Source organism: Gossypium hirsutum, chromosome A05, assembly GCF_007990345.1.
Source record: "Gossypium hirsutum isolate 1008001.06 chromosome A05, Gossypium_hirsutum_v2.1, whole genome shotgun sequence".
Classification (NCBI taxonomy): domain Eukaryota; kingdom Viridiplantae; phylum Streptophyta; class Magnoliopsida; order Malvales; family Malvaceae; genus Gossypium; species Gossypium hirsutum.
The window spans coordinates 59,978,843-60,050,931 of record NC_053428.1 but is presented as its reverse complement, the minus strand read 5'-3'; the positions used below and the strand labels follow the sequence as shown (position 1 = coordinate 60,050,931).

The 72,089-nt window shown below is 35.3% G+C and overlaps 2 protein-coding genes and 2 non-coding genes across 4 annotated transcripts in view; 3 read left to right on the top strand and 1 right to left on the bottom strand.

Annotated features, from left to right (window-relative positions):
* The window catches only part of LOC107934821 (chalcone synthase 2-like), a 3,224-nt gene extending 807 nt beyond the window's left edge, over window positions 1-2,417 (top strand). The window contains 1 exon segment of the mRNA NM_001327384.1: window positions 1,228-2,417. Coding sequence (NP_001314313.1) covers window positions 1,228-2,219 — 992 coding nt within the window. The 3' untranslated portion in view covers window positions 2,220-2,417.
* Window positions 2,418-14,374: 11,957 nt separating this feature from the next.
* Window positions 14,375-16,120, bottom strand: LOC107961006 (uncharacterized). Its single transcript, XM_016897250.1, has one exon. It carries the CDS (start codon window positions 16,118-16,120, stop codon window positions 14,375-14,377), a length of 1,746 nt encoding a protein of 581 aa, XP_016752739.1.
* A 22,493-nt stretch (window positions 16,121-38,613) lies between these two features.
* LOC121229756 (small nucleolar RNA R71) lies at window positions 38,614-38,720 on the top strand. The gene has a single exon (XR_005927711.1). It is a non-coding gene; the product is annotated as a small nucleolar RNA R71 (small nucleolar RNA).
* A 28,285-nt stretch (window positions 38,721-67,005) lies between these two features.
* On the top strand, window positions 67,006-67,111 carry LOC121230006 (small nucleolar RNA R71). The gene has a single exon (XR_005927958.1). It is a non-coding gene; the product is annotated as a small nucleolar RNA R71 (small nucleolar RNA).
* The last annotated feature ends 4,978 nt before the right edge of the window (window positions 67,112-72,089 follow it).

Genomic DNA, 72,089 nt, shown 5'->3' with positions numbered 1-72,089 from the left:
CGATATCTGTAATTTTTATTTAACTGAAATCATTATATTTTTATAAAAGCAAAAATTGTAGAAATAGAAACCAAACTAAATAAAAAATAAATTATTATAAAAATGTACACATTCATAACATAAGTGGAGGAAAAAAAATTATGAAAACAAAAACTCTTTAGAAAATGAATGGAGCTAAATATGATAATTATTTTTTTAAAAAAAGGAAGGTAACTTTTAAGAAAATATCCTTTTTTTAATGAAATAAAGCATGTAAAAAAAAATATTTTATTACTTAATATTAATTTTTTAATTTAATTTGTTATAATTACAGAATATCAGTTCAATTAATATTTTTTAATTATTAAAAAAATGTCTTTTTTTTATAAAAAATTCTTTGATGATGATATGTTATTATATGATTTAATTTTGATCAAATATAAATCTATTTTTAAGAGTTTAACTTAGATTAAGATGATATTAAAAGTAACTTTTTAAGCATCTACTAAAAATATGCTACATCATATTTTTTTTAAAGAGCCTGAATATAATACATCAAGGAACATCAAATTAATTCTTATTATAATTTTTAAGTTTAATTTTTTTTATAAAACTCTAAAATCTTGTTTTTTTTAGACTAAATTCTAATCTAATCCTTTCCCTAAAATTATAAATTTTAAAATTTTAAATTTAAATTTAATTGAAAAAAATCATAAAAATTTCATTACTATTACTAATTTTTAATATTATTTAATTTTTATCTTAATTTTATTTAATTAATCAACACTAATTAGAATTAAAATATTATTAAAGAGAATTGATTTTGTGTTAGAAAGAGAATTGATTTTCTGTTAGAAAATGTATAATATTAATTAGCACATATTTATTAATTGGGAAAGGATGGTATGAAACAGAAATATTATCCCTTTCCAATAATTTTATGTTACATCAGTATTTTTATCTTGAATTTTAGTATTTTTATCTTGGAAAAAATTAAATTCAAATTAAAATCCTGAAATTTAGAATAAAATTACTATATGCATAAAATTATTAGAAATGAATAATATTTTTTTATACCATACTTTCTCTTTATTAAATAGCTAAAAAGTTATTTTTAAATCATCTCAGTTTAATTTAAAGTCACTCTAAAAAAATTTAATTTAAACTCATTTTTTATTAAATATTAAGTCTGGAACGTAAAGATATTTTAATTTCGAAAGTAAGCTAACGTTGTTGTTCCTTTTGCAGGCGAAAAATCAATGATTAAGAAGCGGTACATGTTCTTAACGGAAGAGATTCTGAAGGAGAACCCTAATGTATGTGCATACATGGAACCTTCATTAGATGCTAGGCAAGACATGGTGGTGGTTGAGGTGCCAAAGCTCGGCAAAGAAGCCGCCGCTAGAGCCATTAAAGAATGGGGCCAGCCCAAGTCCAAGATCACCCACCTTGTCTTCTGCACCACCAGTGGCGTCGACATGCCTGGCGCCGACTACCAGCTCACCAAGCTCTTGGGCCTCCGCCCCTCCGTTAAGCGCCTCATGATGTACCAACAAGGCTGCTTCGCCGGCGGCACGGTGCTGCGTGTGGCCAAGGACTTGGCCGAGAATAACGAAGGTGCTCGAGTCCTCGTTGTTTGCTCGGAAATCACCGCCGTCACCTTCCGGGGACCTAGTGACACTCACCTAGATAGTCTCGTCGGCCAAGCGTTGTTCGGCGATGGTGCTGCTGCTGTTATAATCGGTTCGGACCCGATTCCTGAAATCGAGAAGCCATTGTTTGAACTTGTTTCAGCAGCTCAAACAATCTTGCCAGACAGTGACGGTGCCATTGATGGTCACCTTCGTGAAGTAGGTCTTACGTTCCATCTCCTCAAGGATGTTCCAGGGCTTATTTCTAAGAACATTGAAAAAAGCTTAGTCGAGGCATTTCAGCCATTGGGAATCACTGACTGGAACTCCCTTTTCTGGATAGCTCACCCAGGTGGTCCAGCCATATTGGACCAGGTGGAAGCCAAGTTAGCCCTTAAGCCTGAAAAGCTACGAGCCACAAGGCACGTTCTTTCAGAGTATGGGAACATGTCGAGTGCCTGTGTGCTGTTCATTTTGGATGAGATGAGGAATAAATCAAGAGAAGATGGGGTTCAGACCACGGGTGAAGGGCTCGAGTGGGGAGTCCTGTTTGGGTTCGGACCAGGGCTCACCGTTGAGACGGTGGTTCTCCATAGCATCCCCGCTTAAACATCGCCCTGCGTCGTAATCGTCGTCATCATCATGTTATCTGATTCCACTTCCCTTGCAATTTTATTTGGGTTTATATATTATTTTCTTTGAATTTGCGTATGGGTCTTGTGAAAGATTTAATGCAGCAGTGTGCTTAAGGCCCATGGAACTCATGTACCAACTTCCTTGTGACAATAATAAGTTCTCATTTCACCTTGCCTCCGTTGCCAACACCCAGCAAAGGGTAGAGATAAAATTAAGAAAAATAAATGAAAGCCAGACCAAACAGAAACACAACGTAAAATGAAGTTGGTAATTTTAGGCAAGACCAAAATAAATTAGAACACAACAATATAAAATAAAACCAAGGATTTTTGGTATTTGGAGTTTAGTGTAATTTCTTGCAATTACATGAAAGTGGCATATTTGGATAGTTATTGTAATTAGAGGGTTTTAGTGATCTGTAATTAGGGGTGAGTATTCGATCGAGCTGATGAATCTTATTTTAGCAACCAAATTCAATTTGAAAATTTTTCGAATCAAATCATATTGAATCGAGTCAAAATTTTGGAGTCAAGTTAACGAATCCTCACATTTATATTCAATGTTACTTTTACATAAACCGATTATTTAACTACATAAACAATATAATTGTTTTACCTTTTAACTTAATGAGTAAACATTTATCAAAATGATGTAGTTTTTTTGCCTTTTAATTTAATGATTTTGATTTTAACTTTAGAAAAGATAAATATTTATCAAAACGACTTAGTTTTGCCTTATTCGGATTTTCAGATAACTCGAACTGTATAATTAATATTCGAGTTAAACCGAAAAATTTGATTTTTTATTCAACTTGATCTAAATAACTCGATTAACTCAATTATTTAATTCAAAATTTGAATTTTTTATTAAGTTTTTCAAATTGAATCGGACTTTGCTTACCCCTAACTGTAATTGATAATTGGAGCATCCCTATTAGGCCAATACTATCCTTATGGAATTGGGACTTGCTTTCAAATCCAGCTACTGATTTTTTTAAGATATAAAATTAATGTTTAGTAGTTGGGGTTTAAATTAGGGTAAATTGCATAGATAGTTATTCAACTATAAATTTTTTTCATTTTAGGCACTCAAAATAAAAAGTTTGTAATTTAAGCACCCACATTACATAGTTCGATCATTTTAGTCATTCCCGTTAAAACAAAAAAGAGAAGCCAACGTGACAGTTAAAAAAATCGATATAATAACAAATTTAGCCCTGAACTTTTACACATTATATTAATTTAGTCATAAATTTAAAAAAATTAACCCTTAAAATTTATAAATGGTCTCAATTTGATTCTAATTCTAACAAATATATAAAAATACATAAATATTTTCAAAAAATATAATAATAAATTTTAAAAAATATAAAAATATAAAATATTGTTGATAAGAAATAATATATAAAATTTTAAAATATATTAAAAAATTCAAAAATATAATAATAAATTTAAATTTTATATCAATATTTATTTATTAATATTAAATAAAATAAAAATCCCTCACCCCTCTCCCCTTCCCCCACCAAACCTCCCCCACCACCATCATTTTCTCTCTCCCTTTCCCCTCCCTCCACCAGACCTCCCTCACCACTGTCATTCTCTCTCTCCTTATTTGCTATTGCAATTCCTATACCAACCAAGGATGGGAACTTTATTTTGCTCATGAAAAAAAGTGAAAAAGTAAATATTTGTCTAAAAAATAAGTGATGAAACTTGGATGGAATCTAATCCAAAAAGCTTTACCTTAAGTTAGAAGCAACAGTAGGGGAGTCTAAAAACAAAAGTAACAACAGAAAAGGAGAGAGAGGGACAGTGGTAGAGAGTGGAAAGGGGACGGGGACGAGGACGGTGGGGGGAAGTCTGATGAAGGACGGGGAGAGGGGTGGGGGTGGAGGATTTTTATTTTATTCAATATAATTATATTTATTTAATATTAATATAAAATTTAAATTCATTATCATATTTTCTGAAAATATTTATGTAACCTCCCTAAGCCGGCCCAAACATTATGACTGAATTCTGAAAGCTACATTGGCCACTGATGTAACACCCCTAACTTGTATCCGTCGTCGGAATAGAGTTAAGAGGTATTACCGATCAATACACAACATATAATATGCATTTACAACATCAAGCATTCATTCTCATACATCATGTAATACAACCACATAGTCCCATATAAAGGCCTACGAGACCTTAAACATACTTTAGAAGTGGTTCGAGACTAAACTGATATCATACAAAAATTTTAGAAACTTAAAAAAATTTTAAACATACAGAGGTCACACGCTCATGTGAACAGGCCGTGTGCCTCACACGGCTTCAGACACGCCCATGTCTCAGGCCGTGTGAAAACAGGGCATACATACTGACTTAGGTCACACGGCCAACCACACGTCCGTGTACTCTTCGAAGTGGCGACACACGCCCGTGTGACAGGCCGTGTGCTAGGCCGTGCCAAAACTGTACACGGCCAAGTCACACGCCCATGTGCTAAGCGGTGTGCCAATTATGGGGTATACTTACTTGTACCACATGGCCAGCCGCACGCCTGTGTGTAAGACCGTGTGGAGCATATTGACTTTATTTTATTAACAACACCAAGGGACACACGGCCGTATAACATGACTGTGTGTCACACACGGCTGAGACACACGCTCGTGTCTCTGCTCATGTGGACAAAAAAGGCCATTTGCAAGGCCAATTTGCCACCCTTATTCATGCACACCTAGACAATCAAAATGGTACCATTTCATCACATACTTATATAGCCAAAACATCAACCAATTGCACAATTCATATAATATCCCTTTCAACCAAATTCAATAATCAATTCAATGCCATTTACCTAGTCCAGTACTTATCAACTCAACTTCCAAAATCATGTTTCATCAAAGCATTTCTCAAGCATTATACACCATAAATCAATTAAACATTTGCAACTATAAAGCCATAACCATATTCATATCAAACATGCCAAAATAAGCCATCACTTAAGTTTATATATACAAAACAAAACATATACATTTACAAGCCATTTCTAATGGCCAAACACACATCAACATTAACATCATTTACAAGCCAACTCTGATGGCTATAATCACAACCAAAATACCACAAGCAGCCTATACATGCCATATACCATATTTATACAACTCAAAAATACCAATTAGATGTCTGATAGTGTGATGATGTTCCCGAAAACTTTTAGATCTGAGCTAGCCTTGATTCACTATAAAATATTAAAAAAATAACACAAAGTAAGCTTCATAGCTTAGTAAGCTCGTATGTAAATAACTTAATTCATCAAATAAATAAAAACCAACCAATTATACACATTAACTACAAACCTTTCTCATGTCTCAAGACATGATCAAATACCATCTCATTGAACTTTCTCTATTTAATACTCGAATAGGTTCTGTACATACCTATATCGCCTCGTACTAGTCTCTTTCTCAACCATCTCATTCATCTACCCGTTGAACCATTTGGAATAGAAATTGGATACTCAATAGTCTCATACAATAAGTACCTATACCATGACTCATAACCAAATCAAGGTAACTCATCCGAAGCCAAATCATCCGATATGCATGGCTCCCAAAGCCAAATTGGTATAACTCGCACCTGAAGTACTAATATCATGGCCTGAAGCTAACTTATTTGATATGCATGGTCTGAAGCCAAATCGATATATCATCTTATAACATGTCACAAGTATCCAAATCTATTCCTAAGGTTCAACCGGGATTTTCTACCTCATCAATTCCATCTTCAAATAATTCCGTAGAGTCGTATCTACAATTCATAGGTTAATGAAAATCTCATAATCACATTTTAGGCAATATAAAAGCATTTTAACATACATTTATAATGAAATCGTCACATATGAACTTACCTCGAGTATGAAAACGGCGAAATGAGTTAATTACTCTATAATCTTCCCTTTCTCTTGATCTAATTTCGAATTCCTCTTTGCTTGATCTAAATATATTCGAAATTAACTTCTTTAGTCAACCATTCATTCAATTTAGTCCAAAACATACATTTAAGCCTATTTTCACTTTAGCCCCTAAACTTTCACATTTAATCAAATTAGTCCTTATTTCACAAATACAAAAAATTCACAAAATTTCATTAGTCCCAAACTTGGCCGATTTACGTATAAGTTCATTTATTTCACATTTTAACCACACAATTTGCACATTTCACAAATTAATTCCTATTATGCATTTTCATCAAAAATCACTTAACAAAACATGTAAAACTATCATCAAACTTTCATATTTTAACATTAAACATCAAAAACTCATAGATTCAACAATGGAAACTCTCAAAATCTTTAACGGTTTCAATATCTAAGGTACGAGCTAGCTAGAAAACGAAGCAACGATCTCAAAAACGTAAAAATCATCAAAAATCGAGTCCAAAACATACCTTAATCAAATATTCAAAGTGACCAAATGGAAAAACTAATTCTTAGCTTTCTTCTTATTCAATATTCGGCCAAAAAAAGAAGGATGGACACAAATTTCTTTTGTTTTTATTATATTATCCTTTATTTGTCTTTTTACTAAATTACCATTAAAAATAATTCATATTTACACAATTGCCAAACCAAATATCATCCACTAACTCAAAATTAGACTATTTACCTCATAAGGACTTAACCTTTAAGGTTCTATAGCTATTAAATGCCTTTAGCTAATAGAACGACACTTTTTCATTTTAAGCGATTTAGTCATTTTTCTCAAATTGAGCAATTAAACAATAAAATTAGCTCACAAAATTTTCACACATATATGCTATCATGTTGTAAACACCAAAAATAATATTAAAATAATTTTTTGACATCAAATTTGTGGTTTTAAAATTACTGTTCTGATTTAGCTAAAACCGGGCTGTTACAACTCTCCTCCTTAGGGATTTTTGTCCCCGAAAATCTTATCAGTGAATAGGTTCAGGTATTATTTTCTCATAGCATCCTCGGGTTCCCATGTAGCTTCTTCAACCCCGTATCATGCCATAACACTTTTTCTAGTGTAATTTTCTTATTTCTCAGCTCTTTGATCTCACGAGCTAAAATTCAAATCAGTTCTTCAGCGTATGACAAATTTGACTGTATCTCAACTTCAGTTGGAGAAATAACGTGCGAAGGGTCTGATCGATATCTTCGTAGCATCTATACGTGAAACACATTATGTATCTTTTCTAACTTAGATGGTAATGCCAACCGATATGCTACTCGCCCAACTCGCTCAATAACCTCATATGGTCCGATGAATCGCAGACTCAATTTTCCTTTCTGACCAAACCGTAATATCTTTTTCCATGGTGACACTTTCAAAAACACTTTATCCCCAATCTGAAACTCAATATCTTTCCATTTAAAGTGCGTACAATTTCTGTCAATCCAATGCTGCTTCCAAGCTATCGCGAATTACTTTTACTTTCTCTTCAGTCTCTCTGATTAGATCAACCCCGTGAATCTTATTCTCACTAAGCTCAGTCCAGTACAATGGTGTTCTACATTTACGACCGTATAGAGCTTCGTACGGTGCCATCGTTATACTCGATTAGAAGCTACTATTGTAAGCAAATTCAATCAGTAGTAGATATTCCTCCCAGTTGCCTTTAAACTCAAGAATGCAACATCACAACATATCTTCAAGTATCTAAATAACTCGCTCGGATTGACCATCCGTTTGTGGGTGAAATGCAGTGCTAATATGCAGCTTTGTACCTAAATCTTCTTACAATTTCTTCCAAAATTGCAAAGTGAATCTTGGATCTCTATCCGAAACAATAGATAAGGGAACACCATGTAATCTCACAATCTTTATACAACTCAGCCAATTTATCAAGCGAGAAATCTATATGTACCGGAATGAAATGACTTGACTTCATCAATCTGTCAACAACAACCCAGATCGCATCTTTCTTTTTTGGAGAAAAAGGGAAACCCGATACAAAGTCTATTGTTACTCTATCCTACTTCCACTCGGGAATCAAAATAGGCTGTAATAAACCTGAAAACACTTGATGCTCAACTTTGACTTGCTGAGAAATCAAACATTTGGAAACAAATTCTGAGATATCTCATTTCATGCCATGCCACCAATAATGTTGTTTCAAATTGTTATATATTTTCGTAGTCCCCGGATGTACTAATAAACAACTACTGTGTGCTTTGTTTAGAATCTTCTAAATGAATTTAAAATTTCTTCGTACACATATTCTATCACGAAAAATCAAACAATCATCAGGCCCAATTTGAAACTCTGAATTAGAAGTCGACTCACACTGAGCTCGTTTTGCTTACAATTCATTATCAAATTTTTGAGCCTCACAAATATGCTATAGGAATAACAGCCTCGCTTTCAACTCGGCTACCATCGAATCATCATCAGACAAAGCTAACTGTGTGTTCAAAGCACGTAAAGTAAATAAGGACTTTTGACTCAAAGCATCAGCAACTACGTTTGTTGCTCCCGGATGATGGTCAATCACTAACTCATAGTATTTTAACAACTCTAACCATCTCTACTGTCGCAAATTCAAATCTTTCTGAGTCATCAGACATTTCAAGCTTTTGTGGTCAGTATAAATATGGCATTTCTCACCAAACAAGTAATGACGCCAAATTTTCAATACGAACACAATCGCGGCTAACTCTAAATTGTGTGTCGGATAATTCTTTTCGTGCGGCTTCAATTGTCTCCAAGCATAAGTTAAACTTTGCCTTCCTGCATCAAAACACAACCTAGGCCATTTAACGATGCATCACTAAAAACTACAAATTCTTTACCCGACTCAGGCTGAATTAACATTGGTGCCTCTGTCAATAATGTTTTCAACTGCTCAAAGCTCTGTTGACACTTTTCTGACCACTCAAATTTAACATCTTTTTGAAGCAATATTGTCATAGGAGTCGCAATCATTGAGAATCGTTTCACAAATCATCTATAATAACCTGCTAGTCCCAGAAAACTACGGACTTTGGATACATTTCTCAGAGGATTCCAATCTATAATCGCAGAAATTTTGCTCGGGTCAACTAGGATACGTGTGACTGAAACTATATATCCCCAAAAACCAACCTCTTGTAGCCAAAACTCACATTTTCTGAATTTTGTAAACAACTATTTATCTTTCAAAGTTTGTAGCACGATTCTCAAATGCTCAGCATGCTCAGATTCGTCATGAGAGTAAATTAAAATGTCATCAATAAATACTACTACAAATTGGTCTAAGTACAGCCTAAAAATCTGGTTCATCAAGTCCATAAAAACCACAAGTGCATTTGTTAGTTTGAAAGGCATAACAAGAAATTAGTAGTGTCCGTACCTTGTTCTAAATGCAGTCTTTGACACATCTGAGTCTTGAACTCGAAACTGGTAATAACCCGATCTCAAGTTAATTTTCGAAAACACTGTTGCCCCTTTTAACTGATCGAACAAATCATCTATTCGTGGCAAAGGGTACTTATTCTTGATCGTCACTTTATTGAGTTATCGATAGTCTATACACATTCTCATTATGCCATTTTTCATTTTCACAAATAACATTGCTGCACCCCAGGGAGAGAGCAATTGAGCTTTCAATTCTTTTAACTCTGCTGGAGCCATTCTGTATGGAGTTATCGATATTGGCGTTGTTCCCAGTACTAATTCAATACCAAACTCAACCTCTCTAATAGGTGGTAAACCCAATAACTCTTCTGGAAAGATATCTGGATACTCGTACACTGGTACTAATTCAATATTTGTTTTTTTCACTTTTGTATCAAGTACATATGCAAGATAAGCTTCACACCCCTTTCTCACAAATTTCCAAGCTAGCATAAACGAGATCACAACTGGAAAACTACTCAGATCATCAGATTCGATTCTAATAGTCTCATTATTTAGACATTTCAGTTCAATCATATTTTGTCTACAATTCACTATAGCATCATGCATCGTTAACCAATCCATACCCAAAATCACATCAAATTCATCGAATGAAAATAACATCAGATTAGCCTGAAAGCAAAATCCCGATGTATTAACGGACAATTCTTGCAGACTTTGTCAACCAAAACATATTTGCCTAAGGGGTTCGATACTCTAATCACAAATTTAGTAGACTCTACAGGTAAAGTCTTACTGGATACTAAATTCATACATATATAAGAATAGTTGATCTTGGATCTATCAATACAATCACATTAGTATCATAGAGAGTGAAAGTACCGGTGATAGCATCTGGAGATGACGCTTCTTCGCGAGTGCGAATAGTGTAGGCTTTGGTAGGTGCTTTGGCCTCCGATCTTACTGTTGAATCCTTTGTTGTCCCTCTACTACCACTTACATTTCCAGTAACTCTAGGTGGTCTACCTCTATTCGACATGTTACTTGGTCTCACATTCTGAACTTTACTTTTCTCATCCAGCTCAAGATAATCTCGTATGAAATGATCTATTGAACCACATTTATAACAAGCTTTATTATTTTTATTCTAGCATTCACCATAATGTCACCTCCCACACTGTTGGCATTCAGTTTGTTATCTTTCCCACTGCCAACACTCACTACTGATGTGGCTAGCTTTAGAACCTGAGTATTGTTTTCTACTGATAAAGATTGATACGACTTACTCATTGATCATTTTCTCAAGTCTCTAGCTTCTGAATCCGCTTTTCTCTTTTCTTTGCTAAAATCCTCAGCTTTACAAGCCCTTTCAACTAGAACGACAAATTCTTTTAATTTTAGAATTCCAACTAGAAGTTTTATATCTTCGTTCAGCCCATCAACAAACCGCTTGCACATTCTTTCTTCAATAGACACATACTCTCGAGCAAACTTACATAATGGTACAAATTCTCTTTCATACTCATAATAGTCATCCTGACTTGTTTTAACTCTAGAAACTCTTTATGCTTTTGATCAAGAAATCACTGACTTATATATTTCTCTCAAAACTTCGTCTGAAAAAATTCCCAGGTAAGCCGTTCTTTTAGAACCGCAGATACCAGCGCGTTCCATCATTGATACACGGTGTCTCTCAGCAAAGATACAACACATTTAATACATTCATCAGAGTACAAGATAATTCATCGAATACTCGAATCGTATTCTTGAGCCAGAACTCAGCTCTCTCAGCATCGTCATCAATAGTAACCCGAAACTCTTCAGCCTTGTGTTTACGAATTTTATCTATGGGTGGCTTATTCCATCGTATCGGATCTACAACTTGAGGAACAATAAGGATTTGCTGAGGAATAGGTAGGGGTGGAGGTTGTTGAGCAGCTGAATTCATTCGAACGAACTCCGTGAACCACTCGCTCATCATTTGAAAAAAAGGCTTGTTTAGCCTCTGTAACATCTCGAAATAGGGCCTAAATGGAATAGTGGTTGCGAAACCACAAATCTGAGATAGAAAAGTTTATTTCGATTAATTTTTATGATTTACCAAGTGATTAGATGCATGTGTTAGAGTATTGATAAGAAATTTTATAGATTGCATGTTTAATTTGCCTATTAGGGTTTATTTGCAGAAGTTGCTGTAACAACCCAATTTAGGGCCTAAACGGAACGATGGTTTTAGAACCATGAATTCAAAGTCAAAAAATTTATTCCGATTAAGTTTTAAGGTTTATTTATTGATTAAAATATTGTGTAAAAATATCGTTAAGTAATTTTACTGATAAAGTGCTTAATTGGACTTTTAGGACTAAATTGGAAAAGTTGCAAAATATGTGTTCTAATTCATAAGTACTTGATTGAAATGGAGGTTTAAAGAGGAGGTCCTTAAATGGTAATTAGACCATTATATTTTGTTTGGACAAAAATGGGCATGAATAGGACAAACTTTTAAAGAAAGGCCTTAAGGGCATTTTAGTCATTTGGTAATTAAAAGAAATAAAAAGGGAAATAAAGCCAAAATTGACTCATCTTTTTCATGGAGTCAAAAATTAGCATGGGGGAAGCCATGGCTAGGGTTTTTAAGCTTTCCAAGCTCAATAGTAAGTCCGTTCTAGCCCCATTTTTCAAGTTCTTTACGATTTTGGAATCCCGGTAACTTGATTAAGCTTATTCTAGCAATAATTTAAGCTAGGGTTCATATTTGGAAAAATAACCATAGGTGAAATGTGTTTATTTTTATGTTTAATGGTAGAATATGAAGGCTGAAATTATGTTAAACAACTTTTGCTAGGCGGTTTTAAACAAAAAATGAGTAAAACGGCTTAATCGGTAAAAGTTGTTATTGTTCATAACTATGTGTTAGAGTGAGAATTTGATGTTTCCATAGAAGGGAAAAATGATAAGCATGTCATAAAACATAAGAATAAGGGATGAAGTTTAATTCCCGAGCCTAGGGGCAAAAGTGTAAATATGCAAAAGTTTAGGGGCAAAATTGTAATTTTTCAAAAGTTTGAGTTAATGACTGTTTTGAATAGTACAATAATTAAATAAGTAAAATATGATGTTTTAGATCCCGGAAAATGAGATTTGAATCTAGAATGGGATAAAAATCGAAAATCGGGAAAGTTGGTAAAATGACCGTTTTAGTATCGAGGTAAGTTCATATGTATAATAAGCATTAATTTATGCATGTTTCAATGTAAAATTGATATATTTACTATGATTGCCGAGGTGTTGAAAGTAAGTATAATTATGATGATTTAAATGTTCAATATTAATTCGACATGGAAATGAGAAAGTATGTAAGTTTGTATGTAAATAATACATTATCTTATTATGTTTTTGTATTTCAGCAATTTTATGTATTGTATCTGATTTTTGAATCATAATTGACTATTGAAAATATGGAATCAAGTATTAGAAAGAGAGAGAAATCCCAGTTGAACCTTCGGAAAGATTGGATGATACAGATGGTATGTAGCTAGGTCACATGTATGGTGCTGAGTGCACATCATGTGTACAAGAGAGCTACGAGATATTATGATGTAGCTAGGTCGCATGGGTGATACTAGTGTACACCGTGTAGACAAGAGAGCTACGGGATATATGTAGCTAGGTCGCATGCGTGGTTCCAGGTGAAGGACACCATGTAGACAAGAGAGCTATGAGATAAACTGGCTAGGTCACATGGGTGGTACTAAGTGTTCACCATGTGTACAGGAGAGCAAAAATTATGTGTACAATCGAGTTAGGTCACATGAGTGGTGCTAAGTGAAGGCCACTATGTATACAAGAGAGCTTCGATTTTAAAGGTGGGCTATGTGCGATACCATTGCGATCTGTTATTATTCCGAAGCGTTCAATTGGGAAATTGATTAAATGAAATTGTGTATGACTTTGTGATGATAAGTGTAAGTATATACGTGTGTAACTTATGAGCAATATGCTCAATATGTGATTGGAAATTGGAAAGATTTTTATAGGAAAGTGATGAATATAATTGAAGTGTGAAAGATCAAAATTGACAATAAAACTGTTCTGGATAGTTGCAGTGACGTGAATCTAAAAATCTACCAAAAATAGTAGAAATTGAATCAGAGACTGAATGAGATATCAAATTAGAGCTTAATGAGTCTATTTTCATATAACAAAAACATAGCAAGCAAAGGAATTGAGATATTTAAGTTTTTGAGAGACTAGTTCAGAATGACTATGTGATCCCCTGTTCTGACTTGGAAAAATCATTAAAAATTTTACAAAAATAATTATGGGATATAATTTATATGTTTGAAATCCTTAATGAGTATAGTTTTAATTGAAATAAACCAAAACATCCTTTGAATTCTTTACGAGGAGAAAATCGATTCGTAGTGAAGAGTAGTCAGGATATCCATTCCTGTATTCTGTTGATACAAAATAGGTACTTTGAACAACGTTCCTTCTAATTCAAGATAAACGTCGCGTGCGACTTTATTTATCTTTATAATGCTTTTGTCTGCGATTTGTACATTAATATCATACTGCGTATCTTCCCATTTTTCTGGGGGTATTACATCTTTATGCGCTACACAGATACTTGCACCAGTATCTATATAAGCATGAAGGTGATAATACATATATCCCTTAAATTTTAAGCCAACCTTAATATATGTACTATTAGGGTTAGTTATATTACATTCGTATTCCTTGTACTTCTGTAGGTAGATTTTATCTAACCTTATTCGATGAGTTCCCATTCTGATCCTGGATCATCAGAAAACTCTCGTATTTCTTCTTCAGTACTATATTCATAGACTGATATTTCAGAATCTGGTTCAGATTCTATAGGTTCATAGCCAATAGAATTAATATATTCTAATTGCTTAATCATTCTATTATTTTCACGTTTATGCCTTTGAGGGCATTCATTCGCATAATGTCCTTCCTCTTTGCAGAGCCAACATCTGCAATCTTTCTTTTTTCTAGGGCAATCCTGTTGCTTTCTAATTTTATCCCTATTTTCATAGTGATTATCCCTTAATTCGTCATATGATTTCTTTCTTCTATGTCCTTTTTTATTATCTTTCTTATATCGTTTTCTACGATACTGCTTTTTATATTTCTTGTATCTTCGAGGTACGAACCTCTTACGATACCTTTTATATTTCTTCCTATGCTTATAGGAAGATTTCTTTCGGTGATCTCGTACGGGTCTACAACCCCATCGAGTCGGTATTTCAATTAATGCTGAATCACAGCATGGTCCTGTGTTCGTAAATCTTTTAATGTCTTCATTAAAATATTTTTCTTTGCATTTTTCTTCCATTAATTCTTGGACACACATTATCCTTCCTGCTAGATTATTGCATAATCTATTATCTTTCTCTTTATCAAATCTTTTTTCTAATTCGTCTTTCCAAGTAGGAGGGAATTTTAAAAAGAATTGTTCTTCATATTTCGTATATTTTTCTTTGGTTACCAATTTATGGAACCATTTTTCATATTTGCATACAAAATTTCTCCAATAACATAAATCACAAGGACGCATGTTATTTAAGATATATTCTGCTTTTGCTATTTCTTTCTCTTGCACTAATGCTAGATTTACTTGATTAAAACCAATAAATTCGTTTATTATCAAGCTTTTAATCTTTCCTAATCTCGTGCTTATGGTATCATCACTCGTTAAGTAATGAGACCTTAATGCTTGACCTTGTTGTGAGCTCCACCAGGCTCTCACATTTCCAGTCATAAAATGTTCTAGAAAATCTTCTAGATCTGCTACGGTTTCTAAGTTCCTTTTACTTAAGAAACTCATTTGTCTATACCATCCTTCTAATTCTTTCATTCTGTCCAAAACACAGTCTAGATTCAACCACCTATTATTATAAGCGTTTTCACTATGTGTTAATTGGTATTGCGGAGGTATTCTACTTCTAAATCCTTCTCTAAAATGTCTTCTAGTAGTATTTCTACGTTTACTTCCTAGTCTTCTTCGTTGAGTGTCTAGTCTAGGTAGACCATCCATATCAACGTTTAATCCGTCTAGATCAAAGTTTTCAATTCCATCAGTTAATGGATCTAACTCTGGATCATAGTATTCATTCATTCCTTCTTCACTAAAAGTTTCACTCTTAGCTTCATCATGCAAAATATTTCCTTCATCATCCTCTACCTTAAATCTAGTATTAGATGATTCTCCTTGTTCATATTTTCTTTCAGGTTCTTCATCCTCAGACATTTCCTCAATTTTAGGTTCTGTCTCAGGTTTTTCCATTTTTAGGGTTTCTTCATGATCATATTCATAATCACTTTCACCACTAAAAATATATTCATCCATGTCATCTTGGATCTGGAGTCCGAACTCCATATCACAAGTTTCTTGGATTAGAGAGTCTAACTCTCTTTGGTTCTTACAATTCCTAATTCTTTCGCCTAATTCTTCTTGTCTTCTAAGAGTCCTTTCTTCTTCTCGTCTTTCCATGGTGGGACGGTTTGAAGATCAGTCTTAGATAATATTGGAATTGGAGGATCCAATTTTGTCCATGTTAATTTCTTAGGTGCTTTAGGGGTACTGCTATTTGAAGGTAGATTATCTATCTTCTTATATAAATCCCTAATTAAATCTTCTATCCTTCTTAGACTTTTGTCCGTATATTCTTGGTTTTCTGTTAATTTTTCAACTATTACAATTAGTCCTTTTAAATTCTTTGCTATTTCACTATTATCTTGTAGGAGTTTGGGTAAATTCCTAGATAGATAATGGGAAATGCTCTCATTCTCTTTAAAATCAAATTCATTCCTCATAATTTTTTGTCAATACTTCTAATCATATCTTTTACTTCATTTAATTCTTTTTGCGTATTTAACGCATTTCTTACGTTTGTAGGTTCTTCTAATATTATAGGTATACTAGAAGGGTGTTCTACGGGTACTTCATCATATTGCCTGTTTGGTTGTCTAAAGCTTTGACTTTGACTCCTATTAAGGCTACTTCCTGCTCTAGCTACTAAGGCTGAGCTATCATTATAGTTTCTAAAAATATTTTCAGAAACTCCTTCTAATTTGTCTCCATTAGTAATCCTAGGGACACTAAAGAGACTTCTTGGTATTTCTATCAACTTGGTTGATGTTTTTGCAAATATTTGTTCTATTTCAATTTTATTGCTAGTTCTAAATTGAACTGAGTAATGCGAATTACTCAATCCATATCCTACAGCATATAGGATGCTGAAAGGATAATCATCCTGCCTCATTAAGTCTTGCCTTAGATATCTAAAGCTTAATCCTATTGAGGTTCCTATGTAGTTCGAGATGAGTGGGATTGCTATTTGCAAACTCACATCAAATTTTACTGCTGGATAACCTAAATTACCTTCAAGTCTTCCTATTACTATTTCTTCAATGAATAAACTGTACTAATTGGCTAGACCAAAAAATTTTGAAAATTTTATGGTAAGAATATATATGGATCTAGTTTCATAGAAAATTAACGGTTTGTAATTTGGAGTTTTGTAGCTCCAGAAATAAATAATTTAGTTTCTGGTACTCTGCTAGACAGCTTATTTTGAACCTGTTTATGATTGTAATAGTGAAAGTATGTGTGTTTGTGATGGTAATATTCCGGGAACATATTGTGACTTTGTTTAAAGTATGATAATGTATTGTTTATTAATATTTACATACTTACTTACTAAGCTATAATGCTTACTCCCTTCCTTTTCGTTTTCCTATAGTGTCGCAGATGTTAGCTCGAGTTGGAGGTCGTCGGAGGTTAAATCACACTATCAAACTATTGATCGATATATAAAGGTTTTAAAGTATTTTAAGTTTTTGGCATGTATGGAGACTCGTTTAATTGTTATTAAGTTGCTAGGAATTGGCTTAAAATACTGACCTATGTTATTTGAAGGTCTCTATTGTATAAAGTCATTTAATGTAGATAGTCTTGATTATGTTATTAATTATGAATCGGTTTTTATACGATGATTAGTGATTAAGTCCGGTAATGCCTCGTACCCTGTTCCGGCATCAAACATGGGTAAGGGGTGTTACAGCCTTTCTCTCGTGGCTACTTGTTACAGGCTTAGAATCAGATGGCACTACCCCTTTAGTGAGAGAAGGTGTATTACTCTCTACATCATCAGCTACAGCTTTTTCGGGATCCATTACTATATGAAAACACAATTTAAACAGTCAGGAATCATCACACTATCGCAGAGTATATATGGCATGTAAAGCTAGACTCTCACACAAGCTACGTTAGTCCTAGAATCGAATAAATTGTAGCTTTGATACCAATAAAATGTAACACCCCTAACTTGTATCCGTCGTCGGAATAGAGTTAAGAAGTATTGTAACAGCCCATTTTTGAGTCAAATCAGAACAATGGTTTAGGGACCACAAATCTAAGGTCAAAATATTTATTTTATTATTTTAATAAGGTTTACAGCATGATAGAATTATTGTGTGAAAGTTTCGTAAATAAATTTTACTGTTTGAATGCTTAATTCGATAAAAAGGACTAAATCACATAAAGTGCAAAACTTGTGTTCTATTAGCTAAAAGTGTCAAATAGCTATAGAACATTACAGTAAAGGTCCTTAAGTGGTAAATATACCATTTCTAGGTTAGTGGATGTTAATGGTTTGGCATAAATGAAATTTTGAATTAATTTTAAGGTTAAAATGGTAAATGGTTAATAAATGATAAAATAATTAAAATAAAACATATTATTTCAATGTCATCTTCACTTAGCTGAATCTAAAGAAGAAAAAGAAGAAAATTTTTGTTCATCTAGGGTTTGTTCAATAGAAGTTAAATTGGTAAGTGATTTTGACTCGATTTTTGATGATTTCTACGTTTTTAAGATCGTTGCTTCATATTCTAGCTAGCCCGTACCTTAGATTTTGAAATTTCTAAAGATTTATCATGTTTCTATTGTTGAATGCTTAAGTAATTTGATAGTTAATGATGCATTTTGAATAATTGTTGATAATTAAACTAGTTTTGTAAAGTGATTTTTGACAAAACTGTCAAAAATGGATTAAATTGTGAAAATGTAAAATTAGGTGGGTAAAAGTGTGAATAAATTAAAAATATAGGTTGCTAGTAACATGTGGTAAATTCGGCTAAGCATGGATTGTACTAAATTGCATGAATTTACAATTTTATGTGATAAGGACTAAATTATAAAAATATGAAAGTTTAGGGGAAAATGTGTAAAATAGCCCTAATATGTGTTTTGGGCTAAACTGCATAAATAGTTAATTAAATAAGTTGATTTTGATAATATATAGATCAAGATAAGCTGAGATCGGGTTTAGATTAGGGAAAAAAAAAGTTGATGAATAGTTGATAATTTCCATTCGAGCTACTCGAGGTAAGTTCGTATAATTAGAATCAAACTTTTAAATACTTAAAATAATTGTAATGAATGTGTATAATTGAGTAGTTGGTATATTTGGAATGTGAATGCCTTATCGATATAGTTTATTTGTTACCAAGCCCCGTTTGAATCGTAAGAATTCGTAGGATACGTGTGACATGTCACTAGGGTTACCATTTTGGTTGAGACCCTGCATGTGTTGCAAACTCACCACAGCTCGTATGAGCTTACCAATATATCAGATGGTAAGAGCTTATTGTTCTTAGCTCGTATGAGCTTACTGTTTCAGCTCATCAAAGCTTACCGTTTCAGCTCAATGAGCTTACTGTCCATTAGCTCAGGAGAAGCTTACTGTTCATAGCTCAAAAGAGTGGAAAATGATAAGGAATTGACAAATTACTGATTTATATGTACTGTATATCACTCGAGTATCCCTCGAGATTCTAATAGGTTCAACTTGCATAAATTCTGTGATATGGTAAAGTAATGTTTATACAAACGAATTGCTGATATACGATTGAAAGTAAAATGTTACAAATGATGTTCATGATATATGTGAATTTGATACGATACAATGTATTGAGTATTTACATTGAGATTATGGATGGTTTCATGTATTTAGATGACTAACTTGTGATGAATGTTTGTGTTTAGGTATTTGGTAATTGAATTGAATATACTTTAATTATTGCCTTGATTATGTATAAATGGTAAGTTTAGTTCTGAATTATATGGGCTTACTAAGCTATAAAACTTACTCTGTTTCTTTTTCCACGTTTTATAGAGGTTCGATAGCTGTCTCGTTTGGGACAGTTTGGAGTTACACATCACACTATCCAATTGTTGGTTGGTACTTTTGAACTTGTGGTTATATGTAAATATTGCATGTATAGGCTAGTTATAATGGTGATAATTATGGTCACTTGAGATTGTGATTTTGGTACAGATTGTGTTATAAGTCTAATCCATGTGATTTGGCTAAACTTGTTATTATGTTTAGGTATGTTTTGGCAATTAGTTGACGGAATGGGAATATGCAAATGTGTTTTGTTATATGGTAGGTTTATGAATGGGAAATGTATGATATTAGCTAAGTATTTGAATACTTTGAGAAAATGATATCAATGTGTATGAAATGTTAAGGAATGGTTGTCAATTGGGTTGTAAAAATGTTACCATTTATGCTTTTGTACTTGTGTGAAAATAGTGTGGCATAATGGCTTTGCAAATAGCCTATTTTTGTCCACACGGGTAAAGACATAGGCGTGTGTCTCAGCCGTGTGTGATACATGGTCATGTTACATGGTGGTGTGTCCCTTGATGATGATATTAAATGAAGTCAGTATGCTCCACATGGTCTCACACATGGGTGTGTGACTTGGCCGTGTTGAATAAGTCAGTATACCCTACAGGTTTGGCACGGCCTAGTACATGGCCTAGCACACAAGCGTGTGTGACCACTTTGAAGGGCAGATGGGCTAGACACATGGGTGTGTGGTTGGCCGTGTGACCCAAGTTAGTATATTTTCTAGTTTTCACATGGCCTGGCACACGGGCATGTCTTCGGCCGTGTGATGCAAGTCAGTATGTATGCCTTGTTTCCACATAGGGGCGTGTCTACTAGCCATGTGAGGCACATAGCCTGTTCACACTGACGGGTGGTTCCTGTATGTTTGAAAATTTTCTAAGATCCTATAATTTTTCATATGATATCGGTTTAGTCCTGAACCATTTCTAAAGCATGTTTAAGCACTCGTAAATCCTTATAAGGGACAATATGATGGTGTTAAATGATATTTGAATATGAATACATAAATGTATGAGTTTTGTATGTTAAATGATGTGTTTTGTTAGGTAATACCTCGTAACCCTACTCTGACGATGGATACGAGTTAGGGTGTTACATTTATTGGTATTAGAGCCATGGTTTAGTCAATTCTAGGACTAATGTAGCGTATGTGAGTCTAGCTATACAGCCATATCTAAAACTGTGATAGTGTGATGTCTCCTGACATTTTCAGATGTGTTTTTATCTAAAACTCAGCAAATATGCTCGTGAATGTGTTTCTTCTAAAGCTATAATGTGTAAAATATTCGAAGATCGATTGACTGAAGAAATTAGACTATTAGTTGGAATTCTTGAGCCGAAAGAGTTTGTTGTTCTATTTGATAGAGTTTGTAATGTCGAAGAACTTTGCAAAGAGAAAAGAAAAGCCGATTCTGAGGCTAAAGGCTTTAGAAAGAGATTTGCAGGCAAATCACATCATCAGCATCAAAGAATCTAGAGAATATCATCCTCATTCTACTGCTTCTGTGGGGATTTCGATTAGAGACAGAGATGCCAGACATTTTAGCTTTAAATCTCAGACGATATCATTGCCAATATGGGTAGTGTTAGAAATGCTGGGTCTGAATGTAAACACTGCAATAAGCAATATTACGGTGAATGTAGATTAGTGAATGGAGCTTGTTCTAAATGTGGATCTCTTGATCATTATCTCCTGGACTGTCCAGAAAGTTTACAGCTGAAAAAGATCCACCAACGAAATTAAGTAATACGGCTACTAGAGGAAGACCACCCCAAAACACTGGAAATTCGAGTGGTAAACAAGGTGCTACGAGAGCTTCTGTTGTGAGATCTAAGGCACGAGCACCTGCCTGAGCTTATGCTATCCGTGTACGGGTGGAGGCATCATCGCCAGACATTATTATCGGTACTTTTTCTCTTTTTGATACTGATATAGTTGCATTGATAGATCCTGGATCAACCCATTCATATATCTGTATGAATTTAGCATTTAAAAAGAGTTTACATGTCGAGTCTATAGAGTTTGTCAGTAAAGTATCGAATCCCTTAGGAAAGTCTGTTTTAGTTGATAAAATTTGTAAGAATTATCCTTTGATGACTTGGGGTTACTGTTTTCAGGTTGACTTGATGCTTCTACCGTTCGATGAGTTTGATGTGATTCTAGGAAAGGACTGGCTGACTATGCATGATGCAGTTGTAAATTGTAGGCGAAAGGTTATGGAATTGAAATGTCAAAATGGTGAAATTCTTCGGGTTAAGTCTGATGATTCGAGTGAATTACCTACTGTGATATCAGCTATGTTAGCCCAGAAATGTATGAAAAAGGGTTATGATGCATATCTTGCATACGTACTGGGTACTAAGGTGTCTGAATCAAAGATTGAATCTATTCCTATTGTTTTTGAGTTTTCGAATGTATTTCTAGAAGAATTACCGGGTTTGCTGCTGATCAGAGAGGTTGAATTTGGTATTGAATTAGTATTGGGAACAACATCGATATTGATAGCTCCGTACAGAATGGCTCCAATAGAATTAAAAGAGTTGAAAGCTCAGTTGCAAGAATTGACAGACAGAGGTTTTGTGCAACCAAGTTACTCTTCTTGGGGTGCACAAGTATTGTTCATGAAAAAGAAAGATGACACAATGAAAATATGCATCGATAACAGACAGCTGAATAAAGTGGCTATAAAGAATAAATACCCTCTACCGTGGATTGGTGATTTATTTGATCAGTTAAAAGGGGCTACAGTATTTTCAAAGATTGATTTGAGATCGGGATATTATCAGTTGCAAGTTAAAGAGTTGGGCCGAAAACTGCATTCAGAACAAGGTATGGACATTATGAATTCCTTGTTATGCCTTTTGAGTTAACTAACGCTCTTACAGTTTTCATAGATTTGATGAACCGGATATTCAGACCATATTTAGACAGATTTGTTGTTTTATTCATTGACAATATTCTGATTTATTCGCGAGATGAATTTGAACATACTGAGCATTTAAGAGTTATGTTACAAACTATACGTGTTGAGCAATTATTTGCAAAGTTCAGCAAACGTGAGTTTTGGCTCCGATAGGTTGGATTTCTAGGGCATACTGTTTCAGCTGAAGGTATTAGAGTTGACTCGAGTAAGATTTCTGCTATTGTTGCTTGAAAATCTCGAAGAAATGTGTCTGAAGTTCGTAGTTTTCTGGGTTTAGCGGGATATTACTGAAGATTCATAAAAGGATTCTCGATGATTGTGACACTGATGACACGACTGCTTCAAAAGATGTGAAGTTTGAATGGTTAGAAAAATGTCAGCAGAGTTTCGAACAATTGAAAGTACTATTAACTGAAGCACCAGTTTTGGTTCAACCGGAATCAGGGAAAGAATTTGTGATTTATAGTGATGCGTCATTAAATAGTCTGAGATGTGTTCTAATGCAAGAAGGAAAAGTTATAGCTTATGCTTCCCTATAATTGAAACTGTGTGAAAAGAATTATCCTATGCATGATTTAGATTTGGCTGCAATTGTGTTCGCATTGAAAATTTGGCGACACTACTTATACGGTGAGAAATGCCACATTTATACGGATTACAAAAGCTTAAAAATATTTGATGTCATAGACAGATTTGAATCTGTGACAACAAAGATGGCTCAAGTTATTGAAAGATTATGTCTTTGTGATTGATTATCACCTGGGAAAAGCTAATGTTGTTGACGTTGCTTTGATCCGAAAATCTTTGTTTGAATTACGAGTAATGAATACCCAGTTGATGATCTATGATGATGGCTCTATTTTAGCTGTATTAAAAGCTAAACAGGTATTTCTTCAACAAATCTGCGAATCTCAGAAAAATGACTGTGAATTGCAAGTTAAATGAATTCAATGTAAGAACATCCTTGATTCAGAGTTTTAGATTGGAACTGATGATTGTTTAAGGTTTTGAAATAGAATTTACATACCCAGAAGTTTAGAACTCATTCAGAAGATTTTGCACGAAGAGTACCGTAGCTGCTTATCTGTTCATCCGGGAAGTACCAAAATGTACAACGATTTGAAACAGTTTTAGTGGTGGCAAGGTATGAAACAAGATATATTAGAGTTTGTTTCTAAATATTTGATTTGTCAACAAGTCAAAGTTGAATATCAAGTACCGTCAAGTTTATTACAGCCTATGATGATTCATGAGAGGAAATGAGATAGAATTACAATGGATTTTATGTCGGGATGCTATCTAGGTTGTCGTTGATCGACTAACAAAATCTGCTCATTTCATACTGGTACATACAAATTACTCACTTGATAGATTAGCTGAATTGTACATTTTTTATATTTTCGATTGCACGGAGTGCCACTATATATTATTTCTGTAGAGATTCGAGATTTACGTCACGATTCTGGAAGAAATTACAATAAGCACTAGGTACGAAGTTGAATTTCAGTACTGCTTTTCATCCTCAGACTAACGGTCAAACCGAGAGAGTTATTCAGATTCTCGAAGACATGTTGAGATGTTGTATTTTAAAGTTAGAGGGTAGTTGGGAAAAATACTTACCATTGATTGAGTTCGCGTATAATAACAATTTTTAGACAAGTATAAAGATGGCATCGTACGAAGCTTTATATGGTCGCAAATGTTGAACTCTGCTATACTAACCTGAACTAAGTGAGAAAAAGATTCACGGGGTTGAATTGACCAGAGAAACTAAAGAAGAAGTGAAAACGATTCACGACAGTTTAAAAGAAGCTTCAGATCGATAGAAATCATACGCGAGTTTGAAACATAAAGAAATTGTTTCTAAAGGTGTCACCGTGGAAAAAGGTTCTTTGATTCGACCGTAAAGGGAAGTTGAGTCTGCGTGTAATGCCTCAAATTTGATAAATTTGTTTCTATGAGTTTCTGACACAACTGTGTATCTGCTTCAATGGTTAAGTGTTCTAGAAGTGTCTGAGTGGTCTCAAGTTCAAGCCTTGCCTTTGGGAAATTTTGGCTTTCTCCTGAATTAAGCCTTAACTTCTAGTTAGTAGGCTTATATTAAGTATCTGTAATGTCATATCGTAATGGGCCTGCTGGTCTGATGGTTAGGTGGAGTGTTCGATTGCATGAGGTCCTGAGTTCGATTCCTGGCTTTGGCTTTATTTTTGCACGTTTATGGGGAGGAGTTTGAGTGGTAATAGAATTCTCTGTAGTGGGGATTTGGTGGAGAGAATTTAGGGGGAAAAGATTAGGGGGATATCAGAATATCCCATTTGGTTTCCTTTTTTCAAATTTTGAGTTCCTCATCCCCCTCTCTGCCGAAAATCCCATCTCCCTTGCCCTATTCCTTGTTCGTTGTTTTTGTTGGTTTCCAAATTACCTTCAGTTTTCCTGCATTGTTATCGCGTGTTCAGTAAGTGTGTAAGTAACGTTTTGGTTCAGGGACTGTAGAATCGTTATTTAATGAGTTTAGTTCATGTTTAGGAAAAGGCTGAGAGGCTAGTGGTCACGCTTCTTTGTACTGAATCAGGATTCAGTTCAGTTGTTATCGGTAAGCCGTTTATGCGTTTATGGGATTCTCCGTTTCAATTTGGTTTTATTGCATATCAAGTGTTAACCTGGTATTTATCGGTCAATAATAGGTTCTGGAGTACTCGGGGTTGTCTTAGCTCTGAATCGATACCAGGTGTGTACCCAAAAACATAAAAAACGAGAATCGGTGAAAGCCAAAAAATGAAACTGTCGACCCCACATGAGAGTGTGGTCACCCGTGTGATAGGCCGTGTGGCAGTACATGGGCATATGATAGACAAGCCAGGCCGTGCGCATAAGACATCGGAGCATGACACAATCGTTTGATGGCCGGTGAGGCCATGTACGAGAAATGGTCTCAACCATTTGGGCCGTGTGGGCCACACTGGTATGTGGGCCGACATGGGTATACCACACAGGCGTGTGGAACTCTGTGCCAGGTGTGTGATCCACATGGCCAAGGCCAATTTGGGCCGTGTGGGCCCACACAGGCAAGCCACATGGGTGTGTGAGCCTATCTTTCTGAAATAGTCTAAAAGGTTGCTCAGGTCACCCAAGTCGACTGGCACCTACTGTAGGGTCAGTAAGAGTTACTTGACCGTGATTACGTGATCTGACTATGTGATATATGTGCTCTAGCATGTTACTCTTAGCATGTAGACAGATTTGTATGTATAATCTGTTAATTGCATACTTGCATGTCTTGTATTGTATGCTACATTGCATCGGGTTAGGTTAATGTATATGAAGGAAGTATTCTGAAAGGCTCCTAAGCCTGATATCTGGCAGCATAGCTGCAATTATCTAATTATGTGCCGCATTTCAGTACAGCATGGTGTGTAAGGATGGGAGGGTCGATTTTATCCCTACATGGTGTGTAGGGTTGGACGGAGTTAGTGTGTAGAGGCTGGTGGGTAGGAATCTATTATTCTGCTTTGTTATACATGATATATCTGAGATGGGCTAAGGTCCAGTTCGTATCTGATTTTGTATCTGAGAGGATAATGTTCACCCCGGTTCTGTAAAGGGTTCAGGCCCAAATTATCTGATATTTGGATATATTACTGATTTCAGCTATTGTGTATATTTTCTGTGGGGATTACATATTGAGTTTGCGAAAACTCACCCTTTTTTTGCTTAATCTGTGTAGGTAATCTGTGTAGTTTGCGAAAATTATCTGTTTTTCTGTTTAATCTGTCGGCGATGGCTACACGGTTTTCTACTTGGACTTTTTTCTAGTTACTTATGATTTAATTTATATTTGGGGAAATTTTGTTGTTATTAAGGCCTTTATAGATTTTTTTCTTAATTTGGGATTTTGAAATGTTTTACAGTTTTTACTGCTAGTAGTAGCAAAACTCGAGTTATCAAAAGAACCGAATGTTTTACAAAACTACCACGCATACGAAAATGGTTTTAAAAGATTCCGCGTAAAAGCATTGCTTTAAATTAGAACAATTAGGACGCGTTTGCCCAGACTAAGTACTAGTTAATAATTGGTACGGTTTTAAGGTCAATACAGTTTCAAAAAACCCTCTCATGTGACATTGCCAGATTCGGCCATAACGTCCAGGCCAGGTTTGGGGTGTTACATTTAGTGCTATTAGAGCCAGGTCAGAGAACTTGGCTGCAAATTTGGGATTTAAAAACTGGTTTTAAAGAAAAGATTTGTAAATAATCTTACATATTTTTTGAATAAGTATGTGGTACACCGAGTCTCCAGCACTGATCCTGTAAATTTTCTAAACCTCTGTTTAGAATTGTCTGAAAGCATGATTAGAATATAATGAAACTACTTTGGTTAGTATATTGCACTGAAAACACTCTAGGAAGTGTAAACTGAAAATTGTAGTGAGACTACGAATCGCAATAACATACTCTGAACATTTTAATACTGCACTGTATAAAATGTCTGTTAATAAAATATCAGAACTATTAACTAATGCATAAAATGTTAATACTGATAAATTTTAAAATTTATGATGAGCACACGTGGTACTCGTGGACGGGGTACTAGAGGCAATGGTAAGGGCCGTAGAGGGGCTCGAGCTGAGTCCTTGGCATCTGATACTATTTCGAATCTGGATACTAGCAAGACGCCGGTATCACCTGCGACAGAGATTGGGTCTGGGTCTCGTGATCGTGCGGTTGGGGATGACGCATTATTTTAGACCATGCTATGAATTTTAGAGAGGGTCGCTGGGGCCAACACTGAATCTAGGGGCCGACGGTCAGTTACACAATGACTCCAGTCTAATGGGGCTTAGTTAACGTGGCGGAGTATTGGATGGAGGCCACGGAAAGAATTATGGACGACCTGGATTTTATTGCTGAGTAGAAGCTTAAGGGAGATATATCTCTCTTCGTGATGAAGCGTACCAGTGGTGGTTGACAGTTAAGGAGGGCACTCAGCCCGACAGATTAACATGGGATCTTTTTAAGACGGCTTTCTAGAGTAATTATGTGGAGGCCAGTTACATTGACACAAGGAGCCGAGAGTTCCTTAATCTCATCCAGGGAGACCAAACAGTGACCGAGTATGAGGCCGAATTCCTGAGGCTGAGTCGTTATGTGCGAGGCATGGTGGCGTCTGAATATGAGAGATGTGTCCATTTTGAGGAAGGCCTTAGAGATAACCTGAGGGTGATGATAGCTCTGCAGAGGGAGTGTGAGTATGTTGTTCTGGTCGAGAAAGCCAAGATTGTTGAGGATATTAAGCGCGCAGAGCGTTAAAACAGAGATCGCGAGAGGGGTAAGAACAAGAGGGATTTGAAGCTGGGCTAATGAGAGTTGGGCCTCCAGTTGCACCTACTGGGGTGATGCTGTGTGGGCACTGTGGTATTCGCCTTCTAGGTGAGTGTTGAAGGACTATTAGGGCGTGCTTAAGATGTGGGTTGACTGAGCAACGTGTTCTAGATTACCCGTTGAGAATTGATCAAGTGCAAGCTTTGGGTTCTAGTACTATACAGCCGTCGAGAGTAGCTCAGTAGCCATTTAGGGACTGAGCTCAGGCTAGGGGTGGTAACGACGTGGGCTGAGGATAGATAGCACCGGGCAGAGGTATTGGACCTTCTGAGGCGAGGCAGCCGCTTTGGTTTATGCTGATCGTCGCCATGAGGACTGAGATACTTCGTACGTCATTACGTGTACGTTTTTAATATTTGATGTACCTTCTCTTGCATTGATAGACATAGGCTCTACACGCTCTACGTAGCTAGGTGATTCGTGATATTCGCGATAGGTTTTAAAAATTTATATTTAATCGTTCGTGAAACTAACTATTATCATGATGAAGGTAAGTGTACCTATTGAACAGTAGTATAGCTTTAGCAAGACTGGATTATCGAACCCAAAGGAACCAAGAGTACTAGTAATTACTTTCATTTTATTATCTAGCCTAAAGATTAAGGGATTTGTTTATCTAAACTAATTAACTAAACTAAGGGTGCACAGAGAGAAAATTGGGGAAAAGCTTTTGGGAAAACTCGATTGATTAAGACAATACCCAAGGAAAAATCCATCTAGACTTCACTTGTTATTTGACTTTGAATCAGACGATTTATTCATTTGACTTGATCCGTAGAAATCACTAAGTTATATTGTTATCTCTCTCGAGACTAATAACGTCTAACCCTAGGTTAATTAATTGAAATCTCTTTCTAATTAACACCCTAGTGTTGCATTAACTCGATCAATGGATTCCTTTATTAGGTTTCACCTTAATCCAGCAAAATCTTGTCACCTTATCTCTAGGTGTGCAATCAACTCCACTTAATTACGATAAATTTACTCTTAGACAGGGACTTTTGCTCCTCTGAATAAGCGCATTAACTTGAATCAATATCCTAGAATATTAAAACAAGAATTAGAGCACATAATTAGGAACAAGTAAAATATTTATCATACAAGAAAAAGATCCATCTTAGGTTTCATTCCCCTTAGGTATTTAAGGGGTTTAGTTCATAATTATGAAAGAAAACATCCCAAAAGAATAAAGATAACAAAACATAAAGAAAACCCAAAACTCCAAAAGGAAATTGAAGGGAGATTTTCTGTCTTGACAATGAATCCGACTTCTGAGATGGATTAATCAACTTTCATTGAGTAATTCCTTGCCTTCTACTCTCTGTGTTTCCCTCTAAGTGCCTCCTCAGGTGTTTAAATAGGCTTTAGAATGCCTAAAAGCCCTCAAAAGTAGCCTTTTCTGAATAGGACTAAACTTGGGCTCGACAGGGACACGCCTATGTGCGATTTCTTCAAGACCGTGCTCAAGGCTGTTAAATAGACACGGGCGTGTGGTCTACTCGTGTAAGGAATTCCAGGCCGTGCTAATTTCACACGTTGGACCGTTTTCTCCGTTTTTGGCCCGTTTCTCGCTCTTTTTGCCCTCCTATGCTCACCTAAGTATAAAACATGAAATTAATGAATTAGGAGCATCAAATTCACCAAATCTAAGGAGAAATCATTCATAAATGTGCTAAGCATGGGATAAAATTATGATAAATTATGGTTTATCAAATACCCCCACACTTAAGCGTTTGCTTGTCCTCAAGCAAAATCCTCAACTCATAATCAAAATAAATTCTTCTCAATTTATAATCCCTATCAAGAATACCTTAAAATAAACCATAAGTAATCATACATTGAGAATTCAACTGGAAGAACATCAAAGTTTCAAACATTCCAAGTTGAGTATTTTATTACGAAAACATAGGTGTCTCCCCTCATCTAAGTGATTACCTTTGATTCAAAATATCACAAAGTTTAACATCCTCACTAAAGATTCACTCAAATCACTCGAGGTGTTTAAGGACAAAAAATGAAGCACTCATTAGTCAATATGAAAAGTTATTACCATGGGCTTACATGAAAATCACATCTCTACCACTATGTATTGAGATGATACATCAATCAAAAGGTCTTTAGAGGGTTGTAACGTGGCTTTGGTTAGAGGGTGTGGTCACAAGCTAAAATAGAAGGTTAGAATCGAGATTGAGTTGAAAAATTACCTAACTAGAAAGATACTACAACTTGATAAATTACAAAAATCCTAGAATTGAGCTTTTCTTCATAGGATAAGGAGCTTAAAAACTTAAGCTCAAAAACAAAGAATTACTACTAATATGAATGCATGTTTTTTTTTTACGAAAACAAGACAAATAATATAAAATTTTTCTAATTATTACAACGAAAAAAAAACATAGCTAAGCAATTAATTCAAATCAAATCTCGACAAAAATAGAGATCAAATTAGGGGATTTCAACAATAATGGGTTATGGGTTAATAATGAGGGTAAATCAATGAATGGCTTGTTAGGCTCAAAGGGGTTCACTAAGGGTTAATTATGAGGGTAGGCTTTTATGGAGTAAGTGAGTTAAACCTAAGTGCCTTTATCATCTTGACATAACAAATCAATGGTGTGGTCTTGACATGCATAATCAAGCAAGTTCTAGAATAACGATTCGATATTGACACACTCAAAGCAACAATAAAAGTGAGCATGAAAGAAATAATATTGGTCTAAGGGCTCATGATCTCACAAAAATTATGGCTTTTTTATATTTAACCTGTGAATTTCAACTCAAGATAATACCTAAACTTGGGGAAACAACCTAATTTTTTTTTAATTCTCAAAAATCAACTTATCATGCTTGATTCTCTAATTCCTTAAAGTTTAAATAGTTAATGCATAAATGTCTATGTTTTAATTCAAGACATATTAATAGAAAATCATAAATCAATCAAAATTTATTCTAATAATGATATGAGAAGATCATATGAGAATAACACAAAATTCAGGGATTTTTCTGATAATGATATAAAAGACCCCCCACACTTAAGATGTACATTGGCCTCATTGTACAAAGTTAGATTTATGATGATATAGATATAAGATCATAAGATAGGGAGAGAAGTGAAACTTCCTGAATGATGAATGGACTCTTTGAATTGGAGTTATGGAGAATAATCAGCCAAGGCAATGATAAGATTGGAGGAGGATACTTTAGTGGTGGTAGAGGTTGGGTTCCACAACCATAGTGTCCAGCGAAGAGGTTATTGTGATGGTTGGACAGGACATGGCAGTTGTGGAGAACCTTTTCCAGTGGAGTTTCGAGTTCCTAGGTGATGATGAGCTTTGAAGCTCTTTATAACTATAATAACATCAAGAACTCTTTAGGAAATATAAAAAAGCATAATTACTCGTAATGAAATAACTGAAACTATAAATTGTTTAATAAAAATTATAAAACCTAAAAATGAAATAATATTAAAGGAAAATAAAATAAAAAGTACTTAAAAAAGATAAATAAAGATAAAAGTAAAAATAAAAATAATAAATAAAAATGTAACACCCCGAACCCGAGACCGTCACCGGAGTCGAATACGAGGTGTTGACAGACTTTTAAAAATTTTTCCAGACACTGCCCAGTCTGAGTACTAGTCGCTTCAAAAATCATATCTTGAGTTTCACAACTCGAAAATCAGTTTTGTGATTTTTCCCTGAAACTAGACTCATGTCCCCACCTATATATTTTTTTCTAGAATTTTTGGTCGGGCCAATTAGTACAGTTTATTAGTCAAAGTCCCTCATGTTACAGGGGTCGACTACACTGACCTTTTCCCATTACGACTGGGATATCTCTCTGCACAGGGCTTCAATACTAATGCCGTTTGTTTCTATGGAAACTAGACTCAGAGAGGAATCCATACATATATGGTATGACCCCTAATTATCTCTGGTCAATTTATAGTGAATTTCCAAAGGCGGAACAGTGAATCCAGAAACTGTTCTGGCCCTGTTCCACAAGAACCCGAATATCTCTTTCTGTACTGTTTCTATAATTGTTTCGTTACTTCCATATGAAAGTAGATTCATCAAGGTTCGATTACATAATTTATTCACTATTTAATTCCACTCCTACGAATTTATGTGATTTTTCAATTCTACACCACTGTTGCTGTCAAAATCTGTTTTCAAGATAAACTTTACCTATTTTGTGGTTACCATGGACCAACTAGGGTTTTGCCATACATAGGTCCACATGTGATCATATTTAGCCATTCCAATGGCTGATCATTAGCCCAACACTTCCATTTCAATCCATAGTCACATCGTGAAACCATATATATACATACATAAACACAAATGGTCTAATGCCATACTCCACATCTACAAGCCATTTTCGCATGGCTTTACACACATACATCACAAAAGAACTTAAACAACAGGGGGTAATCCTATACATGCCATATCCAGAGTTCAACTAAAGAGTACCAAAAGAGCTTGATAGTGTAGATGACTTCGACTTCGCTGATCCCGACTCCGATAGCTAACGAACAAAATCTATAAAACAGAGAGCCAAAGCAACCGGGTAAGCATTTTTAAGCTTAGTAAGTCTCAAGTAATGAAATCGGCTTTGTCTACAGTATTACATTCACATAGCTAACTAAGTCATTTTATTTACACACATTCTCATAATCCTACTTACTTCACACTTCATCAACATATATACACAAGGTATCAACCTTTCTAAAAGCCGAAAATTCGTTAGCCGATCGCACGAATACTATTTAAAACGAATCGACTTTTCCAATGCACATGCAACATACCTTATCGTTCGGGTTGGTCGAGCATATTTATTGAATTAGTTACAGCACAAAACGCTCACATTCAAACCCAAGTTTCTTCGGTATTTAACCGAATACAACCGCAAACACATTTGCCTTCGGGTCTTAACCCGGACATATCAACTTGCATAATTGCCTTCGGGTCTTAGCCCGGATATATCATCTCGCATAATTGCCTTCGGGTCATAGCCCGGACATATTAACTCGCATAATTGCCTTCGGGTCTTAGCCCGGATATATCAACTCGCATAATTGCCTTCGGGTCTTAGCCCGGATATATTAACTCGCATAATTGCCTTCGGGTCTTAGCCCGGATATATCAACTCGCATAATTGCCTTCGGGTCTTAGCCCGGATATATTAACTCGCATAATTGCCTTCGGGTCTTAGCCCGGATATATTAACTCGCATAATTGCCTTCGGGTCTTAGCCCGGATATATTCCAATGCTCATGCACACATATATCAATAATCATAACACATCCATATCATTTCTTCGTTACTAAGGCTCAAACACAAAACATTTATTAAACCTTTCAAATTTCGGCTCAGTAGCCGCACACAAAGAGCATAATTTCAATTGGCTTTATAACATAGTCTCTAAGCACATTCGACTATCCGTCATAGTATGACTATTCATTTCAATATAATTCAAGTAGGGTCATTACTCGAAGACTTACCTCAAATGTCGTCGAACGACTTCAACGGCTATTCAATTACTTTTTCCTTCCCTTTATCGGATCTAGTTCCCCTTTGCTCTTGAGCTTCCTTAGGTTTCAATGGCCGAATGTTTGCTCCCCTTTCTCTCCCTTTTGGTTCGGCTAAGAAGAACAAAGTTAAGACTTTGTTTTCTTCCCATTCTTCCTATTATTCATTATGTCTCCAATAACCCAATTTCCTATTATAATATCTAATTCAACAAATAAATTGCCCATCATCAATCCATCTTGGCCGGCCACTATAAGGGAATTGGGCAAATTTGACATGCAAGTCCACCTTTGTGTTGACATGCACTAATAAGCCCTTTAAAATTAGCCTATCACATTTCACCATGTCTCATGTTGATCCCTATTTAATAATTCCTCATACAATTGGCAAAATTAGGGAATGAAATTTCCACATATGCATGTACACACATAATAAGCATAGAATATAACAATTAATTATTTTCATAACTCGGTTTTGTGGTCCCGAAACCACTTCCCGACTAGGGTCAATTTAGGGCTGTCACAAAAAAGTTCTTAAACATCGTCATCGTCGGATGGTTCTTTCGGTGGTGGTGGTGATGAGATGTGAAGGTGCTAACAAATCTGATGTAGAGTAGCATCAATGTGATCAAAGCGCTGAAAACACTACTGCTCAAATCGAGTAAGGTGCTTAGAGATGTTAGAGTATGAAGCCGCTGCATGAATTGGACGATGGATGGGTGGTGGTTGAGACGGTGGGTCCTCGTGTTGTGGAGGGATATCATCAGTAACGTCCTCTGGGTCCCCCTCCTTGGCGGACTAGACGAGGCGGTACTGGGGAGGGTGAACTCCACGTCGTCGCTTGATCATCCTCATATGAAGCATGCTCGAGATGCCCTATGGGGACATCTGGCCGATGAGGGTGAATGAGGATGATTGTGCTGCTGTGTTGAGGAACTCAAAGTACCGTGCTAATCTAGTCACTTAGGGGCCAATGGAGATGACTCCTCTCCTATGCCGCTCCGTCTGATGGCGAATGGCGAGGGCAATGAAATAGGCAAGGTCGAAGACGTGCCCGTTCGCCATACTCCACAAAAAGTAGGCATCATGGGTGTTGACGACGCCGGTGCTCTCTCGCCACCCTACCAGAGTGTAGGCCAAGATGGCGTGTAAGTATCTTAGGGATGGGGCGAGGTCTAATGCCTTAGAGAGACTAGGGTCGTAAGTGGCCGAAGCAGGAACGAGGGCCCTCCAGCAGTTGGAGAGAGACAAGTGGATGTGGCGATGGAGTGTGTAAAAATCATCATCGTCCATGAACTCCTCCGTATAGAGTCCTAAAGTGATGCCGAACTTAGGTACGCTTATCTGGCAGACTAAACCACCGAAGTGGAACTAGACCGTTCTGGGATCATCGAACTCCGTCATAACTACTTGGAGGTGGAAGGTTGAACAGAGTTCGAGTGTGAGCTCGAGGTACGTCAGCTCGACGATCTCAAAGAATAGTCCCCACTAGTTAGTCATCAGGAGGGTTCGGACCGCATCAGCCAGTTGGATTTGTTCAAGTGCAGCCCAATCAATGCAGCAGCTCGCACCTAAGGGTCTGGCCGGTAGTATTTGAAAAAGTTCCTCCTGTGGTCGCGGTGGGAATCGAAGGAATGGGTGCCTGATTTTAGTGGTAGGACCCGAGGATGACGTTGCTCCTTTCCTCTTCTTCGAGGCGGGTATAGCGGTTTTCTTGTCGCGTGGATTTGACATAGTATCTGCAATGAAAACATGAAGTTATAGGAATAAACCGTACGAATAGAAAAACATGCAAGTATGTTAAATACCAATATTTCATGGTAGTTTTCTAACTAAAGGGAAAATCTATTGAAAAACAACCAAGTCCTAATGGATATATCAAATCATTATTATGAATATAAATATGAGAATGATGCTAAGGGAATTAACTAGTAGATGCATGCATATGAGAATGAATAAAGGTTTCATAAAAAATGGCAAAGAACTATCATTAGAACTATGAAGATAATAGTTAAATAAAACAAGAATAGATCATAAATTTGGAAAAGGAATGAAGATAATAAAGAGAAAAGAGTGAACAAACGCAATAGGTTGGTGGAGGGAAGAGCGGAGAGATGAGTTGGCCACAGGCATGGGCAGTGATTTCTTGGCCGTGCATATGCTGTGGTGGAAGGGGAAAAGAAGGAAAAAGAAAGGAGAGAAGGGAAGGTGGAAAAGGGAAGAAGAAAGGAGAGTTGAAGGGTGACCGGTCGGTTGGCGCACAGGCGTGGCAGGGAGGGTGTGTGAAGAAGTTGTGGCAGCTAGGGTTAGGGATTTTGGGAAGGGGATGATGAATAGTAGGGGTTTATATAGGTATTGTGGTACACGGTTGTGGGACACGCCCGTGTACCCTTATTTTAGCCCGTGTGTTTTACGATTTCAAATTTGGGCTGGTTTGAAATTCGTCCCACGCTCGTGTTCTTTGGGCATGTCACTGCACACGGCCATGTTCTACTTCGTTCGCTTCTCCCACACTCATGTGTATAGGTGCACGCCTGTGTTGGTTTATCAATCTTGAGCACGGGTGGTGGGCACGGGCGTGTCGCACGCCCGTGTTAAATTCTCAGTTTCAACCATGGTTTCTAGACACGGGCATGTCGCACGCCCGTATTATTTTGATAGACTCGCCCATGGCCACGTCAGATGGCCGTGGCAACTTATAACATCTCGTGTTGGGGAAAAATTTAACCCTATTTTCACGCGGCCATATCGTACGGTCGTGTCTCCACCTGTGGTGTGAGCACGATCTAAGGTACGCCCGTGTGCCTGGCCGTGTGGATTAGAAAACCTGTGTTTCAAGGACTCAATTAGTGATTAGATGTTAAAAACTAAAATTTTAAAGAAATCAATACTGTTAGTGCTCGGGTTGCCTCCCAAGAAGCGCTTATTTATAGTCTAAGCTCGACTTACCTTGATTTTACATAGTCATGGTGGTTTGAGGAGTTTACACTCCTCATCCCTATTATCAATTTCATAAAAATAAGGTTTTAGACGAGTATTATTTACCTTGAACGTACCAAATTTGGGATGAATTACCTCGACTGTGCCATATGGGAAAATGTTAAGTACCATAACAGGGATTTCTCCATTAGGTTCAGAGGTGGCAATCCGAGGGTCTGTTGTATCTAGTAGTACTTTGTCTCCAACCTTGAGTTGATTTGGTGAGATATTGAGCTTGTCATGACGTGATTTTGGTTTATTGTGTGTCCTCGATTTATGTGTCTGCCATTCATCTAGTTCCTCAACCCGTAGCCTTCGTTCTTCATAGATAGGTCCCTTGTCGTTACTTAAACATAGCTCATGTGTGCTCTTCGAATGTGTTTCCTGCAAAGAAGTTTTCACCACATGATTAGTATCAGTAGTACAATTTATACAATCACCCTCGATATTTGATGTGTTACTTGAATTACGAGCTTGAAGAGTGATTTTTTAATCACCCTCACGAAGTGTGAGTTCACCTGTACCAACATCAATTATTGTTCTATCACTTTCTAATAAGGGACTCCCTAAAATTAAAGGCAAGTTACTATCCTTCTCTATGTCTAGAACAACAAAATCAACTGGGAATATAATTTTCTCAATTTTAACAAGTACATCTTAAATAATACCCCTAGGAAATCTGATTGTTTTATTTGCTAATTGAATGCTCATCCTAGTTTGTTTGGGTTTCCCAAGACCTAGTTGCTTAAACATTTTGTAAGGCATGACATTGATACTAGCCCCTAAATCAGCCAAGGCATTATTAACATCCAAGCTACCAATTAAACAAGGAATGGTAAAACTCCCTGGATCTTTCAATTTGTTGGCCAGCTTATTCTACAGAATGGCTGAGCAAACTGCATTCATCTCCATATGCGACGCCTCATCTAACTTCCGCTTATTTACTAAAAGCTCCTTTAAAAATTTGACTGCGTTCGGCATCTGCGAAAGAGCCTTAATAAATGGTAAGTTAATATGTAATTTCTTTAAAAGTTTAAGGAATTTACCGAATTGTTCATCTGAGTGGTCTTTCCTTGTTGCATTGGGGTATGGTACACATGGTTTGTACTCTTTACTTACCCATTTTTGGTCATTGTGGTCCACCTCACCTTTACCTTTACTTACTACAGTTTCTTGCCTTGGTTCTGGTTCAGGTGCAACTAACCCTTCCACATCTTGAATGGTAATCATATTGAGCTACTCTCTTGGGTTAGATTCAGTGTTACTCGGTAGGCTACCTTGTGGTCGTTCAGACATCAATTTAGCGAGCTGGCCTATTTGAGTTTTGAGCCCTTGGATCGACGCTTGTTGATTCTTAAGTGCTGTCTCGGTATTCTAAAAATGAGTTTTTGACACCGAGATTAATTTTGTTAGCATATTCTCAAGGTTCAGCTTTTTCTCTTGTTGGTAAGATGGTTGTTCGAAGCTTGGAGGTGGTGGTGGTGGTGGTCTCTGATTCCCTTGTCCTACCCATGAGAAATTTGGGTGGTTCCTCTATCCTGCATTGTAAGTGTTGCTATAGGGATTATTTTGAGGTTGAGGATTATTGCCCATATAATTTAATTGCTCATTTTCCATGTTGTGGCCATAAAGTGGGTATTCTGAATTGCTCGTTCCTCCTTCACTTGCATTGTATTGCATTACTAGGTGAACCTGTGAAGAACCAAGAAAATCATCAATTTTTCTATTCAAAAGTTCTACCTGATTAGAGAGCATGGTGACCAAATCGACGTTAAAAATGCCGACTATTTTCGTTAGCTTTGTCCTCATGACTTGCCACTGATAATTATTCCGTGACATCTCTTCTATAAATTCATAAGCATCCTCAGGTGTCTTATTATTGATAGTCCCACCAACGGCTGCGTCAACCATCTGCCTAGTTGAAGGATTCAGGCCATTGTGAAAAGTTTGAACCTGTAGCCAGAGTGGTAACCCATGGTGAGGGCACCTTCTCACCAGGTCCTTGTATCTCTCCCATGCATCATATAGTGTTTCTAAATCCATCTGTACAAAAGAAGAGATATCATTCCTTAATTTATCCGTTTTAGCCTACAGAAAATATTTTAGTAAAAACTTTTCGGTCATTTGTTCCCAAGTAGTGATTAACCCTCGTGGTAACGAGTTCAACCACTATTTAGCTTTGTTCCTCAGTGTAAAGGGAAACAACTTAAGGCGTATGGCATCATCAGAAACGCCATTGATTTTAAATGTGTCAACAAACTCCAGAAAATTCGCCAAGTGATTGTTTGGATCCTCATCCTGCAAACCATCAAACTGTGCAAATTGCTATATCATTTGAATTGTGTTAGGTTTCAGTTCAAAATTATTTACAGCAATAGCAGGCCTAACTATATTTGACTCAGTTCCTATTAAATTTGGTTTAGCATAATCATACATAGTGCGTGGAGCATGATTCTGATTTACTAGATCAGCGGCAATCGCAGGAGGTAGCGAATTTTCCTAATTTTTAGCCATCTCCTCGGTTGTGGTTTGAATATCGTCTTCTTGCTTTTCCTCTGTGTATCTTAAGCTTCGCCTTATTTCTCTTCAGTTTCTGTGAGCTGTGCGATCGATCTCACTATCAAAAAGTAATGGTCCTGACGGGCTTCTTCTAGTCATACACTATAAAAAACCTGCCAGAAGCAAATAAAAGAAAATTGGAAAAGAAAATCAAAATTTAAATTGTAAATAAAGTAAAATGGCTAAAGTAATAAAAATCGAGTGTTCCTAATATCTTAGTTCCCCTGCAAAGGCCCCAAAAACTTGATACGTGATATTCGCGACAGGTTTTAAAAATTTATATTTAATCGTTCTTAAAACTAACTATTATCACAATTAAGGCAAGTGTACCTATTGAATAGTAGCATAGCTTTAGCAAGACCGGATTGTCGAACCCAAAGGAACCAAGAGTACTATTAATTACTTTCTTTTTATTATCTAGCCTAAAGATTAAGGGATTTATTTATCTAAACTAATTAACTAAACTAAGGGTGCACAAAGAGAAAATTAGGGAAAAGCTTTTGGGAAAACTCGATTGATTAAGACAATACCCAAGGAAAAATCCACCTAGGCTTCACTTGTTATTTGACTCTGAATCAGATGATTTATTCATTTGACTTGATCCGTAGAAATCCCTAAGTTATATTATTATCTCTCTCCTGACTAATAATGTCTAACCCTAGGTTGATTAATTGAAATCTCTTTCTAATTAACACCCTAGTGTTGCATTAACTCGATTTATGGATTCCCTTATTAGGTTTCACCCTGATCCGAAAAAATCTTGTCACCTTATCTCTAGGTGTGCAATCAAATCTGCTTAATTACAAGAAATTTACGCTTAGACAGGGACTTTTGCTACTCTAAATAAGCGCATTAGCTTGAATCAATATCCTGGAATATTAAAACAAGAATTAAGAGCACATAATTAAGAACTAGTTAAATATTTATCATACAATTCAGATAATAATAACAAGATTCGTCTTAGGTTTCATTCCCTTTAGGTATTTAGGGGGTTTAATTCATAATTATGAAAGAAAACATCTCAAAAGAATAAAGATAACAAAACATAAAGAAAACCCAAAACTCTTGAAGGAAATTGAAGGGAGATCTTCAGTCTTGACGATGAATCCGGCTTCTAAGATGGATCAATCGGCTTTCCTTGAGTAATTCCTTGCTTCTACTCTCTGTGTGTCCCTCTAAGTGCCTCCTCAGGTGTTTAAATAGGCTTTAGAATGCCTAAAAGCCCTCAAAAGTAGTCTTTTCCGAATAGGACTAAACTTGGGCGACAGGGACACACCCGTGTGACACGCTCGTGTGCGATTTCTTCAAGACCGTGCTCAAGGCTATTAAATAGGCAAGGGCGTGTGGTCTACTCGTGTGAGGAACTCCAGGTCGTGCTAATTTCCCACATTGGCCCGTTTTCTTCATTTTTTTCCCGTTTCTTGCTCTTTCTGCCCTCCTATTCTCACCTAAGTGTAAAACATGAAATTAAAGAATTAGGAGCATCGAATTCACCAAATCTAAGGAGAAATCATTCATAAATGTGCTAAGCATGGGATAAAAATATGTATAAATTATGGTTTATCACTAGGACTGTGTTTGAAACCTTGAGTATTCCGGTTAAGAGTACTTCTAGCAAGGTAACTGTTGTGAGTCCATTAGGACAGTCTATCTGAGTAAGTAAATTGTCTAGAGACGTTTCGTTAGAGGTCCAAGGGACAGTATTTCTGGATGATCTAAGGTAGCTTCTGTTTTGGGAGTTCGATTTGATTTTAGGAATAGATTGGCTGGTTAAACATTGGATGAGTCTGAATTATGCGATGAAAAGGATTATCTTGAGGACCGAGGAGGATAGTGAGGTAGTGGTGATTGGGGAACAACATGACTATCTGTGATTTCTGCTTTGGCAGCAGAAAAGTTAGTGAAAAAAGGGTGTGAGGCAATCTTGGCCTACGTCAGTATTCTTAATTTTGTGGACTCTTTGGTTAAGAACATCAGAACTGTGAAAGATTTTCCAGATGTGTTTCCTAAGGAACTACCAGGCTTGCCTCTGACCTGTGAGGTAGAGTTTGGGATTGAGTTGATTCTTGGCACAGCTTAGGTGTCTATCGCCCCTTACCGAATGACACCAAAAAAGTTGACAGAACTTAAGGCTCAGATTCAGGAGCTATTAGACCGTGGGTTCATTCGTCCTAGTGTGTCTCTGTAGAGAACACCTATTCTATTTGTAAAGAAGAAAGATGGGACAATGCGGATGTGTATCGACTATCGACAGTTGAACAAGCTAACAATTAAGAATAAATGCCCACCTCTGAGGATTGATGATTTATTCGACCAGTTTAGAGGGGGTTTTATGTTTTCTAAGATCAATCTGCGTTCAGGTTACCATCAGTTGAGAGTCAAGGAGGCCGATGTGCATAAGACTGCATTTAAGACTCGATATGGACATTACGAGTTCGTAGTTATACCCTTTGGTTTGACTAATGCACCAGTGACATTTATGGACTTGATGAACCGTGTGTTTCAGCCTTACTTGGACCAATTTGTGGTGGTTTTTATCGACGACATTTTGGTGTATTTTAAGTCTAAGGACGAGCACGATGAGCATCTCAGAGTGGTTCTACAGACTCTTCATGAGAAATAGTTGTATGCGAAGTTCAGCAAGTGTGAGTTCTGGCTTCGGAAAGTGACATTTTTGGGACATGTAGTTTCGTCCGAGGGGATTCGTGTTGATCCTTGTAAGATTGAGGCTGTGTTGAGTTGGAAACAGCTGAAGAATGTGTCTAAAATTCGCAGTTTTCTAGGGCTGGCAGGATATTATCAATGATTCGTAGAGGGGTTCTCCGTTCAGGGATACTTCGACCTCGAGTCGATGAGACACTGGGTGTCACTATATTTCTTCGGATAGATTCGATGAGGTACTGGGTACCAACTTTACTTCGGCTAGGCCGATGAGACACTGGGTGTCAACTATTGCTTCAAACTATCTGATGAGGCACTGGGTGCCATTTGGCGTGTTTGGTTGGATCCGTGTATCCGCCAAAGTCCGAGTTATGTTAATAGGGTGAAAAATTGAAATGTGAATTTGAGGTATTAAAATGAGAAAAAGAAATTGAATTGTGAATTAGAATTGCGAAAGAAGTAGAAAAGGATGAATTAAATGTTCATAAGTGATTTAAATTCAAGTTTGTGAAAATTATATTGATTTATGAATAATTAAATTGAATTGTTATTATGAAATGATGAAAGAAAATAATAATAATAAAGTATAAATTAGTATATAAGAAATTAATTGTTATGTATTTAATATTTATGTTTTATTATTGTTGATATAATTTGAATTATGGTAATACAACTGAGTATATCCATACTCAGCGTACGGTTGTTTTCGTGCGTAGGTAAGTAGAAGTCAAGTGTCCCGGCTCAGCATCCATAACAATCTCGACTCCAACATAAATTTGGTGATGTATATTTTTCTTTTGGGTAAATGTGGCATGTACATAGGTGTTGTTTAGTCACTTGAATATGTATACTACTTTGGGTAGTGAAGGATGAATTATAAGATTTAGATGGTTAAATGAAATGGTAAGGAAAGTATATGATATTTTGATACATGAACATTATGTTGTTAAACGAATGAAGTTTTTAATCAATTTTGAATGATGCTATGATAGTTATTAAGTTAAAATTATGTTAATGATATAAATATTAGTTATATGAATGTGAAACATTGGTGTTGGTTGTTTTGGTTTGAATTTGCAGGGGGTTTTAGGTAAAAATAAGCAGAAATACTATCAAAATTTTTACAAAAAAATAAATATATAAATAAATACGAAAAATTTTCTGAAATACTCAAACAAGTCCCATTCTACTTTTAATACATGTTTTGAGCTTCGGGAGTTCAATATAGGGACTTAATTATTATATTATACTATGAAAGTTATATTAATTGTAAATTATTCATAAATTGTCTGATATGTCCGGTAATGCCTCATAACCTCGTTACGGCGACGGTTTGGGGTTAGAGGGTGTTACAGTTGTTAGTATCAGAGCTATCAAGTTTAGCCGATTCTCGGGCTAAATTGGGCTCAGAAGTGAGTTTAGAAGTACATGCCACTGTCGAGTCGAAATTGTGTCGGGATTTTTTGGATGTTGACCTATTTGTTTGTTTATGTTTTATAGATTAAAGATGTCTGATGAAAGAATTAATGATACTGATGAAGAAATGCATACTGGTGATGAAGAGTCGTATGGATTAGATGAAACAGAATCAGTAACACCTAGTATAAATCCAGAAAGAAATCAACCACCTAGAGTTGATAGAAGAAATAACAGAGATGATTCTGATATATTAAGAATTGTTGCCGATGCTTTGCAAAGAGTAGCGGGAACCGCTCCTGCTACGACTTCAGTTCCAACTCAAAAATGGGCCCCGATAAAGGAATTAAGGAAGTATGGTGCCACTAAATTTATGGGTCTTAAAGGAGTCGATCCGTCCGCAGCTGAAAATTGGATGGAGTCGACTAAAAGAATTTTACAGCAACTGGATTGTACCCCCCGGGAGAGTTTGATTTGTGCTGTATCAGTACTGCAAGGGGAGGCTTACTTATGGTGGGAATCAGTGGTTCGACATTTACCAGAGGATCAGATAACATGGAACCTATTTCAGAAAGAGTTTCAAAAGAAATACATCGGAGAAATGTATATTGAAGATAAAAAGCAGGAGTTCCTAATGCTGCAACAGGGTGATATGTCAGTAATAGACTATGAGAGAGAATTCTCGAGACTCAGCAGATATGCCTCAGAGTTTATTCCAACAGAAGATGATAGTTGTAAAAGATTTTTACGGGGTTTGCGAGATGAGATTAAGGTACAATTGATATCTCATCGTATTACTGAGATGATAGATTTGATTGAGTGAGCTAAAATGGTAGAACAAGTGTGGGGGCTTAATAAAAAGACTGAAAGTACTCGGCTAGTTGGGAAATGTGTAGGAACTACTAGTTCAAATCCTCAGTCGAAAAGACCAAAAGAATCTCAGGGTGGCTGGAGATCCAGTTTTAGATCAGACAGAGGTGGTAGAAGCAGAGGTAAACAGATGACAGTATCTACTAGCAATGTGAGAGGTCTATCTCGAAGTGTAGAAATTCCAGACTATGAGCACTGCGGGAAGAAACACAGAGGAGAATGTTGGAAAGTAACTAGAGGTTGCTTCAGATGTGGTTCTACAGACCATTTTATCAAAGATTGTCCGAACACCGATAGTGCTCCACCTGTATCGTCACAAAGATCAGTAACTACTGCTAGAGGCAGAGGGTCAGGTAGAGGTAGTTCGACTTCCAGAAGAGGTGTTGGTAGAAGGAGCAGTGAGATTGTTACTCAGCAGTCTGAAGCCAAAGTACCAGCCAAAAGCTTATGTGGTCAGAAAATGAGAAGAAGGTGATGCTCACGATGTGGTGACAGGTATATTTTTACTGTATTCTGAGCCTATTTATGCATTGATTGATCATGGATCTTCGCATTCTTATATTAATTCAAAATTAGTCAAATCGGGAAAACTAAAATCTGAAATGTCTAAAGTGTCTATAGAGGTGTCAAGTCCGCTAGGCCAAACAATGTTAATGAATCAGGTTTGTCCGAGATGCCCGTTAATTATACAGAATAAAACTTTTCCTGTTGACTTGTTGATTATGCCATTTGGGGATTTTGATATAATATTGGGAATGGATTGGCTATTCGAATATGGAGTAATTTTGGACTGTTATAAAAAGAAATTTAGTATTCAAACAGACAGTGGGGATCGGATTGAAGTAGACGGTATTCGTACTAGTGGGCCGGAATGTATCGTTTCAGCAATAAAGGCTAGTAAATTACTTCAACAGGGTTGTTCAGCATATTTGGCATATGTTATTAACTTAGATTCAGTTGGAAGTCAATGTAGCAAGATCTGAACAGTTTGCGAATTTCTTGATGTATTTCCTGAGGAATTACCGGGTTTACCGCCTGATAGAGAAGTTGAATTTGCTATAGAGGTTTATCCGGGTACTGCACCGATCTCTATACCTCTGTATCGGATGTCACCTACAGAGTTGAAAGAATTGAAGATACAGTTGCATGATTTGTTAGATCGTGGCTTTATTCGACCGAGTATATCACCGTGGGGAGCTCCGGTATTATTTGTTAAAAAGAAAGATGGCTCTATACGACTTTGTATTGATTACCGATAGTTGAACAAGGTGACAATTAAAAATAAGTACTCGTTGCCTCGCATTGATGATTTATTTGATCAGTTGAGCGGAGCTTCTGTGTTTTCGAAGATTGACTTAAGGTCGGGTTACTATCAGTTAAAGGTAAAAGAAAGTGATGTACCGAAGACAACTTTTCGTATGAGGTATGGCCATTATGAGTTCTTGGCAATGCCATTTGGGTTAACAAATGCCCCAGCTGCTTTTATGGATCCCATGAATCGTATCTTTCAGCCGTATTTAGATCAGTTTGTGGTGGTTTTTATTGATGATATATTGGTTTATTCAAAGTCAGAGTCAGAACATGATCGGCATCTGAGGATTGTGCTGCAAACTTTACGAGAGAAATAGCTATATGGAAAGCTCAGTAAATGCGAGTTCTGGTTATCAGAAGTGGTATTTCTGGGACATGTAGTATCTGCAGATGGAATCCGAGTTGATCCGAAAAAGATTGAAGCAATTATTCAATGGAATGCACCGAGGAATGCATCTGAGGTACGTAGTTTCTTGGTTTAGCTGGGTATTACAGAAGATTTGTAAATGGATTTTCGAAGATAGCTTTGCCGATGACCAAGTTGCTATAGAAGAACGTTCCTTTTATTTGGGATGATCAGTGTCAGAAAAGTTTTGAAACATTGAAGCAAATGTTAACCGATGCACCAATTCTGACATTCCAGATCGGGTAAAGATTTTGTAGTGTATAGTGATGCTTCTTTGAGTGGTTTGGGTTGTGTATTGATGCAGGATAGGAAGGTAATAGCCTATGCATCTCGTCAATTGAAACCACATGAAAGGAATTATCCGACTCATGATCTTGAGTTAGCAGCTGTGATTTTTGCATTGAAGATTTGGAGACATTATCTTTATGGTGAAAAATGCTACATCTATACTGATCATAAGAGTTTGAAGTATCTTCTTTCTCAGAAAGAATTGAATTTGAGACAAAGGCATTGGATTGAGCTTCTGAAAGATTATGATTGTGTTATAGACTATCATCCGAGAAGAGCTAATGTTGTAGCTGATGCATTAAGTAGAAAACCTGTAATTGAATTAAGAGCAATGTTTGCACGGCTTAGTATCAGTGATGATGGGAGTCTTTTGGCCGAATTGAGAGTAAAATCGATAATGTTTGATCAGATTAGATTAGCTCAGTTGGAAGATGACAAATTATTGAAGAAAAGAGAGATGGTACAGAATGGCACAGCAGAAAATTTTAGTATTGATGATTGTGGATGCTTGAGGTTTCGAAATCAAATTTGTATTCCAAATACTTCTGAGCTTAAAAAGTTGATTCTACGGGAACTCATGATAGTTCATTTGCTATGCACTCCGGAGACACGAAAATGTATCGAGATTTAAGAGAATTATACTGGTGGCCAGGGATGAAAAGAGACATAGTAGAATTTGTAAGTAAATGTTTGAATTGTCAACGGGTAAAGGCAGAACATCAGGTTCCTACTGGATTCAGCCTATTAATATTCCTGAATGGAAATGGGATCGCATCACGATGGATTTTATTACGGGATTACTGTTGCCAGCAAGCAAAAAGAATGCTATTTGGGAGATAATTGATAGACTTACCAAGTCAGCACATTTTATAGCAGTCAGGACTGATTGGTCGTTGCAGAAGCTTGCAGACGTGTATATTCGAGAAATTGTTAGATTACATGGCATTCCCATATCAATAATTTCAGATCGAGATCCTCGGTTCACAACGATATTTTGGAGACAGTTACATGAGTCGTTGGGTACTAGACTTAGTTTCAGTACAGCTTTTCATCCCCACACTGACAGATAGTCCGAACGGGTAATTCAGGTACTAGAAGATATGCTTCGAGCTTGTATTATTGGTTTTGAAGCAGGTTGGGAGCGATATTTGCCACTAGCTGAGTTTGTCTATAATAATAGTTTCCAATCTAGTATTTAGATGGCTCCGTATGAAGCATTATATGGTCGAAAATGTAGATCACCAGTATGTTGGACGGAGTTGAATGAAAGGAAAGTAATTGGGCCGAAATTAATTCAAGAAACAGAAGAAACAGTCAAAAAGATCAAAGATAAATTAAAGGTAGCTTTTGACAGACAAAAGTCTTATGCCGATTTGAAACATCGAGACATTGAGTATTCAGTTGGAGATAAAGTATTTCTTAAGGTTTCTCCTTGGAAAAAAGTTTTGAGATTTGGTTGGAAAGGTAAATTGACCCCACGTTTTATTGGGCCGTATGAAATAGTGGAAAGAATTGGACCAGTTGCATATCGATTGGCTTTACCTTCTGAATTACAAAGGATTCATGATGTTTTTCATGTTTCGATGCTACGGAAATATAGATCAGATCCTTCTCATATAATTTCTACAGAAGATATTGAAGTTCGACCTGATCTATCATATGAAGAAGAGCCGGTTCAAATTTTAGCACGGGAAGTGAAAGAATTAAGAAATAAAAAGGTTCCTTTAGTGAAAGTCCTATGGAGAAATCATAATATTGAAGAAGCGACTTGGGAACCAGAGGAAACTATGAGAGTACAATATCCTCATCTCTTCTCAGGTAAATTTCGAGGACGAAATTTATTAAAGGGGGAGAAATGTAATGACCCAAAATTCACGGACACCGGAAAAGTAAGTTATAGGGCCTCCGTCTTAGTGAAATAAGTTCGAAAATAATTATTAAAAATATTTATGAGCCTAGTGGTGTGTCTAATTAGGATTTAATTAGGTGAATTTAGCTTAATTTAGAGTAAGTAATAAAAAGGATTAAATTGAATAAAGGGTAAAAGTTTAATTATAAAGCAATAGAAAATAAAAAGGATTAAAATGACAATTAAGCTATTAACTAAAAATGAGGCGGCATATTGGTGAAATAAAATAAAATATTTTTTTTAGGTTTTATATATTATAATAATTATTATTATGGTTTTATATTAAATTATTATGATTATTTAATTGATAATATATTATAAATAAATTAAATAGAAGACAATTGTATGGTAATATAATATACATGTGTAAGAATTGTATTGGTACATTTGTAATTTAAATATTTAATTACTTATAATTTAAGTATAAAGATATTTTATAATTATTAATTGTATTAATTAAACCATGAGATTTTTATTTGATAAGCAAATTAGATAATGACATTTGTAATAATATAAATATGTACACTTGCTATATAATTATTAATTTACTTAATATTAAAGTAAAAGATATTTTAATATATGATATTAATATTATATTATGTTAATAAAATAATAAAGAATTAAAGAATTAAAGAAACAAAGAAACAGAACAAAAGAAAAAGGGAAGAAAACGAAAACAGGGGAAGAAAAAGGGAAAGAAAATAAAAAGGGAAATTGGGATTTTAAAGCTTCAAGTTTAATTGGTAAGCTTAATTAAGTCCTTTTCTCTTAATTTTGATATTTTAGAAGCCTTAAAACAAGTTTTGATGAAATTAAGTTGATAATTCAAGAGTTTATATGTTTCCAAGTAGGATTTATGTTGGAAAAAAAATTATGGAATTAGGGATTTAATTGAATGAATTCTAAGTTAGAATTGATTAAGGGATTAAATTGTAAACTAGGCTATCAGTTTTATGTTGTAGGGACTAAATTGAAGAAATTTCAAAATTAGGGAAATATGCTGGAAATTTTATAGTTAAATATAAGTTTATACAAAATTTGAATAAAAAAGAGAGTGAATTGGATTAAGAAAGTAATTAAGTTTAGTTAGGACTAAATTGGGAATAAGGTAGGAATTGTTTAAAAATTTAATTATTTATTATAATTAATGCTATAAATAATAATGTAAATTACTATTATTTTCGTAGCCAACAAAGAACCTGAAGCATCAGCATCGAAAGGAAAGGAGAAAGTCATCGAGGACTAAAACGGGCGAATTACGGTGTGTATTACTATAATTCGAATTTTAATTATTATTGATTATTGAATTTTTAATTGTTATGTATGGTAAGTAAGACTTGAGGTAAGTATGTGAAATTGATATGAATATTGAGTGAAAATGAAAGTGATGCAAATTGAATCAAATTGAATTGAATAAGTGAATTATGGAATATTTGATTATTTGAAAAGTGTATTGATTGAAAAATGAATGGTGATTTGAATTGTGAATTGAAAGTGATATAGAATTGAGAAAGTGAATTGAATACCCTATTAACTAGTCGGGCTGAGTCGGATATAGTTGGCATGCCATAGGATTGGAAGTGTTCAGGGATACTTCGACCTAGAGTCGATGAGACACTGGGTGTCACTATATTTCTTTGGATAGATTCGATGAGGTACTGGGTACCAACTTTACTTCTGCTAGGCCGATGAGACACTGGGTGTCAACTATTGCTTCGAACTATCCGATGAGGCACTGGGTGCCATTTGGTGTGTTTGGTTGGATCCGTGTATCTGCCAAAGTCCGAGTTATGTTAATAGGGTGAAAAATTGAAATGTGAATTTGAGGTATTAAAATGAGAAAAAGAAATTGAATTATGAATTGGAATTGCGATAGAAGTAGAAAAGTATGAACTAAATGTTCATAAGTGATTTAAATTCAAGTTTGTGAAAAGTATGTTGATTTATGAATAATTAAATTGAATTGTTATTATGAAATGATGAAAGAAAATAATAATAATAATAATAATAAAGTATAGATTAGTATATAAGAAATTAATTGTTATGTATTTAATATTTATGTTTTATTATTGTTGATATAATTTGAATTATGGTAATACAACTGAGTATATCCATACTCAGCGTACGGTTATTTCCGTGCGCAGGTTAGTAGAAGTCAAGTGTCCCGGCTCAGCATCCATAACAATCCCGACTCCAACACAAATTTGGTGATGTATATTTTTCTTTTGGGTAAAGGTGGCATGTACATAGGTGTTGTTTAGTCACTTGAATTTATATATTACTTTGGGTAGTGAAGGATGAATTATAAGATTTAGATAGTTAAATGAAATGGTAAGGAAAGTATATGATATTTTGATACATGAACATTAAGTTGTTAAATGAATGAAGTTTTTAATCAATTTTGAATGATGCTATGATAGTTATTAAGTTAAAATTATGTTAATAATATAAATATTAGTTATATGAATGTGAAACATTGGTGTTGGTTGTTTTGGTTTGAATTTGCAAGGGGTTTTAGGTAAAATTAAGCAGAAATACTGTCAAAATTTTTACAAAAATAAATAAATAAATAAATACGAAAATTTTTCGGAATACTCGAACAAGTCCTGTTCTACTTTTAATACGTGTTTTGAGCTTCGAGAGTCAAATATAGGGATTTAATTATTATATTATACTATGAAAGTTATATTAATTGTAAATTATTCGTAAGTTGTCTAATATGTCCGGTAATGCCTCATAACCTCGTTCTGGTGACGGTTTGGGGTTAGGGGGTGTTACATTAGCTTCACATTTTACATGGTCAGTGTAGCTTGGTTGGAGAGTACCTTTGTCTAAACAAGAGGATTCTCATTCGTGTCGAGAGATATCACACTATCACGGATTGGTGGCATGTATAGCTAGACTCTCATACATGCTAGGTTAGTCTGAGAACTGACTAAACCATAAATCTGATACCATAAAATGTAACACCCCATACCTGTATTCGATGCTAGGATAGGGTTCGAGGAGTTACCGGACTTAAACATTCACAAGCATGCAAAATCGGATCACAAAATTTCATCCAAAATTAAAAATTTTCAAACACATGCATATCCTCCCTTATACAGGCTTTCGAAGCCTAAAACATAAATCAAGGTGGTTCGGGGACTAAACCGAGTACTTTCAATAAACTTTGGACAACTTAGCAATTTTTCTTGCTTTGGAGAGTCACACGTCGGTGTGGGTTGGACCGTGTGGTCACACATGCCCATGTGGCTTGGGACACGCCGGTGTCCTCAGCTCGTGTAACTTTATATTTGTGATGTCAGCAAAACAATTTGAACCACACGGCCAGGCCACACACCAGTGTGCTAGGCCATGTCCTCCACACGACTGAGACACATGGCCGTGTCTCTGCCCATGTGACTAACACTTAGGCTATTTTCCAAGCCTTTTTGTTGCTTTAATCCTTCACATGCTTAAACACTTCATAGACACATACTATAACTTCGATTTGATGGTTTCATATATGTTATTAAAACTCAAAGTAATATTCGTATGATTACATACATGTGAATCACATACTCGTATAATATCTAGTCTAAACACACCCATTCATATTCTTTGGCTTTACCATTTTAATCACTCTCTATACTCTTACACCATGTTCAATAATATACCATTTACTTTCAACGAAAACAACAAGCATACATATAATGATATCATCTAATCATAGCAATCAAGCTAAATCATATAACCACTTCACAGGGTAATATCACATAACTTGGATAATTAGGCTTACAAGCCATAAACATTATAAGCCATATATCATGGCTATATACAAAGTAATAATATAAGCCAACATCTTGGCCAAAACATAAGAGCACATATCAATAATTAAGTCTCTATACATGCCACTCACTTGAGGACATTAAGATTCAACAATACTGCAAAGGTTAGAGCTTGATAGTGTGATGCTGGCTCCGGCAATCTCCAACCCCGAGCCTACCTAACAACGCTAAAGAAATGGAGAGGAGGGAGTAAGCTTAAAGCTTTGTAAGTCCATATGAAAATAATAAGCAAAATATCAACATGATTCCATGGTAAGATAACCATAATTATACTTTTACTTATATTCTGGTCATGCTATTTTCTCGAGTCATAGTCACCAAATTATTTATATCTGGAGCTACAGAACACCCAATCAAGATCCTCTAATTTTCCATGAAACTAGACTCATATATATTTTTATCTTTAAATTTTTAAATTTTTGGATTAGCCAATAAGTACAGTTTATTCTTTAAAGTCACCCCTATTCTGCTATTTCATAGCTTCGACACTTCTTTACTAAAAATAAATTATCTCTTAGTACATTATTCTATTAATTTTGCTGTTTGTTTTGCTTGAAAATAGACTCGTTAAGGACTTAGTCATATAAATTATAATCCATAATAATTTTTGTACAATTTTTAGTGATTTTCCAAAGTTGAGACATGGGAGCTCAAAAGCACTTTGACTCTGTCTCACAAAAGTTCAAATTTCTGATAATTTGAAACTCTTTTACTTACACCATTTCTTCTATTTGAAACTAGATTCAATAAGATTTAATATAATATCTTATTCAGTCTCTAATTAAATTTCCAGAATTTTTGGTGGATTTTCGAAATCACACAACTGCTAATGTCCAAAATTGTTTTAGTGCAATATCATGATAACTATCATATGGTGGCATAATAACATAATCACCAAGATTATTCATTATTCAAGCATTCTAGCTCATTAAAATATTCATATACATATATGTGAATATACCTTTTCATCATATATCATCCTGTAACAAAGCATTACTCAAGAGTATAACATATTTACTTGTACGTATCTCTAGCATATCGAATAACTTTACCTTCATTACCATGCCCATCTCGGGACTTCCATCGCATCATTCATGATAATACCTGTTGAACACTTGGAATACTATTGGATACATGGAAACTTGCACATAAGTGCCACATAAACATACGTAGCCAAAGCTACCTTATAACATGTAACACATCCATAATGAACTCAGACCTCTCAATCAGCTCGGTTGTTACATGGATCACATCCATTATGAGCTCGGACCACTCAACGAGCTTGGATGCTCGCATCCATAATAAACTTGGACCACTCAACTAGCTCGAGTGCCAAATATATCATGAACTTGAACCACTCAACAAGTTCGGATTCTCACATATATCACAAACTCAGACCGCTCAAAGAGCTCGGATTTCTAAATTCCTAGTGACATGTCACTTGTATCCTAAACCATTCCTAAGGTTCAAACGGGGTTTTCCAAACTTGTAGATAGCATCCTTATCGCACTTGCTTGTCATGTAGTGAACAATGACCATAATACCATTCATGCTTACAAATTCACCATTATCATATTCATGAAATAAACATGGCATTGCTCATAATAACATTTAGGTAGTTGTCACATAATACAATCATCATATCAACTATATAAATATTCACCACATAATGTTAAGACATCAATTTAAGTTCAAGCATAAACAATGATTTATTTCATTATTATTGACATACGAACTTACCTCGAATGCGAGCACGGTTATTTATTCCGATTTAATCATTAATATCATTCATTTCCAATCTATGACCGAATCTCATTTTCCTTGATCTATAATACCACATTTAGCTTACTAATTAGTCACGTTATTCATATGGGTCCAAAAATAATATTTTTACAAATTTTCATTTTGACCCCTAAACTTTCACATATTTGCACTTTGGCCCCTAGGCTCATAAAATGATTTTCATTCAATTTCTTTGTACTTTAAGCCTAGCCGAATCATTTTCATAACTATAACAGTCCCCAATTTCTACTAAAACACACTTTTATGGCAAATTTTATAACTTTTACAATCTAGTCCTTTTAACCATTTTCACCTAAAATCACTTAGCAAAAGTCGTTTATTTAACACCCAACATTTATTTTCTACCATTAGACATAAAAAAACATGCATATCACTAATGAGTAAGTTTTTAAACATGAACCCTAGCTCAAAATAATGGTAGAAATAGATAGATCTTGTTACGAGGATTTCAAAACATAAAAATCATTAAAAACGGGGCTAGAATAGACTTACAATCGAGCTTGGAAGCTTGAAAAACCCTAGCTACATCTTCTCCATGTACGTTTTAGCCATGGGGTAGAAGATGGACAAAAATTGGCTTTTAATTTTGTTTTTAATTCATTTTAATTACTAAATGACCAAAATGGCACTAACTTAAAAATATTCTATTTCACCTATTTCATTTCCATTTTTGTCCAAAAAAATTAAACAATGGTCTAATTACCATTTAAGGACCTCAAATTTAAAATTTCAACTCAATTTGACACCTCTAACATGTAGAACTCAACTGTTGCACTTTTTACAATTTAGACCTTTTGACTAAATTGAGTGCCCAAACGTTAAAATTTTCGAACCAAATTTTCACAAAATCATCTTGTGAAATTGTAGACCATAAAAATATAATAAAGATAAGTTTTCTTATGTTGAATTTGTGGTCTCGAAACCACTGTTCTGACTAGGCCCTAATTCGGGATGTTACACACATACATGCTATCATGCTGTAAATACCAAAAATAATATTAAAATAATTTTTCAACGTCAAATTTGTGGTTCTGAAATCACTGTTCCAATTTAGCTAAAGCCAGACTGTTACAACTGGAATGGCCTAGTAAAAACAATAAGATTTGAAAACATTATATTTTACGAACTTTTAGAAAACTTAATGTAATTGCCTTGGGATTATCAAAACGTCATATTATTAAGTTGAGTTAATTTAAGAGTCTACTTTAATAAGTGTCAAGACATTTGAGAAAAAAAAGTTGATTTTGTCAAAAAAATTAGTTGATTTCATCAATTTGCCTTTTTAAAACTCCAATTTCATTATTACAAAGTAGAAAAAGTGATGCCTCTTAATTTTAAACTTAAACATTTTGACCAGTTTATATGTTATTTAATGAAATGCAAATAAAATCTCAAAATCAAACTCATGCCACAGTTAAAAAATTAACAAAATTATAGTCTAAAAAAGCATAATAAAATTAAGGTAATTTACAAATAATTTATTAAATAAAAATTGAGACAAGACCTCCAAATGTCGTGTTGATCCTAACCTTGAGGATTATCTGTAAGGATAAAACTATAGGGGTGAGCACTAAAAAGCTCAGTGTGAGTCTTAAACAAAATAATCAAAATATCAGTGAAGCACACAAGCTATTAGTCATTCGATAAAGCATATAGCATAACAATACACAGTATTCGCAATGATTGTGCATAGGCATGCTCATATGAAAACAATGTAGAGTTCTTACACATCTGTCTGCTACACATGATGATTTCGCCACAACTCATCATTTATACACCAAAACAATAGGATCTATAGCTCAATGTGGATAAACCACCAGTAATAATTTTTGTAGTTAGACTACCAGTAATTTGTGGATAAATCGCCAGTACTTTGAATAATACTCCAGGGCTGCAGATTAATTGCCAGTATATAATTGTGGATAAATCGCCAGCACTCCATGGAGCTCCATCGTCACCAGTCAATCCCTATCCTCATGCAATGCAATATGTCATACCAATAGTGTATCATATCATGCTTGTCAATAACCATTCTGATAACGGTGGTATGCTTAGAATGCACCCCATAGATCATTATTGGTGTCATACTTTACATGCAATCAGAATATATGGTAACAATTAGTGGCATGCTTATATGCAATCAGTATGTACGTTAACAATTAATGGCATGTTTACATGCAATCAGTATGTACGGTTACAATCAGTGACATGCTTACATGCAACCAATATACTGTATCAATCAACATCCTTAACAATACATGACATGTAATAACATGCATTTCGTCAATCCATCAATATTAATAGCTATACAAATGATTAGCCCTTAAAGGACTTACACACTTGGTTATTTTCACTTTAAGGCCCTAAAACATTCGACCAATGCCAATTAGGCCACTTAGTGCATTCAACCAATACAATAAAGTACATACATACTTTCAGCATTCATCAAACATATAAAGTTAAGACCCATACTTCAAAAATGAAAATCCAAGCACTAGAATTAAATTCGTAACTCTTATATTTAGATTTGACTAGATCTCGATTAGATCTGCACTATCATGAACAAAACACAGTAAAAAAAATAAGCCTTTATATTATCTTTAGGCTCGACCAAATCAAGAAATAAGATCAACTAGTCAGAACTGATTTCCAAGATTTCTACTTACATTTTTGCTGCTTCAAAATGGAGATGCAAACAGTCTTTGACGTCAGTGATGATTTGAGACATACAGATCTGGACCTTTCATTAAAAAAAAATCAAACATGAGATTTGACCAAGAACACTTGTAACATTCGACCATAACAGAGAAAACAGAAAAGAAATATGAGATCAGGTCTGATTTGAATTCAACTTAAGCTTATCGAATTCAGATATGTGATAACAAATCAACATAGAAAAATGAATGGTCACTTGTAGAAAACCAAAGGAGATTACTAGTAAAGAAGAGAAGATAAAAAATAAAATAAAAGAGAATAGAATAAAAACAATGAAGAAACGACGACGACAAGTGGATGAGGAAGGGGAAGAAGGATGCATAACATAAGGGCTACTATGTGTGTAATATCTTTAAATTGGGTCAAATAGTTTTGGGTATATTTTTCGGGTTTCGAGTGTGAAGCTAGGAATTTATAGGGTTTCTAGTAATTTAAATTTAATTTAAAAGGTTAAATTTAATCTAAAATCGATTAAACAAGAATACAGAAAATTAAAAAAATATTTTTGAAAATTTAATTTTAAAGAGTTTAAATAATTATTAGTGATAATAATCAATTTGGGTTGAAAAAAGAATTTTAAAATAATTTTTATTGGGGATAATTTGAGTAAAATTTAAATATTAATTAAATAGAATTTAATTAGAAAAAAAGTGGAATTTTAGAGTATTTATATGCCAAATAAACCTTAAAATTTGGAATTTTGGAGGAAAATGATTAAATGGTAAAGTAAGGGAAATTTGGGAGTGGCCATTAGGCAAATTTCCCAATCTTTAAATTTCTGGTGGGTGTTTCAGTTTTAAAACTAATGTATCTAGCCCACTTTTCAAACATTTTACATCAGATTAGAGAGCTTAAAATTCATTTTCTTTGCATGATTTTAAAGGTATATAATCAGAGAATAGATCCAACCGATTTCCTTCTCAAAATGCTCTCTCAATTCACCCAAAATTATTCTCAAAAGTAGCCAAAAATATTTTGAAATTTCTCAAGTTTCTTAAATCAAGATTTTCAATCAACGAATTTAGAGCGAATCGAAGGAATTCTTCAATCTTAAACTTGTTTTTATGATGATTAAAAACATTTTTACATGATTTGAGAGTCAATTAAAGGAATTTTATCAATGTCATCTTTTTCCAAGAACATATGGTTCTTTAATGGTGGATCTTGAATTTTGAGAGGAAATCCATAAATCAATGGATGTTTCAACTTAAAATGGATCTATTAAAAGGTTTTTAATCTTATTTGTCAATACTAAACATGATTTGTGAGGTAATTTAAAGAAATCTGAATTTTATCATCTTCATAAGTCGATTTTCTGGAATTTTATGAAATTGATTTAAAGATGAAATTGATGCTTAGTATAAGTGTATTTAGTCTAGTATTGATGATTGAAAGTGTTTAAGAGCTCTGGAGAGATCGATTTTGTAAGGAATCAAGTTTTTGACTTGATGTTACAAATCCAGTAAGGTATCTTTGTGAGAGGATTTCATTTAGTATAATTAATTAAAATTTGTGTTTATTATAGCATTGGAAAGTTGGTAATGTCTACTTTATCTTTATTAAAGCTTCGAATCTTGAAGAAGGTTGAGCTAATCGAAATTGAAGCTTGGATTTGCTTCGTTGATCACTTGTTTATGGTAGAATAAATTGTGTGGTGAGTGTTTCTAAGGGTGATTTGGTAAATTGACCTTATTTATGTTTAATTAGTAGCTTAATTGATGATTTCTATTGATTATTTATGGTGGAATGACTGATTTTTGCGAGATTGATATTATATATACAAGAGTTGAATTTTTATTGAATAATGGTAAGTAAGCATTTAGGTGATTTTTGTGTAATTTAATTAGGCTAACTATATTGATGATTAAAGCATGTTTATTCGAGTTTTTTATCATGATATATTATGTTACAATTGGTTATTGAACATTAGAAAATGGCAAATGAAATGCTTGATTTAATTGGATGTTAAATGACTTTGTTACATGTTACACATAAGCATTTTGTCACATTAAATTGAGCACAATAATGATTGATTTGCATGCTATGTTTGATTGAATATATTAGCAACATGCATGGTGGATCCACTGGATGTAGTTGGCATGCCATAGGATTTGTGAGTACTCACCTTTATTTGTGACGTTGTGAGCATATGGCTCTAGGTGGACTGATTTGTTTGGAGTAGATAAGGGAGTGTTGAGTATGAATCTCCACTTGTTGGGTTATTTGAAGCACTATAAGGGAATGTGTTGTAACAGCCTGTTTTTAGTCAAATCAGAAAAGTGGTTTCGGGACCACAAATTCAAAATTTAAGTATTTATTTTATTATTATTTTAATGTCTACAGTATGAAAATATGATTGTGTGAAATTTTAGTTAAGAAATGTTATCATTTGAATGCTTAATTCGGTAGAAAGGACCAAATTGGATAAAGTGCAAAAGTGATGTTCTAATAGCTAAAAGTGTCTAATAGCTATAGAATCTTAAAGCTAAGGTCCTTATATTATCATGTGAGTTGATGGTTTTTAATTAAGGTTAATATGGTAAATTAATAAATAACTTAACTAAAATATGAAATAACATAAAAATGTCATCATTTTCTCTTCATCATCACTGATTTTAACAAAGTAGAAAGCCATTTTTAGGGCTTGAAGAATTTGGTCATCTCCTAGCTCAATTGTAAGTCTGTTTTTGTTCCCTTTTTAATAATTTCTATGTTTTTGAGATTGTTGCAACTAGGTCTAGCTAGCCCAGGGACTATTTTGCAAAACTATTAAAGATTTTGAATGTTTCCATTGATGAATACATTTGTGTTTTGATGTTTTATGATAGGTTATGAATGTTGGATGTGAATTATATAAGTTTTGTTAAGTGATTTTTAATGAAAATGTAAATTAGGGGCTAAATTGTGAAATGTGTAAATTTTGTGGTTAAAATGTGAAATAAATGAAAATTTTGGGCTGTTATAAGCATGATAAATACTCGTCTAGGCTTGGGTTGTGATGAAATTGAATGAATTTTGTTTTACGAGCCTAGGGACTAAATTGTAAAAATATTGAAATATTTGGTGTAAAAGTGAAAACGTGCTTTAATGAGTGTTTTGGATTTAAATTGAATATAGAGATAATTAAATAAGCTGAATTTGATATATATAGATCAAGAAAAGCGAAATATGGATTTAGATCGGGGAAAGAACAGAGTCTCAGACTAGTTGACTCGTGTCATCATTTTTACATCTGAGGTAAGTTCTTATATAATAAGCATCATTATAATTATGCTTTAAATGCTTTCATATTGCATAAATTATGTATACGAGACTACAGTTGTGTTTGACGATGTTTCGGCTAATTATGTGCACTTAGTGTGCGAAATCAAGATAGCTTTAGCTATATATATTTGCACTTAGTGTGCGAGATCGAGATAGCTTCGGCTATATATATATTGGCACTTGGTGTGTGAGATTGATATAGCTTCAGATATTTATTTCGCACTAAGTGTGCGAGTTTTTTGAGTATCCAAAAATATTTCGATTGGTTTAACAGATATGTTAAAGATGTGAATGAATATGAGTTAAATACGAGAAGGTACAGGTATGTACAGGAACCGAGTAATACACTGAAATGATGATAATTATGGAAATTATATCTAATTTGGTGGATGCAAATGTGGTAGGTTGATGATTCATTATGAGATATGTTATGTTATGTTTCTGGCTTAATTTGAGTTTATATGATGAGTTGATATAAATGCTATACAAACTTACTAAGCTATAAGGCTTACTTTATTTATTTCTCCATGTTTTATAGTGAATTCAAAGCTAGCTCAGATTCGGGGATCACCGGAGACTCCATCACACTATCCAACTATTAGTTTAGTACTTTTGAGCTTGTGTTTTGGTTAAATGGCATATATAGGATTATCATCATTTTGGTTATGAGTTGATAATGATTTTGGCCCTTGGAATTGTCTTGTAAATGTTTATGTTTTGGATTGTATATATAGCCATGTGAGTAGGCTTATATTGGTGATTTTGATTATGTATATAAGTGTGCAAATGACCTTTGTTTTGAGTTTGGTAATTGTCCTATAAATGCTAATTGTGATGGGTAGTTTTTGAATTAGTATTTGGAGTATGAAATAGACCATGTTTGAGGAATGATATGTTTGTGATATTAGGTTAAATAATTCATGTTTGAATGTATCCATATTGATGATTTGAAATTTTAGGTATTGGTATGAAATTGTTTGGTATAATGTAAATTATGTGTGCCTTGTTGTGTCTGGCAATAAATTGGTATGATTTATGTTTGGATGAGTTTAGAAGAATGTTTATTAATGCTATGATTTGGTGCTTTTGAGTTTATGTAGGTGAGCATAAGTTTGGGTGGCAAAATGGCTTGGTAAATAGTCTATTTTTGTCCACACAGGTGTGTGTCTTAGCCGTGTATGATGCATGGCCAGATTTCACGGCCGTGTGTCCCCTGGTGTTGAATTAGAAATCAAGTCAGTATGCTTCACATGGCCTTCACATGGCCTCACACACGGGCATGTGACTTGGCCGTGTGGCATAAGTCAGTATACCCTACAGGTTTGACATAGCCTAGCATATGGGCATACATGCCATTTTTAGGGCACACAGGCTAACCACATGGGCGTGTGTGTTGGCCGTGTGACCTAAGTCAGAGAGTTACATAGGGTTGGACATAGGTTGGGACACGTCCATGTGCTTCCATTTCGAATGTCCACATAACCTATGACACGGGCGTGTCTTCGACCGTGGGAGGGACACGGCCAGGCCATATGGGTGTGTGTGCCCTGTTTTGAGAAAAAAATTCTAAGTATTTTAAAATGTTGCAAACTTATCGGTTTAGTCCCAAACCACCCTGAATGCATATTTTGGGCCTTGTAGGCTTGTATTAGGGATGATTCGAATGTTGATGATTGACATTTGAATGAAATTGATTAAAGTATGTGAAATGTATGTGAAATTGTTTTTTATGTTTGGTAATGCTCCGTAACCCTATTTCGATGTTGAATATGGGTGAGGAATTTTACATTTATTGGTATCAAAGCTACGGTTTAGTTGATTCTAGGACTAACATAGCTGATCGCAATTTTCGTGACAAGTAAGTTTTATATATTTGTAATTAATCATTCATGAAACTAACTATTATCACGATGTAGGCAAGTGTACCTATCGAACAGTAGTATAGTTTTAACAAGACCAAATTGTCGAACCCAAAGGAAATAAAAGTACTAGTAATGACTATTTTTTTATTATTTAGCCTAAGAATGAGGGGGTTTTGTTTTAACTAACTATTTATCTAAACTAAGAATTCACAGAAAATAGAATTGGGGAATTATTTTTGGAAAAACGATTGAATTAAGACAATACCTAAGGAAGAATCCACCTAGACTTCACTTGTTATTCTGACTCCGAATCGGACAATTTATTCATTTAACTTGTCCCGTAGAGATTCCTAAGTTATGTTATTATCCCTATTCAAGACTAATAATGTCTAATCCCTAGATGGAATAATTGAGACTTTTCTCTAATTAACACCCTAAGGTTGCATTAACTTGATCTATGGATCCCCTTATTAGGTTTCACCCTAATCCGGTAAAATCTTGTCACCCTATCTCTAGGCGTGCAATCAACTCCACTTAATCATGACAAATGTACTCTTAGACAGGGTCTATTCCTCCTCTGAATAAGAGCTTATCTTGAATCAGTATCTTGGGATATCAAAACAAGAATTAAGAACACATAATTAAGAACAAGTTAAATATTTATCATACAATTCAGAAAATAATAAAAAGATTCGTCTTAGGTTTCATTCCCCTTAGGTATTTAGGGGATTTAGTTCATAACTAAAAAGGAAAACATCTCAGAAGAATAATGATACAAAACATAAAGAAAACCCAAAACTCCTAAAGGGAAATTGAGGGGAGATTTTTAGTCTTGATGGTGAATCTGGCTTCTGAGATGGATCAATCGGCTTCCCTTGAGCAGTTCCCTACCTTATTCTCTCTGGGTCTCCTTAGGGTGTATTTATAGGCTTTAGAATGCCTAAAAGCCCTCAAAATTAGCCTTTTCTGAATTGGACTCAACTTGGGCTCAGCAGGGACATGCTCATATGACACGCTCGTGTGCGATTACTTTAGGTCGTGCTCGAGCCTACTATAATGGCACGGGCGTGTGTTCTACCCCTGTGAGTTGTGCTTCGATTCTGCCGAATTGACACGGCCGTGTGGTCTGCCCGTGTGAGGAAGTCCGGGCTGTTTTAATTTCGTATGTTGGCCTATTATTTCTGTTTTTGGCCCGTTTCTCATTCCTTTCACTCTCCTATGATCACCTAAGTATAAAAATGAAATTAAGGCATTAGGATCATCAAATTCACCAATTCTAAGGAAAAATCATCCATAAAATGTGTTAAGTATGGGGTAAAAATATGTATAAATTTTAGTTTATCAAATACCCTCACATTTAAGCATTTGCTTGTCCTCAAGCAAAATTCTCAACTCATAATCAAAATAAATTCTTCTCAACTTATAATTTCTATCGATAATATCTCAAAATAATCCAAAGGTAATCATAAATTGAAACTTCAACTGAAAGAACATCAAAGATTCAAACATTCCAAGTTGAGCACTTTATCATGAAAATATAGGTGTCTCCCCTCGTCTAAGTAATTATCTTTGATTCAAAATGTCACAGAGTTTCACATCCTCACTAAAGATTCACTCAAATCACTCGAGGTGTTTAAGGACAATAAATGAAGCACTCAATAGTCAATAATGAAAAGTCATTACCATAGGCTTGCATGAAAATCAAATCTCCCTCACTATAAATTGAGATGATATATCAATCAAAAGGTCTTTAGAGAGTTGTAATGAGGCTTGGTTAGGAGGTGTGGTCACAAGCTAAAAGAAAAAAAGTTAGAATCGAGATAAAATTGAAAAATTACCTAACTAGAAAAATGACTAGTCATTAATCGCGTACAACAAAGCTTTTTCTCAGAATATGGAATTTAACTTCTTTGGCTCAAAAGATCACTACTAATATGTATACATACATTTTTTAAGAACAAGTTAAATAACTAACTATTAAGAACAGGACATAGCTAAGCAATTTATTCAAATCAAATCTCGACAAAAATAGGGATCAAAATAGTTGAGGGGATTTCAACAATAATGGGTTAAGGGTTAATATTAAGGGCAATACAAGAAATGGCTTGTTAGGCTCAAGGAGGTTCACTAAGGGTTAATCGTGGAGGTAGGCTTTTCATGGCATGAGTGGGTTAATCCTAAGTGCCTTAATCATTTTGACATATCAAATCAAATGGTGTGGTCTTGACATGTATAATCAAGCAAGTTCTAGAATAACAATTCAATACCGACGCACTCAAAGCAATAATAAAAATGAGCATGAAAGAATTAATAGATGCTCAAAAGGCTCAAAAATCTCACAAGAATTATGGATTTTTGTTGTTTAAAACTTGTGAATTCTAACTCAAAGTAATACTTAAACTTTGGGGAAACAACATAAATTTTTAAATTCTTAAAAATCAACTTATCATGCTTGATTCTCTAATGTCTTAAAGTTTAAACAATCAATGCATAAATGCCTATGTTTTAATTCAAGATATATCAATCAAAATCATAAATCAATTAAAATTTATCCTAAATATGATATGAGAGCTTTTCAAGAGAACAAGGTAGTCGCTCAGGTATTTTTCTGATAATGAAATGAATACCCACCACACTTAAGATGTACATTGTTTACAATGTACAAAGATAGATATTTTGACAAATGTAAGTGTAAGTTCATAAGATAAGGAGAAATGTGAAACTTTCTGAGTTAAAAATGGATGAAACTCCTGGATTAGCGAGAGCGAGTTGTTGGAAATAAAGCTGGAGGACAAACATGATTCTGAAGGACAAAAGGAGAATTTGGGGACTAATTACAGTAATCATAAAGATAAGTTGTGTTTAAAAACAAAAGAATCTTTAAAAATTAATAAAAGAAAAATAAAATAAAATAGATAATATAATTTTTTTCAAGTGGCACGGCCGGTTCACACGCCCGTGTGGATCGTGTCCTGCCCATGTTTGTCGCGAAGTGAGATGTCGTCACACGGCCTTCAGGCACGCCCATGTGTCTAGGCCATGTGGCTACATGATCATGTTACACGGTCGTGTGTGATGTGGTTTGCTTCTCCCACGGTCGTGTAGCTCTACACACGCCCGTGTTTTTTTGACAGTGTTGTCCATGGGTGCTAAACACAGGCGTGTCGCACACCCGTGTTTATTTGGCAATTTGACCACGGCCAGGTCGCACGCCCATGGCCACTTATCGCATCTTGTGCTGGGAAAGATAACTTTTACCCTATTTTCACACAGCCGTATCGCACGACCGTATTTCCATCCGTGGTTATCACACGGCCTGAAGCACGATCGTGTGATTGACCGCGTGGAGTTGGGAACCTGTGCTCAAAGACTCTGTTACTGACCTAGATGTTTAAAAATTGAAATTTAAATAATTTAAAACCATTAGTACTCGGGTTGCCTCCTGAGAGGCGCTTGTTTATAGTCTAAGCTCGACTGTTACCTCTCCATTGAATGGTCATGGTGGTTCAAGGAGTTTATACTCCTCATTCCTGCTATCATTCTCATCAAAATAAGGTTTTAGACGAGTGTTGTTTACCTTAAAAGTGCCGAACTTGGGATGACTTACCTCGACTATACCGAATGGAAAAATGCTAAGTACCGTAAGAGGGATTTCTTCATTCGGTTTGGTAGTGACAATGTGAGGATCTGCGGCATCTAATAATACTTTATCTCAAACCTTAAGTTGATTTGGGAAGGTATTGAGCTTGTTCTGGTGTAGGTTTGGTTTATCGTGTGTTCTCGATTTATGCGTCTGCAATTCATCTAGCTCCTCGATTTGTAGCTTTTGATCTTCATGAATAGGTTCTCTACGATTGCCAGAGAATGGCTAATGTACTTCCTTCAGACTCATTTCCCGCAAAGTAGGTTGCACCATATTGTCAGTTTTAGTAGAATAGTTTAGACGATCACCTTCAATTTCTGATGTGTTGCCAGAATTGCGAGCTTGAAGGGTGATTGTTTTGTCTCCCACACGAAGTGTGAGCTCACCTGTGCCAACATCAATAATCATTTTAGCAGTTGCTAAAAATGGCCTTCCTAAAATCAAAGGAGTGTTGTTATCCTCCTCTATGTCTAGAACAATAAGTCAACGGGAAATATAAATTTATTGATTTTAACTAGCACATCTTCAATAATACCCCTAGGAAATCTTATAGTTTTATCTGCTAATTGTATGCTCATCCTAGTCTATTTGGGTTTCCCAAGACCTAATTGTTTGAACATTTTGTAGGGCATGATGTTAATACTAGCCCCTAAATCAGCTAATGCATTATTAACATCTAAACTACCAATTAAGCAAGGAATTGTAAAACTCCCTGGATCTTTTAATTTGTTGGGTAGCTTATTCTGCAGAATACCTGAGCAAACTGCATTTAGCTCCACATGCGACGCCTCATCCAACTTCTGCTTATTTGCTAAAAGCTCCTCTAAAAATTTCATTGCGTTTGGCATTTGTGATAGAACTTCAATAAACGGTAAGTTAATGTGTAATTTTTTTAAGAGGTTAAGGAATTTACCAACTTGTTCATCTGAGCAGTCTTTCCTTGTTGCATTTGGGTATGGCACACGAGGTTTATATTCGACATTTACTGATTTGTTTTTATTATGACCTACCTCACCTTTATCTCTGCTCACCACAATTTCTTGCTTCGATTCTGGCTCAGGCTCAATGAATCCTTCTTCATCATGAACATTAATCGTGTTGAGCTGTTCCCTTGGGTTGGGTTCTGTATTACTTGGCAAGCTACCTTGTGGTCATTCGGAGATTAGTTTGGAAAGCTGGCCTATCTGAGTTTTGAGCCCTTGGATCGATGCTTGTTGATTTTTAAGTGTTGTCTCGGTGTTCTGGAAACGAGTTTCAGACACCGAGATAAATTTAGATAGAATTTCTTCAAGGTTCGGTTTCTTTTCCTGTTGATAGGGTGGTTGTTGAAAACCCGGAGGATGTTGTGGTCTTTGATTTCCTTGACCGCCCCACGAGAAATTGGGATGGTTCCTCCAACCTGCATTATAAGTGTTACTATATGGGTTATTTTGGGATCTAGAGTTATTGTTACCCATATATTGGACTTGTTCTTCCTTGATGCTAGGGTTGAAGGGTTGATACTCTGTGCATGCTCCTCCTCTATTCGTCTCGCACCTCATTACTGGATGTACTTGAGTAGAACCAAGTAAACCATCAATATTTTTTATTTAGAAGTTCTACCTGGTTTGACAGCATAGTAACCGAATCGACATTGTAAACGCCTGCTGTTTTAGTTGGCTTAGTCCTCATGACTTGCCACTGATAGTTGACATCTCTTCAATAAATTCAGAAGCCTCTTCAGGTGTTTTGTTATTGATGGTTCCCCCGGCTACTGCATCAATCATTTACCTTGTCGAGGGGTTCACACCATTGTAGAATGTTTGAACTTGCAACCATAGAGGTAATCCATGGTGAGGACACCTTCGCAATAGGTCCTTGTATCTCTCCCATGCATCGTAAAGAGTTTCTAATTTCATCTGCACAAACGAAGAGATATCATACGTAATTTGGCTGTTTTAGCTGGTGAAAAATATTTTAATAGAAATTTTTCGGTCATTTGTTCCCAAGTAGTAATTGACCCTCATGGTAACGAGTTCAACCATATTTTGGCTTTGTTTCTCAATAAAAAAGGGAATAACTGAAAATGAATGGCATCATCAGAAACGCAATTAATTTTAAATGTATCGCAAAATTCTAGGAAATTAGCCAAGTGAGTGTTTGGATCTTTATCCTGCAAACCATCAAACTGAAAAAATTGTTGTATCATTTGAATAGTGTTAGGTTTTAGTTCAAAATTATTTGCAGCAATAGCAGGCCTAACTGTACTTGACTCAGCTCCTGTTAAAGTAGGTTTAGCATAATCATACATAGTACGAGGAGTAGGATTTTGATTTGCTAGTTAAACGAGTATCATAGGAGGTAGCTGATTGTCTTGGTTTTCAGCCATCTCATCAGTTGGGGTTTAAATATCGTCCTCTTGTTCATTCTCTGTGTATCTTAAGCTTCGCCTTATTTCTCTTTGGTTTCTGTGAATTGTGTGATCGATTTCTTCATCAAAAAGTAGTGGTCCTGACAGGTTTCTTCTAGTCATAAACTATAAAAATCTGCCAAGAGAAAGAAAAAGTAAATTAATAAATAATAATAAAAATAAAATAGAATTAACTTGCAAGGAAAATAAATGGCTAAAGTAATAAAAAATGAGTGTTCCTAATATCATAGTTCCCCAGCACCAGCGCCAAAAACTTGATCGTTATTTTCGTGAAAGGTAAGTTTTATATATTTGTAATTAATCGTTCTTGAAACTAACTATTATCACGATGTAGGCAAGTGTACCTATCGAACAGTAGTATAGTTTTAGCAAGACCGGATTGTCGAACCCAAAGGAACTAAAAGTACTAGTAATGACTGTTTTTTTAATATCTAGCCTAAGAATAAGGGGGTTTTGTTTTAACTAACTAATTATCTAAACTAAGAATTCATAGAAAATAGAATTGGGAAATTACTTTTGGAAAAACGATTGAATTAAGACAATATCTAAGGAAGAATCCACCTAGACTTCACTTGTTATTCTAACTCTAAATCGGACGATTTATTCGTTTAACTTTTCCCATAGAGATCCGTAAGTTATGTTATTATCCCTATTCAAGACTAATAACGTCTAATCCCTAGATTGAATAATTGAGACTTTTCTCTAATTAACTCCCTAGGGTTGCATTAGCTCGATCTATGGATCCCCTTATTAGGTTTCACCCTAATCCGGCAAAATCTTGTCACCCTATCTCTAGGTGCACAATCAACTCCGCTTAATTATGACAAATGTACTCTTAGATAGGGTTTATTCCTCCTCTGAATAAGAGCTTATCTTGAATCAGTATCATGGGATATCAAAACAAGAATTAAGAACACATAAATAAGAACAAGTTAAATATTTATCATACAATTCAGAAAATAATAACAAGATTCATCTTAGGTTTCATTTCCCTTAGGTATTTAGGGGATTTAGTTCATAACTAAAAAGAAAAACATCTCAGAAGAATAATGGATACAAAACATAAATAAAACCCAAAACTCCTGAAGGGAAATTGAGGGGAGATTTTTAGTCTTGATGGTGAATCTGGCTTTTGAGATGGATCAATCGACTTCCCTTGAGCAGTTCCCTGCCTCATTCTCTCTGTGTCTCCTTAGGGTGTATTTATAGGCTTTAGAATGCCTAAAAGCCCTCAAAATTAGCCTTTTCCGAATTAGACTCAACTTGGGCTCGGTAAGGACATGCCCATGTGACACGCCCGTGTACGATTACTTCAGGCCATGCTTGAGCCTGTTAGAATCGCACGGGCGTGTGGTCTGCCCGTGTGAGGAAGTCCAGGCCGTGTTGATTTCGTATGTTGGCCCATTTTCTCTATTTTTGGCCCGTTTCTCATTCCTTTCGCTCTCCTATGCTCACCTAAGTATAAAACATGAAATTAAGGCATTAGGATCATCGAATTCACCAATTGTAAGGAAAAATCATCCATAAAATGTGTTAAGCATAGGGTAAAAATATGTATAAATTACGGTTTATCAGTAGCGTATGTGAGAGTCTAGTTAAAAATGCCATATATGAACTCTGATAGTGTGATGACTCTTGACAATTTAAATTGTGTTTTCATATAGCTAATGGATCCTAATCGAGCTGTAGTTGATGATGTTGAGAGTAATGCGCCAGCTCCCTCTCAAGGGTCAACACCTTCTGAATCTAGAAATATATTGAGTAGTCACGGAGGGGAGGCTAAGGAAGCCTTTTTCCAAATGATGAACGAGTGGTTCATACAATATGTCTGGACAAATCTGGCTGTTCAACAACCTCCACCCTACCTAATCCTCAACCTGTTCCCATAGCTCCTCAAGGTGTGGAACTTCTACGATTAAGTAAACCGCCAGTTGATAAGATCTAGAAATATGGGGCTGAAGAATTTAGAGCTACTGTTGATGATGATACCTAGAGAGCTAAATTTTGACTTAAAAACACTATTTGGTTATTTGATGAATTGTCGTGTACACCAACTGAGTGTTTAAAATGTGTTGTATTACTTCTGAGGGACACTGCATATCAATGGTAGAATACTTTGACATTCTTGGTGCCTAGAGAAAGAGTTACTTGGGATTCCTTTCAAGCTGAGCTCAGAAAGAAATACATTAGGCAGAGATTCCTGAATCAGAAGCACAAAGAATTTTTAGAACTGAAACAGGGTCGTATGACTGTGACTGAATATGAAAGAGAATTCATAAGGTTGAGTAAGTATGCTCGGAAGTATGTTTCTACCGAAAAAATTATGTATAAACAATTCATTGAAGGGTTGAATTAAGATATTAAACTTCTAGTTGGAATCCTAGAATTGAAAGAATTTGTTGTTCTGGTTGATAGAGCTTGCAAAGTCGAGGAGCTTAGCAAAGAAAAGAGAAAATCTGATTCAGAGGCTAGAGACTCGAGGACCGATGAATAAGCCATATCAGTCATCATCAAAGAGATCATCAGATTTGTATAGTCGATCCAATGCTTTAGTGGGATATCAGAATAAAGATCGTGGAAATTAATACATGAGTCCTAAAGCTCAAGTTACTTCAGTCTCGAGCGTTGGCTGTGTGAGAAATAATAAACTCGAGTGTCAATGTGCAGAAGACGGCATTTTGGGGAATGTTGAGCAAAAAATAATAATAGAATTTGTTACAAATGTGGTTCACGAGATCATTTTATTCGGGATTGCCTAGAATTAGCTATAAAAGATAAGATTCAGAATACAAGACTGAGTAACACAACCACTAAAGGGTGGCCACCGAGAAATACTGGAAATGTGTCTAGTAGTAGAGGCGCGAAAAAAGATTCGGCTATGGGATTTGAGGCCAGAGCACTTGCTAGAGCTTACGCTATTCACACTCGCGAAAATGTGTCATCACCATATGTTATTACTGGTACATTTTCTCTTTACAACACTAATGTAATTGCTTTGATTGACTCTGCATCAACTAATTCATATATTTGTGAGAATCTAGTGTCTAGTAAGAGTTTACCTATTGAGTCTACTGAGTTTGTGATTAAAGTATCGAGCCCCTTAGGCAAATATGTTCTAGTTAATAAAGTTTGCAAGAACTATCCTTTAATGACTTGAGGTTACTATTTTCCTACTGATTTAATGTTATTACCATTTGATGAATTCGATATAATTCTGGGTATGGATTGGTTGACTCTGCATGATGCTGTTGTGAATTGTAGACGAAAGATCATTGAATTGAAATGTCAAAATAGTGAAATCATTCGAATTGAATTAGATGAATTAAGTGAATTGCCTACTATGATTGCGTCTATGTCAGCTCAGAGATGTGTTAGAAAAGAGTGCGAAGCTTATCTTGCATGTTTTAGATACAAAAGTGTTTGAATTGAAGATTGAATCAGTGCCTGTAGTTTATGAATATCTGGATGTATTTTCAAAAGAATTCCAGGGGTTACCACTAGTAAGAGAGATTGAATTTTCTATTGAGTTAGTATTGGGAACTTCACCAATATCTATAGCTCCATACGGAATGGCTCCGACAGAATTGAAAGAGTTGAAATCTTAGTTGCAAGAGTTAACAGACAGAGGTTTTGCTCGACCTAGTTTTTCACCCTGGGGTGCACTAGTATTGTTTGTAAAGAAGAAAGACAGGTTGATGAGAAAGTGTATTGATTATCGATAGCTCAATAAAGTTACAATAAAGAACAAGTATCTGTTGTTGAGAATAGATGGTTTATTTGACTAGTTGAAAGGCGTAACAGTGTTTTCGAAGATTGATTTGCTGTTTGGTTATTATTAGTAGCGAGTTAAAGACTCAGATGTGCAAAAAATTGTATTTAGAACGAGGTACGAACATTATGAATTTCTTGTTATGCCTTTCAGATTGACTAATGCTCCTGCAGTCTTTATGGTTCTGATGAATAGAACTTTTAGACCGTATTTAGACAGATTCGTTGTTGTATTCATTGACGACATTCTAATCTATTCACGAAATGAGTTTGAGCACGCCGAGCATTTGAGAATTGTGCTACAAAATTTGAGAGGTAAGCAACTGTATGCTAAATTCAGCAAATGTGAATTTTGGCTCCAAAAAGTCAGATTTTTTGGGCACATTGTTTCAGCGAAAGGTATATGAGTTGATCTGAGCAAGATTTCAGCAGTTGTTGTCTGGAAACCACTGAGAAATGTATCCAAATTTAAAAGTTTTTTGGGGTTAGTTGGTTATTATTGAAGTTTTGTTAAAGGGTTCTCGATGATTGCTACACCTATAACTAGATTGCTACAAAAAGATGTGAATTTGAGTGGTCCGAAAAATGTCAACAAAGTTTCGATCAGTTGAAAACATTGTTAACTGAAGCACCAGTTTTGGTTTAACCTGAGTCGGGCAAAAAATTTGTGATTTACAGCGATGCGTCATTGAATGGTTTGGGTTGCATTTTGATGCAACAAGGAAAAGTT

Excerpts from the sequence above, each read along its gene's own strand:
- LOC107961006 (XM_016897250.1), bottom strand. The coding sequence starts at position 16,120 with ATGGAAAGACGAGAAGAAGAAAGGACTCTTAGAAGACAAGAAGAATTA.